Here is a 60,948-nt window from a genome sequence, read left to right on the forward strand (position 1 = left end):
TGAAAGGAAATGGTGCTATGGAGAGGACCGACCCCTGCCAACTTTTCAGACAATACATTCAAGGAAAGCGCCATACAATATGGTAAAATCCAAGATTTACATCTGTTATGTAGAACCTGGAATGGACTTTGTGTAAGTTTCATTCACCTGTGTATTCTGGGAAGGCGAGGTGGAACTTGGAGGAAAAGAGGTCATGGCTAGCAAAGTAGTCAAGTGTATTTTATGATGAGGGGAATGCTTGGGGTGGGCCATTCATTGTATATGGATAATTATTATATTCAGTTACCCCCTTGCAACCGAGTTACTGAGTGAGAAAACCTACTGCACCGGCACAATGCGCTCAGACCGAAAGCATGTTCCGCTAGATCTCAAGACAGCTCGTCTTGCCCAGAGGAGAAAAGGCAGAACGGTTACGCCAATGGTGTTTTGATAGCAAAATGGTGCGACAAGCGTCAGGTGTTGTACCCTATCCACAGAGTTTGAGAATGATTGGGCAATCTCAATGAATAGGTATAACCAACCTCGCCAAAAGCCTCTGCCCATAATACAGTACAACGCCCATATGAAGGGTGTGGACCGAAATGATCAGCTTATGAGCTATTATGCCTTCGAACACAAATCAATTCGCTGGTACAAAAAGATCTTCGTCCATTTCCTTCAGACGTTGTTGGTGAACTCCTTCAAACTTTATTTACAAACCAACCCAAGGAAAAGATCGCTGTACCACTTTAGATTGTCCATCATCAAACATGCTTTTGCCTGCAGCAAACGCAATCACACCTCCACTCCGGCCTAGACAACAAACAACTGTCAGACACGTATTGTCAAAAATGGACACACCTGACAACACAGGAGAAAGGATGAAGAGAAAACGATGCAGAGAATGCTCAAAGACAAAGAAAAGAACCATGACCCTTTTCTTTTGTGCCCAGTGCCCTGGCGAACCTGGCCTATGTGCACTGAGATGCTTCGACAAGTATCATGAGTAGGAAAGAAAAATGAGGCAGGAAAAAGTGGAAATATTGTAAATATTGTATATAATTGTGTGTATGACGGTTACAAATGAATGAATACTGTAAACAATTTGAACAGTGAAAAGTGTTGTGCGTGGAAAGTGACGGACGCGACTGACACCGTCGGGTGTCCAATGGCATCTGACCTGCCGAGTGCGGCCGGCACCTTCCGGTGCCGCTACTATATTGTTGCTGTATATATGTATATATGGACATATACACATCATTGATGGTGCATATGAAGTCTCCACATAATAATGGTAAGTAAAACCTAAAAAAAATATTTTCAGCATGGGCTTGTATTTTACGTATTTTCTGGCAGCAGTGAATGTGTTAAGTTATGTGACCAGTCAGGCTACACATACAAAGTGAAGGTATATTCAGGCAAAGGATCAAATGTAACTCCTGATTAATACATGGGAACTTCCATAGTTTTAGAACTACTAAACTTGTATCTATATACAGGAACAAGAGTATATGTTGACAATTATTATAATTCGGTAGAACTGGCTAATGAACTTTAAAAAAAATCCACACATTTGGTTGGTACCTTAAGTTTGGAAATATGCATGAACTTGATGGAGCTATCACCATTGGGTCCAGTGCCTGTAGTGAAGCAGACAGGACATCACTATCTCAAAGAATCTGACGTCTTCGTAGGAATAGGACAAAACAAAAGGCGTTTGAGGAAAGCATGCAAGATCTGTTATAGCAGAGTATCAGCCGAGGACTGAAAAAAGGCTAAAAATATGACCCGTTACAACCTTCAGTGCTAAGTGTCCCAACCAACCGTATTTATGCAAAGAGTGTTTTGAGAGCAAGCACAAATGAACTCTGAAACAAGAATCCTATACATATTACTCTATCGAGGGAAATATTTGTTACAGTGATATTCATCCAAATATCAATAATATAAAAGAAGACTCATTTAGTTTGTATTTCATAAATAATAAACCAAGTACATGACAATGACTTAGATATTTCCACTCGTTTTTTAGTGAAATATGTTATTGTAATACATAGTGCACATTAAATAAATGTAAATAAACACATCCATTGTTTGTTTTTTAGTATAATTCTTCAAACCTGTCTATTGAAAAATTCACTGTCGTGCCGATCGGCCGACCAAAAAACTAATGATTTTAATTTGTTGCTAGGCAACTTGCATTACAGAGTATAGCTGTAACGATTTTTTTACATATAGAAGGTCTTTGGATCTATAAAGGAAGTCCACGATTTCCTCGCGAGGTTGCATTGGGTGCCGGTAAAAATTATTTTGTCAATCCTCTATAATTGCGTAGTTGTCGCCCCGATCGGCCGACATGTCACTTCAAACAAAGTAAGGCTGTCAGCCGATCGGCACGACACGGCACTTAACTATATACATATGACAACATACAATACATATATAGTTACTATATACATATTAACTATATACCTACATGACATCTAAACAATGAATAATATCAATATATCATATGATACGCAACAAAATATTATTACTTTGTCAACGTATAACAATATACACAACAGAATATTGTTTCTTGTTTTAAATTAATCATAGATGTAAACTAAAGATATCACAACTTGTGAGCATAAACTATTGTATACTCACATGTGATATAAATATTTTACAAGATACACAACAGAATACTATTCATTTCTTTTAAACTAATCATGTTTGTGGAACATGGAGCTCTGCTTTTAAACATTAACTGCCATATATTTACTTTTTTATTTAAATTTATCTTATTTTTATCTTTAGAACATACATCTCTACTTATAAGCATATACAACCATATACATAAATATGATAACAACAATGAGTAAGATCAATATATCATATGATACACAACAGAATTTTATTTCTTTGTTTTAAATTAATCATAGATGTAAACTAAAGATATCAACTTGTAAGCATACTCTATTGTATACTCACATGTGATATCTAAACAATAAGTGATATAAATATTTTACAAGATATACAACAGAATACTATTTGTTTCTTTTGAATTAATCGTGTGTGGAACATGGAGCTCTACTTTTAAGCATACACTACTATATATTTACATAGGACATCTAAACAATGAGTAATATTAATATATCATATGATACAAACAGACTATTCCTTTCTTGTAAATTAGTCATATTTGTTAACCATTGACATCAACTTGTAAGTATGTACCGCTGTATACTCACATGTTACATCTAAACATTGAATGATGTCAATATTATCATATGATAAACAGCAGATATTATTCCTTTGTTTTAGATTAATCATAGATGTAAACTATAGATCTCAACTGGTAAGCATAAAGTACTGTATACCCACAAATGACATCTAAACTATGAGTGTAGAGATGGGGTAAATCAGTACGTACATGTAACCGTTAGTTCTGGTACTGTTACTCGACAATACCGAGTACAAAAACTGGATACTAGAAATCAGTATTTCCGTACTGGTAATGTTTTAATTACTAGATACTCTAAATCAGTGTTTCATATTTGTAACGGTTTAAATACTAGACTTTAAATCAGTATTTCTGTAATTGTAACGCTTAAAATACTGAGTATTTTCCCTAATAAACACAGTTTTGTAAATGCTTTGATGTAATTAATAGTATTCAAAAGTACAATGCCAATATGTATAAAACGTATAAATATAGGTAATTTATTATATTATAATGTTTATACTTTTTGAGATGTAATTAATGAATTGAATGATAAATTGAACCTCTGCTTCTTTGAGTAGAGTCCAATAGGCTGTTACATTGGATGTTCTGGTTATGACAATAAAATTTTATTTTATAAGTAATTTTAATTCTCTTTGGTGCATTTTTGGTACATTAACGAGTTTTTTTATTATGAAAAAAATTAAATAAGCTCTCATTTTAAGTAAAAAACATCAAATATCTATCGTAGTTTACATAATTAAACACTTTAAACTAGGGTGTTAATACAAGTTTTTTTTAAAGCAATATATAATATTATTCAATAACTTATTCAAGAATATCAAACTGACACTGGGGTTGGTGAGTGATTTACATTGTGAACTAGCAATATTTTCCAGTTGTGGCTTTACGATTGCAGTATTTATATTGTATTGGTCAGCCTTAAGTATTTCATTATTCTGTATCAGTAAGGATATGAGTACTTCAGGACTAGTAAAGTAATCAGTACAAGAAAATATTTGTTATTTTGTAACCTTACAGAGTACTAGATACAAAGTATCTGAAATCAGTATTTTTGGTTCTCAGTAACCGTTACAGATACAGGAGAAAAATAACTGTTACAAAGTACTGATTACTGAAATACCGTCTCACCTTTATGAGTGACGTCAATACATTATTTGATCCAAAACAACAGATTATTCTTTTGTCTCAAATTAATCATTATAGTTATAGAACATGGATCACAACTCGTAAGCATAAACCACTGTATAGTTATATATGGCATCTAAACAATGAGTGATTCCAATACATTACTTGATACAAAACAGATTATTATTTCTTTTTTCAAATTAATCATAGTTGTAGACTATGAACATTGTAAGCATGATCCACTGTATATTAACATATAACATCTATACAATGAATGATGACAATGTATCATATTATTATATGGATATTCACATGACATTCAAACAGCAAGGATGTCAATATATTTTATATGAAAGACAGCAGTGCATAATTTCTTTCTGTTTATCAAACTCGCAATCAAATTACTGAATCCTATATATGATATTCATACATTTGATGTTAAGTCTTGATTTGCCACTACGTCAGCTTCCGGGGTGTGATTTAATTTCTTTGTTGTTAAGTAGGGAGTATATGCATATGTTGGGTTCGCACATGGTATTAAGGCCTCTGAAATTCCTGCCTATTGAACAATTCCTGTTGAGACTGAATGGATGACCTCTGCACTGGTACATGATCTACGCCTCGACAGATTAACCTCACAACTCTCGTCAGCAAGAGATTGGGATATCAGCATCGTACTCCCAGTGTGTCAAGCTCTGAAACAGTGGAAAATAGAAAAAGATGATAAAAAAAAGAAAATACTACAGGTATATATCTTAAGTCTGAAAGAGAAGACAAACAACAACGGTTAGTAATAATCAGGAATAGTATGGTATCCATTTTGGAAAGATATAAAATTAAAATCCATTAAAGAGGCATATCAATAAATGGTAGCAATGCCATTCTCAGCTCACGTATCTTATGGTCGCAATGAGTTCCTGAGGGGTGGCTGGAGAGTGGGGTGAGTAAGAGAGTGAGAGTGAGTGAGTGTGTGTGCGCGTGTGTGTGTGCGTGCGTGTGCGTGTGTGTGTGTGTGTGTGTGCGCGCATTAAGAATGAAAAGGTAATTTAAAAACTTACTTAGAACAGTTGTTTATTTCAAAAATCTGTCAAGCACCAACATAAACAAAAACAAGTTTTACCTATAAATGAGTATGATTATACTTTAGGAGTAAACACATTCTTTAGGACAGGATCTGTCCAATATCACAAGTGCAACAGAGCTGAATTAATAGTTCAAAAGTACTTTTGTTGGAGAAACGTCAAGCTCCATTAATTTGACAGATTTCTGCAACAAACTAGAAACTTTCGTCTTGAAGATGTTAGGTTGCCTATTCTGACACATTTATAACAGTGCACTGTTGCCATGTATCTCTTTACTTTTTTGGACATTAACAAGCCAAATTGAAACATAAAACAATTTTTATTTACTTTATAGTAAAAAAATATCGATATGTATTTGAAAACTTATAAAAGTCAAGAAAATACAGTGGATACGAGAAGAACTTTGGTTAAATACAGTATCATTAATTGTTACATGTAGGCTACAAGGCTACAGTGCATTGTGTATGTATAACCATGACATCATTACTCAACTATTACACGTTTAAGTCTAATACCATAATTTAGTTTGAAAAATTATGTAAGTGTGGATTTCATTAGTAATTAATGCAATGAAGTTATTTTATTTTATTTTGAATCCCATGTGGGTATGGTTAAATACTTCTTGGCTAGCCGGTATTGGTCCATTTTGCCATTTTTTTAAGGAAACCCTGTTCAAGGCTTTCAATAAAATATCTCAGAATGAAAACATATAATTTCATTCTTAATACTACTACTCGAGATCCAAAAGAAATGCCAAAAAGTAAAGATAAAAATTCTTGCAAATGGTTTAATTCAGATATTTTTTAATGTGGGAAGTAACAAAATACAAGAGTCCAAAAAGTTTTACTTAGGTACAAAAGCATCTCACAAAAAGCCTATACCTATAGTGTTCATAAGAATAAAGCTGAACAGACAAGGATACCCAAACTAATTGGGTAGAGGAATTCTAACAACAGTATGTGCTTAAGTGAAAAACAAAGAAAAGAGTTAAAGATCACATCAAATCTTTCACATCTGTGGAGTCACACTACTGTAGGTCAACCACAGACAGTAAATATTTAGACTCCAATCTGACCTTAACTAAGATGTACCAAGTGTCCGGATGATGGTTTGGAAGCAGTAAACTTGTTTATGGACAGGCACATTTTTGGGACTGAGTACAATCTTGATTTTCACATAAAAAATCAAACTTATGTCTGTGAAAAATTAAAAATGCTGGAATCATGTTATATCCTTAAAATGAGGAGCTTAAGATGAAAATTGATAACATATTATTGGAAACTGTCTGGTTGGAAAACACATGCCCACTCTCGGATCAAAAAGAATATACTCGAGTTTTAACCCTTAAAGCGCCGTAAGGGCATATGCGCGCGAGGATCGAGTTTGCTGTAAGCGCGTAGACGCGCAATATACTTGTTTTTACTATTTTCGCACTGTTAGTTCTGAGTTTGTCTGCTAGACTGTGCAGGGTGTATGTTACAGTAGTGTAGTAGGGCTGTGCCACATCACGTAACAACCTTTGTGTTTATCAATCGATACTGGACCGGTTTTTGTCGAACAGCTGGCAGTTTGGTAGTACTGCTCAACGCCGCAAGCGCATTTATGCGTACGTCACTGCCTCGCCGGGCAGCTCTTAGTGTTCTTCTTCATATCCTGTTGAAGCAGTGCGAATAGTTGATCGGTAAACTACTGTGTAGTTTTATGTGTTATATGAACATCTTTTTATGAAAGTTATATAATTTATAAAGTTTTGAAATAAACAGTTTCTTGAATGGCGAATCCAGACGATTCTGATTTTGACAATTTTGTGCAAGGAGCACTAAATTACTTCGTTTTCTATAATAAAAATAATTTTACACTTATTTTTATTATTTATATTTAGGCTTGTATTTACTCCAATAAGTGTTACAATCTTTTACTTAATTCTATAAACATCTGAAAACTATTTTGTAATTAGGAAAATAACACCCGTTAGAGGACTAAGAATTTTGAAAATATTTGGTTTTCATATTTATGGCATGTAAACTTAATTTTTTATAATAACTTTGTATTAAATATGTAATGTACTTATTTTCTAGTTCTATTCTAGTACATATAAGCACGCAATGTCATCATTTATATACATAATTAAAAAAAAGGAAACAGTAACAGAGTTCTTTAAGCACTGGGTAAAATTTATAAAGGAGCTGGAACACTAAATAGTAAATCATGTGTATTTTGGGCAATAAATATGATAAAAGATATTTTTTTGCAGTTTCTGTTTTATTTTGTTACCTAAAAGAAGAAATTAAAATTAGTGTTGAGAAAATCTAATTTTAATTTTTTTATAATAAATGAGCGCTAATCCAGAGTTAGGCTGAAACTGTTTGGCGCTTTAAGGGTTAACATTAACCAAAAACTAACTAATAGAGCTAAAATTAAACTTAAGCTTGTTTATTTCTGTGTCCAAACGTATAAAGCAAATTATTTGCAAACCATAACCAAGTGTTGTGTATGTAACAATGAAAGAAGGTACTGGTCTTGGCTCTTTACTATCAAACTGCAATTTTGAAAGTTAAATTATTCATCGTTAAACCTACCATTGGAGGCCCAAAGCTCGTATGAAAAAGCTTATGGTAAATGGTCCAATATATTAAAACAACATATAATTACAACAGCTTCTTGCACTTAACACGCAAGTAGACCGCTCATGATTGTTGCAACATTGCCCTCGACGGTTTGATGTTTTACACGATCTGAGCAGGCGCAAGTGACCAAATCTGTCTCATTAGGTTAAAGTGGTGTTAAAAACTATAGTTTTAATTTGTGTTTACAAAAGTAATGACTATAAGCTCTATAATGTGACCAATGCCGTTTTTTATAACCGAGCCCAGCTGATAATAAAAGTTTAAATGGTTTACAAAGAACCGATTCAACAAAAACTTTTACCCATATAATTCACAAAATTACAATCACTAAGTTAACACTATTGTGCATATCTTGTACAAAACTTTGGTCTTAATAAGATTAAAAGTTTTCCTGCTTATGCATGTTTAAATTTGTAGTCTAGTTGAAAAGCACCAAAACATGTATAATTTTTTTTTTGTTCTTACCGAAATGAAACTTAAATTTAATGTTTATAAACAATTTTATTTATTTCTAGACAAAGAATTAAACAAGTTACATTTTAATTTAACTCCAGTTATTTTTGCTCAACTAATTAAATTGTAGTCAACCTTCAAAGTTAATTGCACTTTTAGATGTAAGAGTAGTATCCAACGAACCCCCATGATTATTGCTATAACAGCAGTTCTGATACTGATACTACAGCGCCGTGGCTGACACGAACTAAAACCACACTGTACACTTCTAAACGTCTTGTCTTGGCGTCTCAAACTAGTACTGGAGATTTGAGGTTATGTTGTAGTCAGATTTGTAGTATTGCTCCTTAACGCAATAATGTCCGAAAGGCATCAATATAATACAATAATATACTTTCCCCCAGTTCATATGCACCTGTGATAATAATACTTGGCTATAAATGCCCAACCCATGAAAAAAAGTCCATTTTCCATGGTCACGCTAATGTAAATAATAAATACCTAAATAAAGACCATACTATTTAATGTTATTGTCTATTTTAAACTTAGAAAAAAATTCCTTTATTTGTATATTTTTACAATAAATTAAGTTTTATTTTCTAAATATAATGCTTTTAATAAAACCTCATAACAAAAATCATAAAATTATTCAGGTTTTAAATATTTTAAAGAAGTATATTTATTAATGTAAATATTGGTTCTGCAGGCTAAAATATTATAGAACTGCAGACAGTTTTTCGATAAGCATTTTTGTAATCTTCGTGGAATACCAATACTATTAATAAGTGCCACAAGACAAACATTTTAATGAAGTCTGAAGAGCTTATAGCATTTTTGCTACAAAAATTTATATCTCAGTTTAAATCCTGGAAACAAGCTATGTGTGAAGATAATCACTCAAGAGTTGGAGGCCTATTATAGTGCAGCCCAGTACTTTTATTTTAGATAGTCTATTAAATTAACAAAAACCTATGTCTTTTATTTAGGTCAAATTTCCCTAATTTCAGCATTATTATTGTTTAATGTTGTCCAAAAATGGTGTAACGACTGAAATAAGTAGCAACTCATACGAGATTGACTTACGATCATAAAAGACCACATTATGCCTATAGAACAATGAAATATTTCTCCACAGAGAAAAGTAGGCCTAGTTCACTTTTAATGTTATACCTATAACTTTGTTATTTGTAATTCCCACCCACTAAAACCTTGTATTGTGACTCATATTTTACCCGTCGGAACATTCAAAATTACCAAAACTAAAAATATTGTGAAGTGGCTCAAATATTAACAGAACCAAAAGAGGAGATAGGTCTAGTAGTAAAAGTGTTTCTAAAACATGTACAATTTTACACAATGAAAACCCAACGTTATTTCTAAACTGTATCTTAGGTCGGTAGCTATAAGATAAAAGGCCGGAGCGGCAAATCACGAATTTGACGTTATCAACGTATTCTGCTCACCCTCCTGAACAAAAAATATATAGTACTAGGATGTGCAAATGACAAATAACATGATTTTATGGGGTATATTCATAAGTGGTTAAGTTTCTAATGTTTTAATGTTCAGTTTATGTGCTGTGTCTGGATAATCTGTTTACTTGAATATTATCTGCAGCCGGGACTGATAGCAGCCTGATAACGTATCTGTTATCTGAGTTCTTCGGGGCAGAGTCAGTGCTTCACAAGATATCGTGTTCAGTAGATTGGATTGAGTGAGTGCGTTGCAATCATGAATCATCCATCCACTAGTTCGACCAACCCTAGTGAATTGTGTGTGTTGGAGTGTTTAGTAGGGCACGTAAAGAGTTTACGATTTAACCTAAACGAAATTATTTCCTTTTTAATTGAACATGGAATTTTTTATAATGAGTGTATTTGTTTGTCATGCAGTCGCGTGTTGTTTTTAAACCGGGAGACTTTGTTGTTTCGTTGTGATAGAAAATTTTGAAAAATTAGTAAGAAAAGAAGTTTTAAATGTTACAATTTTTAAAAATCCACTTTTTTGTAGCTGCTGCTGAGCTATATCCGCCAACACACTAATGGTAAGTGTTCTCTGTCAATATCCATCTATATATTTATATTTGAGTTTTTTGGTACCAGTAAGATTAAACGCCGGGGCGGCAAATCACGAATTTGACGTTACCAACGTATTCTGCTCACCCTCCTGAACAAAAAAATATATATAGTACTAGGGGGTGCAAATGACAAATAACATGATTTTAGGGGGTATATTGATAAGTGGTAAAGTTTCTAATGTTTTAATGTTCAGTTTGTGTGCTGTGTCTGGATAATCTGTTTACTTGAATATTATCTGCGGCCGGGACTGATAGCAGCCTGATAGCATACCTGTTATCTGAGTTGTCCGGGGCATAGGTCAGTTCTACACAAGATATCGTGTTCAGTAGGTCGGATTGAGTGAGTGAGTTTACAATGATGAATCAACCATCCACTAGTTCAACCAACCCTAGTGAATTGTGTGTGTCGGAGTGTTTCGTAGGGCACGTAAAGAGCTTACGTTTTAACCGAAACGAAATTATCTCTTTTTTAATAGAACAGGGCATTTTTAAAAATGAGTGTATTTGTTCGTCGTGCGGTCGAGTGGTGTTTTTAAACCGGGAGACTGTGTCGTTTCGTTGTGATAGACCACTTTTTTGTTGCTGCTGTTTAGCTATATCCGCCAACACACTAATGGTAAGTGTTCTCTGTCAATATCCATCTATATATTTATATTTGAGTTTTTCATGATTTATTAAGTTTTTTAACTTAACATAATTGCCTTTGCATTACATTTCAATTTATATTTCTGATCAGCCCCTCTAGAATTTTATATTTTACTGATAGGTACTATCTCGAGGGATGTTTTTCTTTAATTGACCGAAGGTGCTGCCGAAGCCCACGCTGATGGCCGGAGGCACTCGTCTCATTTCGATAACAAGTAATTAATTTGTTGCTCGAAATTAAGAAAAACATTGTTCATTTTGATAAAAATTCCGCTCATTTCAGTATTATTTTTCATTTACGTTTGCAAAGATGGCGACCCATCCGATGAAGTCATCACAAGGTTGAATCATGGTCACAGAAGGTCACGTGACGCTAGACGTGGATGTAGAACATGGAGATATTACTGGAAAGTTATTTAATTTTTTATTTTCTAGAACTTCGATATTTCTCATTTCCACCCCATCAAACCTTATACTTTTTTTTATATAGGACGATTGCAATAAGTTAAGAACGCAAAACTCGCATTTTTCCGCCCCGGCGGTTAATATGATAATTACCAGTTTTTCAACTTAACATAATTGCCTTTGCATTACATTTCAATTTATATTTCTGATCAGCCCCTCTAGAATTTTATATTTTACTGATAGGTACTATCTCGAGGGATGTTTTTCTTTAATTGACCGAAGGTGCTGCTGAAGCCCGCACTGATGGCAGGAGGCACTCGTCTCATTTCGATAACAAGTAATTAATTTGTTACTCGAAATTAAGAAAAACATTGTTCATTTTGATCAAAATTCTGCTCATTTCAGTATTATTTTACATTACGTTTGCAAAGATGTCGACCCATCCGATGACGTCATCACAAGGTTGAATCATGGTCACAAAAGGTCACGTGACGCTCGACGTCGATGTACAACATGGAAATATTACTCCGCTCGTTAACAGTTGTTCCATTTTTTATGTTCTAGAACTTCGTCATTTCTCATTTTCACCCCATCAAACCTTATATTTTTTTTGTTTTATAGGACGATTCCAATAAGTTAATAACGCAAAACTCGTATTTTGCCGCTCCGGCCGTTTATATGATAATTACCCTTAGGTCTCGTATCCTAGACTAGGACTAACTGAAAGAATGTAGGCACTAAAATGCAAGAAAAGAATACAGCAATTGGACTCAATAATAATATAACTAATATTGGTATAAAATCTTCCTCCGTTTCTCTTTAAAATCTATTTACAAGTCTATAATATTTAGAATAGAAACTTACATGTTCACTTGTAGCGCAACTTCCAGAAAAACAGCATGCTCCGTTCTTGTTATATTTCTTTTGATTATTTATTAATAACAATGCAATATTATTTAACACATCACAGAAGCTAAAACTTTAACTTCTGAGTGAACTTCTTATTATGTAATGAATACTTGCCTGTAAAGGCACGACATAAATATTCACAGAATAACTACAACACCAAATTCCCCATCCAACGCCATGTTGCCAGTCGCCTCAGTCGTGCCACTACTACCGCAACGCCCTGCTACTCCTCCCAGTGCCAGCCAAGTAGATATGGGTGATATATGTTAGTGTACGTAACTTCGTTATTTAGTGGTAACCTATTACCGGGATAACGTGTTACCAGTAACACAAATGTTACCTCAGTAACAGCTGGGCTGATTTTTCACTTGCAACTTAATAACGTCAGTTCAATAACATACAGCGTAATGCTAATACCGAAAGTGGGTCGGCTGGTAACATGTTACCACGATAATAGGTTACTAGAATACAATACCAACTGACCACGTTACTTTCGTAATAGGTTATTGATAAATTTCCCATCTCTACAGCCAAGTCGCCAGTCATTAGTCAACAGCCATTTCATTATTACATCAATGAGAGAACCTCTTCATATTCTTGAAGACATTCTTTCCGTCCTGTATACCTTTCATCCGGTTTTCTTGTTCCGATGTTCTTGATTTTAACCTGCCTGAAATCGATTGGCGTTGCAATCATTATCTACTACTGTACCACTACTAACATTGGTGATTTTGGTAAATACCAAAATACTAACTGGCCACGTTACTTTCGTAATAGGTTCTTGATAAATAAAAGAATTTCACATCTCTACAGCCAAGTCGCCAGTCATTAGTCAACAGCCATTTCATTTACATCAATGAGAGAACCTTCTTCATATTCTTGAAGACATTCTTTCCGTCCTGTATATCTTTCATCCGGTTTTCTTGTTCCGATGTTCTTGATTTTAACCTGCCTGAAATCGATTGGCCGTTGCAATCATTATCTACTACTGTACTACTACTAACATTGGTGATTTTGGTAAGGTCATTTTCAGCATGACTCAGATGTTTGATCATCACCAAATTAATAACATTCGTGGAACGTACATCACACATCCCCATTGTTTGTGGAGGATTTATCAGTTGTAATCAACGTACTATCAGAGCTTCAGCCAGGATCTGATAATACGTTGTACAATTTATTGTACTTGAACAATCCAACAAGTGTATGATCGAAATACACACAATGTTGTTTATATTACGTTCGATCCGGCAAATTATTAACGTTACCCATCGACGAGATGTTTTATGAATTTGATCTTCTCGTCCACGTTCTATGTTTCTGTACCAAAATGTGATGAACCCTTAGTTCCGGAGACACATCACACAGCCCTATGTTTTGTGGAGGATTCGTTAGTTATAATCAAAGAAACCGTCTAAGATTGGCCTGAACGCTCGCAAATGCAACCTTAAGAACCTTCTTTCTGCGTGGATTGCAATTGATTTTGAAGTTCTTGTATTGTGGCGATGATGCAAAACTTCCTTTCATTTCTTTATCATTGCATTAAATAAAAGCATAAATATGAATTCACCAATGAAGCGATATGACAAATCTACTTTTCCTTCTTTCTTCACAGATAAATTGAAGGAACTGATTATAATGCACAAAATAATCCATCACCACAACAAAGAAACACTCGATCCAGCACTGTATGTCAAACTGTTACTACACGCGAATCTTATTCTCAAATGCTAACGACGTCTTCTGATGAAGCATCGTCTATTGCTAATATGTTTGTTAAAGTTTTTCATCGTTTTTTAAGATGGATACCCTGTCAACAATTATAATTACTTTTGTACCGATTAACTGTCTAAACACAAAGACCCAGGACCAGAGGAAAAACATGCTATTGTTGACAATACTTTATTAAAAGTGACATTTACTGATAAGGATGAAATTCGATTTTTTCTTAGAATCTCCTGGAACGTTTCATTATTATTATATAATAGACATTTTACAAGATACTAGCTGCAGCGTGGTCTGGTATAGTGTCATTCGTTTTAGAGGGCGGTACAATTGTACAAAGATTATTTGGAGTTCCTGCTCAGAAACATTCGTTTCATCCTTAAAATCATTCATAAAACATACTGATGACAGAGCAAATGTATTAGGATATTCGTCAATTATTGTAATTAATGAAGGTCCAGTGGTTTCTGTAGATGTAGTTTATTCTATTAATCTTTTATTGCGTAATAGATATTGGGGGGATCTTAGTTTTTTGTGGACATGTTTGACAACTATTGCCCATGATCTCACATTCGGGTATGGTTCAGATAATTGAATTGTGTTTTCAAAGAAGTAATATTTGGCCTGTAAAATCAGATACAGTACCTTACACAAATCGGAACAAGGGAGGATGACAAAGAATCTGCTAAATGATTAATACAGTTAGGCAATACACAATGATGTTCGCCTTGTACTTGCAAATTTCTCACCTGAGGTTGCAGCAAAAATTGATCAGGGCTTTTCAGCTGTTAGAATAGCTAGAGATCGTACCCCACAGGAACAAAAGTATCTTAAATCTGTGATTACCGAATTGGAGGGGAGGAAATCTCGTGGAGAGCACAATCTAACCATTAACGTTTGTGAATAATGTTCCATCAATTGTGAAGAACTCAAAAAACGAGTAAGGTCCAACGGTTCTCCATTGTCTGTGTCTTGCTAATTTCAAAATGTTAATGGTATTACGAGCAAACTAAATTCCTTATCTCAGGCTGTAAATACTTCATCATTCGAAGGTATATCACTTGTCAAAACCAATCTAACGCCTGATCTACATGATTCTGAGTTTGGTCTCACAGGGTTTGACATCTTCAGATGTGATAGGTCGTCACTTACTGGTAACAAGCTTAATGGAGGTGGTGTTCTTGTGGCAATTCAAAACTGCATTTCTAGTACCAGTATTCCCACCATTACCAATAACATCGAATGTTTATTTGTTTTATGTAAATTTTCTGTCTGTGCCGTACTGCTAGGTAATGTCTACATACCTCCAAAACCAGCCCACTCCGATGTATTCAGCATTTCGAGATGCATTGGACGAGGTTCTTGATTCTCTGGGAGAACCTGCAGAGGTCATAGTGATGGGTGGCTTTAATCTGCTTGACACCAACTGGACTCACTTGGATAACACTGTTGTCCCCACCTCCTCATGCTGTCTTCTTGATCTCGCTTCTGCACATAGCTTGAAACAAACTGAATACTATAGTTAACTACCGTGGAGTGTGTCTTGATTTGGTATTTGCATCCTTTGAAACATATGAAGTTGTCCATGCACATAACTTACTGTTGGAGGAAGATAGACACCACCCTGCATTGTCCTTTGAGTTTATAGTATTGCAGTCTTCAAAAACCAACAACTATAGAAATACCCTTGACATTGGAGCAGTGTTTAATGGTCTTCAGGCTCTACGCTATCCTTCACCAAGCGATCTGGAGAATCCTGAGTGGGCCTGCAACAACTTAATTGACTGCCTGGCTTCATTAGTAAAGGCTAATACTCCACTCAAGAGAGTTGGTAAAGCCAGATTCTCCACTTGGTTTCCGAATGAGCTGAGGCAGCTGGTGATATGGAAGAAAAAGCTTCATATAATTTACAAACAGTCTCAATCCCGAACTGATTTTGATAATTTTTGTTGAGTTAGAAGAGAATGTAAGAATTTCACCCAGATGTGCCACTCTGAATATATTAATAAGGTGGAAAATAGCATACCCCTAAATATAAAGTACTTCTGGTCGCACGTCGGTGGAATCAAGAAGTCTTATGGTATTCCGGTCACATGACTCTCGACAACTTGAAGTTGATGATTAATCCAGCAAGTGTGATCTTTTTGGTCAATACTTTGCTTCTGTCTTTAGCAGTGCTGTGGTTTCCATCCCTGTATTTGATTATGGTTGGAACCAATGAACTAAACAATTTCAGGCTGCTCAATAACAACATCGGATATTTTGCAGAGGCTTGAATTGCTTGACACGTCGAAGAGTGCCGGGCCGGACGATATTCCACCAATAGTCTTAAAACATTGTGACCCAATACTTGCGGTCCATTAGAGCATTTTGTTCAGGTGTCTTCTTGCATCTGGAATCCTTCCATCTACTTTGAAGCAGAGTTTTGTCGTCCCTATCTTTAAGTCTGGTACCAGAGAAAACATAAGAAACTACCGACCCATTGTGATTTAGTCTGCACTGGCCAAAGTCTATGAAAGTGTTATCCTCAACAATATATATTTCCAGCTTTAGAGTCGCATCTGCCTGGAGCAACATGGTTCCTTATAGGGTCGCTCAATCTCGACCAACTTGCTCATGTTCCAGGAATACATCTTGACAGCTTTTAACGGCTCATATCAAGTTGATTGCATTTATTTAGACTTCAGCAAAGCTTTTGACAAAATTAACCACAGTATACTTTTTGCAAAGCTAGAAGATTATGGTATTTGGGGACCTCTGCTTCAGTGGATGAAGAGCTATTTAAGCGATCGTACTCTCATCGTTAAATGTGATGGTGCCAAATCCTAACCTTTCTCTGTAACATCAGGTGTACCGCATGGATCACATTTGGGTCCGTTGTTATTTAACTTATTCATTAACGATGTTACCAGTGTTATATCGTCAGAGTATCTACTGTTTGCTGATGATATCAAGGTTTTCAACAGGATTACTTCCTCTAAAGACCAAGAAGACCTTCAACTTTCCCTTAACAGCATAAATAACTGGTGCAGTGTGAATGGGATGGAACTTAATATATCCAAATGTCTTGTAATCACTTACACCCGAAGGAACACAGTCAGTACCTTCGATTACACTATTGATGGATCTTCCCTTAAGGCAGTGGACAGAATCAGGGACCTTGGAGTTATTGTGACACCCTCTCTCAACCCTTACGAACATCTAGTCTACATCGCTAACAGGGTTTCTTCTTTGCCCGAATAAGTAAGGACTTCAGATCTCCTTTTACACTGGCCACCCTTTATAAGTCCCTTGTGAACCCCTTGTTAGAATACAGCTCAGTTGTTTGATCCCCATACCAGACAGGACACATTAAGCTGCTGGACAGAGTACAAATACGCTTTGTTAGACCGCTTGGGGTCAAGCTTGGCCCTGGTTATCTTGACACCCCAGTGGCTGAGATTGAGAGCCTTCATGGTCTGCAGCCACTGCAGGAGAGAAGGAAGTGCATGGATATTCTTTTTTTTATTCCGATTGGTTAATGGCTTCCTGGATTATCCATCACTGCTATCAGACATCGATTTTACTGTACCAAGAGGAACCCGATCCAAGTCCCTTTTTTAGAGAAGATTTCAGCCCACAAGTTATACCCTTAACCATGGTATTTCCAGACTCCTGAGATTGGGGAGCGAGGTTTCGCATGTCAACTTCTTTGATAACTCCATACATTCCCTGAAGAAGAAATACTATTTACGATCACAGCAGCTTCAACTCTGAACGGATCATGGACACGCGCGCGCGCGCACACACACACACACACACACACACACACACACGCACGCACGCACGCACGCACGCACACATTGAATGACAGATCTGGTAACAAAATGTGCATTTTTTAAGTTAAGTCTTTCTTTTCTCACAAAATGACTTAAATTAAAGTCTTCTTAGCATTACTATTGTTATCAATTTATTATAATTTTAGTTGTTTTTAGAATGTACTAAATTATTTCACTGTTATTGATATTATTGTTACTGTACATACTATTCTTATCATTATTGTTAATCTATTGTTACTAATTTATTGCTGATTATGTTAGTTATTTGTTATTCTATTGAAGTTTAATCGAATTGTTAATTTTCCTGTTTTGCAGTGTCTCAATATTATTATGCTCATCAATAATTGTTCAAATGTATTCCATAGGTGTTTTTTTGTCTTTCTCGTGTTTAGTATTAAGCAGCAGGTTGTAATAAGTTATATAGAAACATAACTGTCATCTTGACTGTATTATTTTGTCATAAAATATTGTAAAAATGGTGGAACCATTCAAATAAATAAATTACCTTCCCACCACTTATTGAATGTGGAAAACAGATTCAAGTTCTTAATGTGAAACCTAGAGCAGAAAAGTTTCACTTATTTATAGACTCCAGTATGTCTGATCATGAAACGTAAAAGTTGAATATATCACTGGAACATTTAAACTCAATGACACGATCTGGAATAGTATCACACAATTTTAAAATATAAATTTCACTTATAGTTGTTATATTAATTAGAAATATGAATTTGTTTTCTGGGCTGGTAGATGTAGTAGGATTAATTGTGAAAGGTGAGTTTAGGAATTAATTATTGGCAAAAACAGGCCAAGCAGCATTTCTTCCAAGAATAAAATCAGCAAATTAGAAAATAGCATATATTTTCCCTTCGTCAGAATTCAGTTACCATTACGAATAACCTTAGTAATGGCATTATTACAAATAATTCATATAATGTTTATAAATATTTCAACAAATTCATTATTTTATAAGTAAAGCTCAAGACTAAGCCTGTCAGAAAATGTGTATCTATATAGCTAGCCTAATCCAGTATTAGTCACTGACCATTATATCTAGCTTTTAGTAAAGAGCGCTTCAATAAGCAGATAATTATAAAAACTATGCACAGACGGAAATATAAACTACACGTCAATTATCACACATTTTTTACCTTGAAGTACTATCTTCGTTGTAACAAAATATGTGTTATCATTTAATTATCAAGATTAATGTAATTATCATGACAATTATTAGTTCATTTTATGACAATATAGAGCACTGAAGTAAATTTTTTGTTAATAGAATTACTAACATTAACTAGTTAAAACCAACGAATTATGTAGTATAGTTCGTTGGCTAAAAACACCTACTCATATCCTCCTTTAACAGATGGAGCGCAAGGGAGACAGTTCAGGAGCAAAATGACTATTTGTCTACGAAATTATGTATTTTAATGATTTATTATTGTTCCGGTGAGTACACTGCATAGGAGATAAAAGAAAAAATCCATAACATTACAAGTTTGTTTGATTTTTTATTCTAGTTTGTTTAATATAAAGATTTACAAATGAAACATAAGCTAATATAACAGAGGAAAATTATTATGTTTCTACAGTAACTTGTAAATGTTTTTATATAGTATAGTATATTGTATTTTTTTATTTTATTTTACTGTGATGTATATATTAATTGTGGATGAGGATGGATAATACAATGCATTTATTAACGAATGTACTAATGAACTCTTGCTGTCTGAACTACTTACCTACCACTTACTTATTTAAATAGAAACTCAAAAGGGGTTTTCCTAATTAACTACCGATTACTGTTAATTATCAATAAGCCTGATTGAGGCTATGTAAAATACTATGTACAATTTGATACAAATTTTGGGATACAATAAATTATAATAACTTTGGATGATAATTAAATAGAGACTAAGTTATACTTTAAAAGGTATGTAAATCAATGACTATGCTTTTTATAGAAGGGTTTTAAAATCTATTCAGAAGAAAAGGTCGATTTTATACTACTTATGTCAAAGGAAAATAAAATGGAATACAATTTATCATGTGTGATTTTAATTGCTCTGTAAATAGCGTTTACGCAGGACATTTATAAATTTCAGAAACAATTGAAAACGCATAGTGTTATTTACAAACTACTGTAGCCACATAGTCAATGACATCTAGCTAATTCTTTTAGCACAATAAGTTACTTTAATAAGTTGAACACTAATGAGGCGTTGCATATAATATATCAATGTTTAATGCACATCCGAGAAGTTTTCGGAATTTGTAGTTCTAACACGTAACGCTTATTGTTTTTAATACAAAAAAGCAGACAACCAACGGTATCAAAAGATAAACTTGTGGTGTTAATTATTTGCTCCTAATGTCTCCTAAACGCTATACTCAACTTTCGACACGGCTTGTCTGCTGTTTTATATTTTACAATACGCTTATATATTGGGCCTTCATTTTCTCAAAATTTCTTCTATTTCATTAATTTGCACTAAATCTGACAAACACTACACTATTGTGCAACACCTTGTTACTGTTTAACTAGTTATGTTTGTTACTTTCATTCTTTATTTTGAATTATCACTTTTAGTTTATTTTGTCTTTTACCATTCTTGTAACGTACTCAAATGTTATTTAAAAATCTCTTTGCATTTTAATAGTACAAAAAATGAAATTGATTATCGCGTAATACAATATAATGGGACATAGGAATAGTTAACTCATCTTGAAGATAATAATCACAGACTAAGTGTGTTTCTTGACCTTTACTAAAGCACCCTCTTGAATCATTCATGGCTGGTTTTTTATTTGTATTTTAGTTGGTTTGATTTGTGTATTAACATTCCAATTGTTTACACATTTTTCTTAAATTAAATTAATTGTTTTTGTCTTCCATATTTTACAGTAATAAGATAAATTATTATTATGTATCATTAGCACATTCGTAATATAATTTTAAGCAAGTAAATTTGTTTTGTTCTTAGTTTTATTACAATATATATTCTGCTTTATACTTCACGAAGTATTGTAATAAATATAAAAAAATATTATTATATTTATTTAACTGTGTTGACACAAAACACTGCTTTACAACATAGAATACCACATCATCCGAGACGTGCTGCGGTTTTGAATTAATTCATTTCTAAACATAGAACACAGGTCATTCAAATTTCGAATCAAATTTCAAAACCTACTGCATTGAGATATTGATTCCTGGCAACATCATCCGAGGCGTGCTGCATTTATGTATTAGTTCATTTCTAAACCATAGAACACAGGTCATCCAAATTTCGAATCAAATTTCAAAAGCTACTGCACTGAGATATTGATTCCTGGAGGACTCAATACAGTACTCAGTCCAATTATTTCCCTGACATATGTAAATTACATCGAATCGTCACTACTGCATGAACATTTTGTGCAGTACGCAGATGATACGACTTTCTGTTTTTTAGGAACCTCAAAATAAAGTTAGGAATTACAGGCCTCTTAACGGTTATTACAGGCATTGATCTTAACGATTGTGTCTAAATTTCAATCTTCAAATAAACTCATCAAAATTAAATGTAGTGAACTCTTTAATGCATTTTATGGACTGCCATTAGTGGTTACGCTGTGATTGTCGCAGATACATTATTGGAGGAAGTCTATTCTTTAAAGTTCCTTGGAATACACATTGATCGAAGGTAGACATGGAAAAATCACGTTTACCATGTTTGTGCCAAATTATCCTCAGGAGTTTATGTCTTAAGATCTTTGGCAAAACATTACCCGAGTAAGGTACTAATTATAGTGTACTATAGTTTAATTTATCCCCACATTTCATATGGAATCGTACAGTGGGGAGTTTGTACAAGCAACCATATTATGACAGTTTTCAAATTACAAAAAAAGCAATTCACATTATCGCTAATTTGAAATTTAGAGTCGTACAGGACAGTGTACAAAATGTGCAACTGTTAATTTTGTCTTGTCTATTCATCTTGAAAATAACCTTATTTTGTTTGTCTAAATGTGCCTTAACCAGAGGACGAGACATACATGAATGGTAAGAGGCAGAGGTAACTACCATTTGGAAATGCATAGGTCGATAGTTTATAAAAATTTACCTTCACAGGCAGGTGTCCATTTTATCAAAAGATTGCCAAATTCAATTAAAAATACTTCAGATAAGATAATATGTTAAAAACTCGTATGAAACACTACCTAGCGTCAAACGCTTTTTTACAGTGTTGACGAATTTCTGTCATTTAACTGGGAGACGTCGCGATGAGGAAACTGACTCCAGTGCTGGAAGTCGGTGTATTGTCATGGAATGAATAGGGAGTGAATGTTTGAGAGTTGTAAGATTGACTGTGGCTTTGATGTGGGAACAATACAAACATTTTAGATTTAATAATTGACATTATTGCTATGCAATGTATATTATTGACTGCAATTAAACGATTTTATTTTATCTTCCTGTAATAAATGGTTATTCGCCTAGAAACCAAATTAATGCTGATTCTTTATTGTCTTAGTACGAAATAAGAATGCATTGACTAAAAACGTTAGGAGGCATCCTAATGTTAGCTAACTTTTCCCTCTTTGTTTTGTTAATTTTACACCACGACTTTTCCCAGCTTACGAGTTTGCAAGGTAATTAAAGATTTAACAAAATTATCTACTGTTAATGTATTATATTTAATGAAATTAGAAGGAACAAAAGGATACAAAGAAATAAACAAATATCTCATGACCAGAAACAAACACATTTAAATGAAAATCAGCATAACACAAAACATTTATGTATCCTGGTTTTTGGGCTTTATTTCCGTGGTCCATATTTCGGATTGGGAATGCCCGAAGGTCCCCTGGCGAGATGATTCCTATAATCCCTAAAATCCATCAATAGAATCCTGTAACGATCCCGCTATTATTTATTAACAAATACAAACCGAGTAGGTGCTATACAAACATATATATTCATACCACTATGCTTAAAACGAATTAAACAAAACAATAAATCTCAAGAGTATCGCAGTTCGTATGACAGAAGTTTAACAAAACCAAAACAGTGAACTACAAAATTGCATGGGAAAAAACCGAGCCCTTTTATAAAAAAAAAAACAGAAAAAATACACCAAGAGTTTTTCTTTACTAGCCTGCCTATATGAAATTACAAATTAAATTAGACTGTTTAGTTTTGTAAGTGGAAGGTTGGTTTTGATAAGATTGATGTATTGGCCTATATTGTAGGTTAGTTTTATGGGGTAGGGTCCAATAAGCGGACCCGGTTTTTTATATCGAAATTGGCAAACGATATTACTTAATCATAACCATCGATATAATCAATCGATACTGATGAATTATTTTTAACAACTTAAATAATCTATATGAACAGCTGTAAACACTTTCAAATAATACAATTAAGGTAATATTTTAAATTTCACGTAACATTGTGTATTGAAATGGCCGTCAATCTTAGGAAGCTTCACGAAATTGCTTTAAAAGACGATAAAATATGTTTTTTATGGCTTCAGGATGTTGGGTTAGTACCTAAGAATCCATTATGTGATATTTGTGGAAAGGTAACAAATGTAAACTGTCAGAGGAGCTAACATGGTCGTCTTCAGATGCAAAAAAGAAGGTAATGGTGGACACAACTTTAGTAAAAACGTTTTCGTTCTGTTTCATCCTAGTTAAAGTTATGAGTTTCCCTGATTTTGGTTATGTTCATTTATTATTTGTTATCATTAAATTCACATTTTAATTTAAACATATGATTGTTATTACTTTTATATCGATTGATAGTCTATGATTCGATATGCGAATATTAGGTATCGATGATTATATTCTTCGATATAAAAAACCGGGTCCGCTTATTGGACCGTACCCATTTTGGTACCTTGGCATTATCTGGAGGTCACTATTTTTGAAAGAGTTATTGTTACCGGGTATCTAAAAACTAGGCTACTCTTTATTAGAAAGTACAGACTTGAATTGTTTTACTGTGAAAATTACATGCAATTGTGATGATCATTTCTTATTTTCTGCACCCCAAAAGGAAGCATGTCTGTGAGGAGGATACTCTGTCCCTATCTGACAAAAACCGATTTTTGTAATGACATGTAATTTTTACAGTCCAAAAATAGTGGCCTCTAATAATTTTAGAGTACTAAACTTAGTCTTTTTACTAAGATTTTAGTTATAAATATTTGCTTATTTTACTCTAGGTCTAACTGTACCTTTCAATTTAGAGTAGCCTGTTGAATTAGGTTTATTAGTTTAATAGTTATTAGAATGTGAAATATTTTCAGATCAAAAGGTAAGATACCCAAATTTTAATTTAACCCTGGAACTGGTAAGTTTTAATTAAGATCCATTTTTCTCACCATGAGTTCAAACTTTTGCATATTACAATTGGGTGTGGCTGCAGTATAATAAGCGGCCAACAACAGAATGATATGGAATCATCTATATTCATGACCATCTAAAGGACTGACAGTAAAATTTCGGACCAAATAACTTGCAATCTGAAAAAAAACAGATTCGGAAAGTTTTCAATCTTAGAAATGAATGTGTAAATATTACTATAGGCCTAAGTTATAAATTAAAATATAATATATAATTATACAACAAAATATTAACATTTACTTACCTTTTTTATTGTCAAGGATAAACATGACTGCCTGTGAAAAAAATTACACGTACGTCAAAATCAAATCAAATCAAAATGCTTTATTGCCACAACACATTATACAGAAATGTATGTACATCGTCACAATACAATACATTGCAAAGCTTTTACTTAAGTAAGATATTCATGTACATTAATTTAGACTATTTTAAGGGCTTACAGTGATCAATGAATTCATTTACAGAGTAAATACTAATATCTAATAAAAAGGATTTAATCTCCTTCTTTTAAAACATGAAACAGATAAACTTTTTCAAGCGCTCAGGTAGTAAATTAAACAACTTGATTCCTATTTCAAAAGGGCTATTGATTGTTCTTTGGAAATTACATTGACTAATTCTGAAATGGCTATTGTATCTTGTGTTATGCTCATGAACATGACTATTTGTAAGCAGACTATGGGAATACATTTTTACATACATTATCTGTAGTATAAAATAAAGAAGGTACAGTAAGTATTCTTAATTTTCTAAATAAAGGTTTACAATGTGTTTTTCACACGAACGTTACATATAACCCTTATTGCCCTCTTTTGTAAAATCAATAACTTGTTGGCGTGACTATCATTTCCCCACACAACTGTAGCATAAGACAAGTGGCTCTGAATATGAGAAAAATAAACTAATAATAATACTTGTAGATTCACAATAAGTTTTAACCTCCTAAGCATAAAAATACCTTTAGAAACTTTACTACACAAAAAAATCAACATGAGCATTCCATTTTAAATTAGACTGGACAATAACACCTAAAAACTTTACATTTTGCACATTTTGACAGTTACTTAAACTAAAATTCAGATTTTGAGTTTTATCTCTATTCAAACAAAGTATGTTAGCTGAAGTCCAATCTTCAATGACTAAATTACATTCATCGGAAAGACTATTGACTAGATTATGGTTACAACAAGAGATCTGAAGGGCCAAATCATCGGCGTACATAAAAGTAGTTACAAGATTGTTTATAATTGCAGTGGATAGGTCATTAACATAGATTATAAACATTGTGGGCCCTAGAATTGAACCTTGCGGTACACCTGTCATCACAGGTAGATAAGAAGAAAATTTGCCATTACAATACACAGTTTGAAGCCTATCAGATAAATAGGATCTAAAAAAGTTTAACTGCTCTTACATCAAAAACCGTAATATTCTAGCTTATCTACCAGTACACAATGTGAAATAGTGTCAAAAGCCTTTGACATATCGTAAAATCTGCCTAAGACACTATTTTTTATCATCTAGACTATAAATACATTTTTTCATAAAATCAGTGATGGCAGAAATTGTACTTTTGTTGGTCCTAAAACCATATTGATTATCAAGAAATAAACAATTACTCTCAAAATAATCAACTACTTGTCTATTTAACATCACCTCAAAAACTTTTGATACAATAGTAATAATGGAGACAGGACGGTAATTATCATAATCAGATTTTTTTCCTTTTTTGTACAAAGGCACAACTTTGGCATACTTTAAACACTGAGGAAAAACACTGTTGTCAATACATAAATTAAACAGGTAGGCTAAAACTTCCACAATATATGGTGCAGCTATTTTTAAAACATCTGAATTAAGACCATAAACATCTAAGCTTTTACTATTACTCAAAGTAAAAAATTGCACTGTAAACCTGTTCTACTAAGACATTTTTAACATTAAACATAGAGGTGGCAGGAGGCCTACTTTATTTTATCTAAATAATAATTGCACATCATTATTGTACATAGGAACATTATTAACAAGAGATATCACATTATTTACAAAAGAAATATTAAAATTCTCAGAGGACAATTTTGAGAACTCCTTATTTACAGGTGGTAAATCATTATTATTTAGATTTTCCTTTTCCTTAATAATAGACCAAATAACTTTAGGTTTACTATTAGCCTCCATCACTCTTTCACAGTTGTAGGCAAGCTTAACTAACCTAACTTTGTCTTTGTAACTTTTTTTAAGACCCAGATATGTATTTTTATCAGATACCAGACCAAACATTTTTAAAGTTATTGTAAGACGCAATACAACGCTCCTTCAGACTTAAAAGTTCATTGCTATACCACTGAGGCTTACATTTATTCCATGATTTGATTAAAATATAGACTGTGGCAGACGTACTAGTGCACATCGGTTCAGTGAAGCCACTCAAGATCGCTCAGAATAGAGCTGCAGTGAAGGTGTTAATAGGACCACAAGTCACTATTCTTGCTGCCATTAGTCAATAACAACATACATGATTTATAATTTTGAATTTTTTCAAAACAAAACATATTTAAAGTACTCTTGACCTGTTAACTTCCCAGGGTAGACATGTTTGATAGCATTTAAAAAGTGCACGAATGGATCACCACCAATAATCATAATTTCTCGTCTATACACATATTCTGCAAGATGATTGACAATGCACTCACTTATGAGACCATTTTTTAAAGATTTCTTTGTTTATAAAAACATTTGGAGCTAACATTTGCATATTCATCGCCATTGTTCTTGTCGTTGTCACTAACCATCTCCTACATTATTTACGAAATAACAACAGCTGGTAATGATGTCACTAGCAACAGCAGGTAATGACGCCACTAGCAACAGATGGTAATAACGTCACTAGTCTAAGTAAAGAAAGCTGGCAACGATTAATTATGAATATTTATAGGTGAAATGTTGTATTTGATAGTATCGGTATTTAAAATCGATAATCATCATCTGAACAGGTTGGTGGCCGCTTATTATACTGAGATGTTATCATGGTGTATCATGGTGTTGGTTTTTTTTTACTCTTAAAGGCTATTATTATGGCTACTTTGGTATTATCTAAAGGCTACTATTTTTGGAAGACATTTTCTTATCAGGATCTTAAAAATCTACTTTATTATAAAGAACAAAATATAAGTTACTGTGAAAACTACACAGGATTATGACAATTGGTTCTTGTTTTCTGCCTTCAAAAAGGAAGCGATTTCGGCAAGAAGTTCATTGTCCCTATCTACTAATAATGTAAACCCCAAAATATTGACCTCTGGATAATATCAAAGTCTATTATAGCTAAGTGGTTTTTATAATAATAAAGACAAAAAATGCAAAATAGGTGTTTTGGGTCTGATAAACCTATATAAGAAAATCACTGATCCCATCAACTTTCATACAAACCAACCACCATTAATATAAAGTGAGCCCTCCCTCCGCTTTACCACTGACCAATGACTCTCATAAGTGTACAACAGACCACAAAAATCCCTAACATTAGGCACGTGAAGGAATGAAGCCTTGATTCCAAGGCTAAGTTTGGAAAAAGGTATTTTAAATGCTTACTTTAGCTTTAGATTGTTCTAGGCTACATGACTAAAGTAAAAATTATAAAAAGTTTTTCAACGTAATTGCAACTTTGAACATTCATAACTCTGAAACTTGTGGTCCTATTAACACCTTCACTGCAGCTCTATTCTGAGCGATCTTGAGTGGCTTCACTGAACCGATGTGCACTAGTACGTCTGCCACAGTCTATATTTTAATCATTTAAGTGGCAAGAGCTGATTAGATCAGCATTATCACTACATGTAAGACGTGCAAAGAGGTAAATTGATAGGCATCATAAATGTATACGAGAAATGCATGATCCGATCTCATCGCTATTGTTTACAAGAAATTCCAAGTGCCTATCTCATCGCATTGTGTTTATCAATTATTATTAACCATCAGAGATTTTTATTATAGTAAACAGTTTTTATATAAACCATTTTTTTGGAAATCGTGATAAACTTCAAGGAAATATTACATTATTTACCAGTTTCAATTAAAATTCAAATTGTACATACAAGATGGACTGAGTGTGTGTTCCTACTATGCTGGTAAGATGTTATTTTTGTTTTTAAGAGCTATAACTCTATCGCAGTCTACATATTATCAGGATTTTGTTTATTGCTCTAATTGTTTAATTTTTTCTTAGACTTTATGAAATATCTCAGTATCATTGAAGTTCATGGTCAGAGTTGGCAATAAAAGTTGCTACATTATTAATGTATTCTGCTTGTCATGCTAAACAAAATGATATATGGTTTATAGGGGGGAGGGGGGGTGTAAATCACAAATAACTATGTTTTTTAATAAGTGAAATAGAAATGACATTTTGTGGTTAAATTTGTGTACTGTGCTTCATGTTATCTGAGTGTTCTGTGGTCAGAACCAGCTTAGTATATCACCGACAACAATTACGTGCCTTCACTGCCACATGGATGACAATTGTGTCTATTACTCAACTTGCTTATGTTTGTATGATTACATGAGCAGTTAAAATATCAGGAAATTAATTAATTCCTTTGTAATTGGTTATCTTGTTTTGTCAGAGTGAGAGTATGAGTTCATCTTGTAATTGTGTGTTATTGTGTTATGTGATAGAAAGTATTCAGGTGGTTAGTAAGTAAATTCTACTTACGTACAAAATTAGAAAGTTATGGTTACCTTAGTTATGCTTATTTATTAAATTTATTTTTTTACACTATTTAATCATTTATAGAAGTTTGGATAAATTTGTTTCTATTATTTTCAAATTTATTTGTATCTACAACGGTAACAATATTTGTGTTACTAACCTATTACAATATTGTCCTATACAAAACAGTATAAGATTTTTAGGGAATGAAAATGAGAAATAATGAATTTTAGAACATAGTGGAACTAGGCTACTTTTCTTGTGAGATAGTAGGAAGTATACTTAAGTGAATTTACAATTTTCATTGGCTTTGACATGTTTTATTTCCGAGATAGTCTGAGGCACTGGTGATCAGACCCTTTAGAATCTATCTTTTAGCGATAGGCACTACCTCTAGGGATGTTTTTTTCGTTAGTGGGTGGTATTTCCTCTACCTGCTATAGTCCACGCTGATGGCTGAAGGCACTTGTATCAGGCGGGTATGAACTGTTATTCTCAGAAAGTCTAAATAATAAAAACATACATTATTTGGTACATACTTCCTTTATGCCAGCATTATTGATATTTTATGTATCCAGTGGGCTCCCATTAGCTTAAGCCCAGAGGGGTTGAGTGGTAATTTTTGGAGAATTTTTTTAAGTCTGGCAGCCTCTGGTAAACAGGTAAAGTTTTTACAGAAGTTTTTTCAAGGTTTTTCATTTGTTTTTTCTGATATCTTATACTGATATAGGGCCTTATGACATAGGAACCATTCATCTGTCTTTCTTGCACATTTGAGAAGTTTTGTTTTTAAGTGTTTCTAACCTTCCACCAAGGCATCTCTTTCTTTTGCTTATTGCGTCTTAGGGGACAGTTTATTTCAAAAGACCACCTGACACCAACCACAGATGTAGAATAAGGAAATTCCACGGTGTGAAAAAAATTACTATAATTTTTTATGTTACATAATTTCATTATTTGCTATTTCCATCCTTTGAAACCTTTTATTGGGTTTTGTACAGGTGGATGATAGCAATAGGTTTATAACGCAAAACATGTCTTTTGCCACTCTGCCCATGAATTACTACTATCTCTGCCTCAGTCTTAGTAAATCAGTAAATGGTCTGAGTGTGACATGGATTACAAAAAATGTAAAAATAGGCTGTTAACATATTACCAGGGACCCCCAAGATACCCAAGGAAATTTTTGAGGCCCCATGAATTTCTTCAATATAAAATTATTACAAATAGACCATTAGTATCATCTTCGGCTTATAAAGAACAGACCTTGTTGGATCCGTAGATTTTGTGGCTCAGAATTTGAATCTATTTTCAACTTATGTTTATCACCTCATTATTATGAATTTAATTCACAATGTTGAGTAATTTTTATTACTGTCAGAATTTACTTGTTATGGCATGTATTTTTATAGTATGTTTTTTGTAATGTATTTATAATCGCTGTTTCCCTTGTTTGCTATTTCAACATGGCAACAGATTTTAGCATTGGATCCAATAATTTTTTAAAGGCATACATGATTAAAGATATGTTCTTGAAGTGTGAAAACATATCTATTTGATTAAATGTTGCTGCAATAACTTAGCACTTTAGAGATACAAAAAAAAGTATAATTTAAATTAACTAAATTTAGAAAATACTCTTCAGTACACCCCGCTGTGACTTATGTCGATCGAAGAGCCTCATTGTACAAATGCACTATAAACAGTCGCGCCCTTGCCAGAGCACCGTGAGATTTAGTTTCTGATATTGAAAACATTAGAAACCTGTCTTGTTAGATCAGGGGTGCCCAGCCCCCCAAGGGCAATGGCGCATGCCCCCCCCAATCAAAGTGTGTAATGCCCCCCCCCCCAAAGTACCCCAATACCCCAACCCTTTAGTTTTTAACATTAGTCAGTGTATGACAATAAAATTCACATCTTACATTCTAATCTTCCAAAGGACATCATTTACCTTTGGTCTTGTGAGGAATTCTTTCTGTTTTCATTATTGTAAAAAAATATATACCACTGTTTATTATCTTTTTTTAGAAATAGAAATAAAGTATCTTTTTGAATTTTGATATAATTTTTTGAACACTAGCAGTGCACCCGTTCTTTGTACGGGAGGACTAAAAAGTAGTAAACAATTATTATAGTTTTTTAATATTTATATGTTTATCAAAGTACTAGATTACATCAGGAATAGCTACATGACAAATATTTTAATAGGAATATTAAAAGGTTAGTAAGGGAGGCTTTGCCTTTTAAATGTTTAAGGTTACTTATAAAAAGTTGAATAATAATATCATTGATAATTCTTTATTGCAAAAGAATATTGCATAGCAACTTTGGTAAACATTCATACAATTTTGGAACGTTTTATAAAAAGTTAGATTCCAGCCAAAAAACCAAAAAAGGATTGAAAAAGAATTGAAGAACTGAAGGTTAAGGTTATCAAAGGTTTAAGGTAATGAAATAATAGCACTTCAATCTTCAATGATATGTCATTTTAAACACTTTTATTTATAAGTAATTATACTGTAGTTCCAATAGCAATTATAGTCACTAGTTTAGTATGTTGCTGTCATGAAAACAATGAGATACAATTTACAGCTGATCATACAATACAATCCAAATAGTACAAACATATTATAATCCAAATAGTGTTGTAAATTTTATTTCATAAAAAACGGCATGTATTAAAAAGTTTAATAAATGTATTAATTTTAATTTTGTTTCTATTATGGTGGAGGCATCATGTTTAACAATAACCAGAGTTTTCACAAGTGAATTGGAATAAACATAGCTGTAAATTAATATATAATGTTGGCAAGTTTAGGTATTCTAAATTATTATAAATTGGAACAGGTTGTTACTGATGTTGTGTTGTACGTTGTATTTACTTTTACATTACAAGAGTAAATAACAAAAATCTAACAAAATGTATCATTAAATGGTTTGATTTTTTGGAATAAAGATATCATCTGAACAAGTACATTTTGTAAAATTCTATCTACTAATACCAATAACAATAACAACTTTTACAAAAAAGAAAAAAGTAATAAAACATTACAATAGTTACTTGATTACTGTGTGTGGTAAATAGGGTGTAAAAATTTGAAAGGTTGAAATTGGCTTCATTTGATACTTTTCTTAAATTTTTGACAAAAGAAGTTTTTTTCTTTGCACACTTGAAAGTGCAAACCTGTTTGATGATTTCTTCATTTGAGATCTGTTTTAGAATTTCTTTCTCGCAAGAAAGAATGAGCAAGCTTGAAAGCCAAACTATCCCCCATGGTGCTTCTTAGACGATTCTTAACTATCTTCAACCGACTCATAGTTCTCTCAGCAGAACAACTTGTGACTGGCAGAGACAACAGTATCCTATAAAGTATACTGAGATGAGGGAATCCTGATAGATTCAATAGGCAACTGTATGGTCTAATAAATCCTCTTTTCACCCAGTCGTCAACATTTTTCTTTTTCTTGAACTTGTCAGTCACTGTAACGTCCTCCTGTTCTTCATCTTCATCATGGTCAGAACTTAAACTATCCTCTGGGTTAGCAGTACTGGTTCTCTCTGATTTCTTCTTCTCCAGACATGACATCAGAAATATCTATGTCCAAGTGAGTAGCTTTGTAAACATCAATGAAGATGTCTAGTTTCATCTACAATTAATTCCTTGTCTAGATTGTAGTATTCACAAAGATTCTCAATTGAAGATGGATTAACATTTTAGGGCCTTTTTTCTTATCATCTACCATCTTCAAAATTCCATCATGAGAAAAATATCCCATCTGCGACACCATAGCCAGAGAACTTTCTGGAAAATCTGTCATTTAGCTGGTTGTAAGAAGAGTCTAGAACGTTGAAATAAATATCAACCTTTACTTTCTTAATAGGGTCTTCTATGCATTCCTCAATTGCCAACTCGTCCATGAATCTTTTCCTTTTTCTGATTCGTTGTCTGGTGGGTAAAGAAATGTTGTGTTCTTCAGCAAAGGAAAGTAATGCCACTTTCAATCTTTTCCCACGCCGAATCTTGGCGCATGAACGCCAGTTTTTTCCTGTGTTTCTTTAATAACTTTTGGGACTATACTGTAATCAATGGTAGGTGACTGAAAACAAATTGTTATGGGAGACAATATTTTGAACAAAGAAGATGCTATGTATATTGTGCTTATATTTTCAAAATCTGTCATTTGCTTTAGGAGGCCTATTGCTTTGGCTTTGGTGTTGTTGTCAGAATTCTTGTCAGTCGACAAATCTTGCAATGTATCTCTTATTGTTTCAAAACAACTCACAATGGTTTGAAGGGCGTCAGTTTTACTCGACCAACGAGTAGTCTGTACTCTTTTAAGCGTCTCTTGCTTCTTTTTTTCCCCCTTTTCTAGATTTTCGAGCAAAAGGTGTGGTGTGGCCTGACATGAAAACATACAAATCTTCCAAGAATGAAAACAAATTCCTCATTTGGCAGCATATATCAAGGGACTGCTCTACAACAAGGGCGAACCTGTGAGAGCAGCACCATACATAAAAAGCTTTAGGGTTTTCTTTTGTGACTAGTGATTTGAGAGACCTTTGAACTGCCCTCTCATGTTCCCTGCACCGTCCATACTCTGACCCACTATACCTTTGGGATCAAGGTTTAGGGACTGTTAAGCATTTCTTTAGCTCTCTAAACAACATTTCCCCGGATGTATCCCCCACTTGTAAAAACCTTGACCAAGCGCTCTTTTGGTTTTACGTTTGATATTGTAGTTTGTTAGTGTATCATCCATGTGCTCAATGTAGCGAACTATGATAGTGGTACATTCTTTTTTACTCACATCCTGGGTAGAGTTAGAGTATAATCGAATAAATGTTGGTTAAATTCACACTTGTTACAATTTTATAACTACCACGTCACTCATTGTATTGATAAGATCAAAATTTCCTGGTAAATTCAAGAATTAGATCCCAGTCTTACATTAACTCCCAGTCACTCATTATCAGCCTTGCGATATCAATAATTTTTTCAAGGATAGAACTCTCGCATCTGGGGCTCTATATTTTTTTCAAGTCTAAATAACCCTAACAGCTATTTTTCCTTCTTCTAAAACATCGTTTTTTGCGAAAGGCAAATCATTTCCTCACTCAAGTAACTACAACAATCAATGACAACTGACAGGACTTCTCGTTTTGGTCAACTACTCTGTTACATTGTTGAGCAAGGCTCGAATCTATTCTCTTTTGTGAGATCCATTGAATTCTGGCAACCTCTGCAGATATATGATTTTTGGAAGTCTCGTGGAGTAAAAAAATCTCTTTCTCCTCTATGCTCTGTCCACCCTCTGTAGCCGGTTGTTCCCCATACAGACCGTTCAGTTGGAAGTGCAAAATAATGTGCAAGGCAAACAAAATTACAGCGTCTTTTTTTTACTGTACACTAGCCACTTCCTAGGTTTCACACTGTTATTGGGCAATATACAATTTTTCCACAGAGGATTAAATTTTCTTCCACCCGTTTGAAGGAAAATTCTATTGATGATAAGTCTTGATTTTCCAAATTTGAGCCACATTTATGTCTTCAGGAGAGAGCTTGAGGTTAGCATATGAAGCTGGGATCACTGTGATCTTCATTAGATGAAATATCCGAGTCTGGTTCATCTACATCACTTGTTCCAAAATTGTCAGGTTCCTGTTCTTCCAGTTCTTTGGTTTGATCTACAAATATATACAAAATTTGTTTAGTCTGTGAGAAGTTATTAAGCCCTAAGCTAATAGGTTTTAAAATTCTCAAAAAATGGTAGGGCCTATTGCCTATAACTTCCAACATATGCTGAAGAAAATTAACCCTTCTATGCACGCCAATTCTATGCTCTACCCGTCGATAGATAAACAACCAAGAAGCCTCTGAACTCTAACGGGACTTTGGCGAACTACAACAATATTCAGACAGTGAAGAACGTCAAGAATGTTGTACACGGTTTATATTTGTATTCAGTATTTGGGTCAAACTATTTGGGTATATAACTATTAGGCCTATGTTATAACCTAACCTAACTCCACAGAGTGCTGAACAGTACCAAAATACCTATAAACAGTGAATACGGCAGAAACCAAATCAGACTTTGGTTTGACTCCTCAGAATACAAAGCTTGGGTAAGTTAGGCTATACCATACATTTTACAAGATATTATGTTTTTAGGTAGGTTGGATACATAAAGGCTTAGTATTCGTGTTAATCGTGTTTGCCTCTATAAAACAATATAACAGCCTGCGCCCTGCGCCTAGGCCTTAGACATATTAAAATTTTGACTAAGTAAAAACCGTTTTTGCCCCTTAGGTTTACATTAGTTAGTTATTACAAAGTTAGGCCTACCTTTGTGTTTCTAGTTCAGAGTCTGTGACTTCTAGTAGTGGTAGAGTAATTGCATCAGTCTCGATCTCGCTGGTTAGATTTATCTTGGAAACTTTCTGATGTTGGCTCAAAAACATCTTCATCTTGGTCTTGGGTAGGCCTACTCGTCAAAGTATGAGGGATGTCATCCAGGGATGTAGATTGGCTTGGGCTTGAGTCTGGAACGTATTTTTTGCCATGGGCCGTTGTCGACTTTTATTTCAACCACTTTATAATTGATTTTTAAATTGTTCTTAAACTTGTAACTATGTTTCTTCTTACAGTGATCCAACCATTTGTCTTTGCGATGGATCGTGTTGCACATCACTTCTAGGCATTTAAATTTGTACAACGTTTTTGCTCTCTTAGGCATCTTTAGTTTTAGTTATGAACAAATCTCAAATCTACAACATAACATAAGACATACCATACGCATAACAAATACACGCACATTCAACCTTCATTAACGTCTGTATCCGAGAGCTTCTTCAAACGAGACAGTTTTGTTCTGTTGCAATAGGTACTCAAACTCAAAACTCACGACTCACATTCACATCAGTACATCACTAACGGCTGTGATGTGACTGTGACAGACAGCAGACGGCAGACAAGACAGTGTTTGCCAGTTGAGCCACTGCCAACCTAATCGCCCTAAACAAATAAAATATTTCTCTTAAGGATTTACACGGAGATCCTGGAGTTAGTTTTAAACGGCGGAATAATATTTAGCTATGGCAATTTCGATCTTGAATCTTGATGATATGGTTAAATGATTAATCAGTACTTTTTAACTTAACTGTTGAGTATAATTCTCATTTCTCTGGTTATCGTCATGGTTTAAAATGTTAACATAAAAAAAAATCATGCCCCCCCAAACAATTTGATGTGCAAATTGCGCCATGCCCCCCCCCTTCTGGGCACCCCTGTGTTAGATGAAGCAAAGCTCGTAGCAGTATTATTTAGTATTGAACATTAATTCAAACAAGTTAGAAACTGAGCAATAGAGATAATAAGAAAGAAAATGTTCTTTAACAATGACTCTGGAGAAGAAAACCTCTTAAATTCAAATAAATCTTGATTCAAAGTAAAAGTGTTCTTACTTATGCTTGATTTATTATCAATGGAAATTTTATATATGGCAAATAGAAGTGGCAAATTTAAAATCTTATATCACTCATAATTTCTCCTCCCATAAATGTTCATGTTTTGAGTGATGCCAATATTGAGTCTATAAATCGGCTTGCAATGACATAATAAAATTATTTCATAAAGATAGTTCACCAGAAGAGTTGAGAATCTAATTTAAATTATTGAAAAGTTGTTTGTTGAGTTTTGAAGGATAGGTAGGAATAGGAATAAATTGTGCTGTCACTCACTATACTAAGCTAGATTTCAAAAAAAGTTTCTCACAGATTTGTGTTTGTTCATGGTCTTGGCTATACTAACTTTAATTAGAATGAACGTGAGCTTTTAACTAAGGCTCTAATGAAAACCAAAATGAAACATACAATGAGTGAAGATAGGTTAAACCATTTGACTGAGTATGGAGTATGACATTGTAAAGGCTTTTAAAGTTTTGATGACACAGTAAGATGACTGCTAGAAAAAAGGTAAAACAGTAGTAATATAAGAAGCATATGTATTGTATGCAAACTTTTAATTATTTTAATATAAGAAGCATATGTATTGTATGCAAACTTTTAATTATTTAAGTTTATTGTATTTAAAATGGTTATAAAAAATAAAATAATTTAAAAAATTGTTGTATTTTCTTATTTAATAATAACACAAAATGTGTTTTCGATTTAGTTATCATAATATTAATTAATGTAAATTTCCTAAATTATGATCAAACAGTCCATTTTACTTATTTTATTCAAACTTATTTTGACATAATTAATGAACATTTGTTGTTGGGGCCCCTAAACAGGCATTCAGTCCAGGGTCCCAGTCCCTTTCGGCAGCCCTGCATATAACAATAAAATTTTCCACGTTCATTATTTTTTTTAATGCGTAATCAAATTATGTATTAAACATATTTTTAATTTGGTTTAGATAAGAGGTTGAGATACTATAGTAACAATAAATCTGCTGCAGAACCTTCTTTTTTGGAAATGAGACAGGTAATGGAATCTGTGACATAGGCTTTTCATTATCATTAAGCGGTAATTGTCAGAGGCCTGGTCTGCCATCAAGTTCTACTCAGACTACTGATTTAAGCAGTAAGATTGTAATTTCTACTCAGACTACTGATTTAAGCAGTAAGATTGTAATTTCTCAAATTAATGTCTGATCTATGAAAAATAAGATGAATTTACTTGATATTTTCAATAGCATCACCCAATATGACGTACTTTGTGTAAATGAACACTGGTGCACGAAGGATGAAATAAGGATGCAGTTTTCATAAGAAATGCATTGGAGCATTCCTTTTTTGTTGTAAATATTGATAATCCTAAGTTCTATAATTATAAGGTCATTGTTGCTGGAGATCTTAACATTGACCCAAGAGGGAGTGGCTTGAGTACTGTTGGGTTTCTTAACACTTTAAAGTGTTATGCCTGTTTCTGCCTCAATCTATCTTCGACTTGTGTGGAATCTTGCATGGACAATTTCATCTTCAACCTCCACCCTTCTTCTTATAGCTGCAAGACTGTACAACCCAACCATGTCTATCAGACCACTTGGGCCTGCTGCTGTATATTAGTTTCACTCATTTATCATCTTGTGTCTTCCATCTTCACCTTGTGATGAATATGAACAGGCTGTGTTTAGTTATAGAGTGCTGAATGATGCTAGTATAAGTAAGCATAGGTTAGCGAATATTGATGGGTATACATAGATTTTGCTGATAACCTAGATATGACTTTTAATTCTTTCATGAAGGTTCTTTCCCATAACTTAAATAATTGTTCTCCTTTAAAAACCAGATCTGTTAGAAATGTCAATATAAATTATAAGAATCACAAACCTAAAAATTAGTACACTCCTTTCTTAACCCAGATATGCCTGAATTAATTTTTTTTTTGTTTTTGTTTGTTTGACTGTTTATTTAGGTTTGTTATAAGCTATAATAATAACTAGTTATGACATTTAATTCGTAATAATTAGCGCTAACATTGAAAAAAATGGTGTCCTACATATAGATCAGTAGGCAAATGTTAACATGGTTACGGGCATTGATAAAAACTCATACATACACTCGATATTTATTGTTACATTAGATAGAAATTGTACAATTAAACATTTTTTAGGCATTAAGAAAGTTCTAGACTTTAGTATGATACACAATAAAAACATTTTACCATGAAGTCCAACATCACATTTATGGCATCGAGTTGTGCTTGTGCATTTTGCATGACAGTGTCCACACCGTATTTGCCTGTCCTGGGGGATAACATAATGGTCCAGACGATCAAATCTTGAGTCGATTTTACTTTGTTTTGATGGTCTGCCCGATTTTGAACTAGTTCCCTTTCCGTAACTTTCAAGGATATTGCAAGCAATTCTGCGTCTAAATATCAAGTGATCAAGTTTACCTCCACAATTTCAATGAAGTTGCCATGTGTTCTGTTTGGCACTATCAATACAATCAGAAATCAAGGGAAAGTACCACTTTTCCTCCCTAATTTGAATTCTGTATAGACTCATATTTTGATCACTTCTGTCAACCACCTCCCATTTTGTTATTATACTGGTTGATTAGAAATGGCTGTGGGATGTTGACATGTTTTTTTTCTATTCGAGAAAATCGTTTTACCTGAACTTTTGGTTCTATGCCAGAAACATTTGAACCAACAGTTACAACACTGTTATCATTCCATCGAGCAACAATGAGTTTTTTTTTAGGTTCAGTTTTGTATTGTAGTGTGTCCCTTTCTTTCTTTTTAATTGTTTTAGCATCTTCTAAAGGACAGTCACCTATTCTGTCTTCTCTCATTGTCCCTGTTGCTCTAATGTTTCTTTTTTTCAACTCTTGTAACAAAGGCAAACTTGTAAAGAAATTGTCAAAGAATAAAAAGTAAGAGAAATCACCATTTTTTCGAAGTACATCACAATAGTTTTTAGCACAACAGAAGCACCTAATCCAAACTGTTTGTATGCAGGGTCAATTGTTTGAGACTTTCCTTGATAAGGATCTTTCCAAACCACATACCGCTGTGTGGAAGCACCAACACATATTTTATAGCCATAAACGTATAGGCTTCCTCGAATAAACTGTTTTAGGCTATGCCTACCAAAGTATGGTACCATTGACTCGTCAATAGAGTGGTGCTCAACATGAGGAGCGTTTTTCAAAAAATGACTCGTTTAGCATATCAAATAATGGCCTAACTTTGGCATACTTATCTGCCTTATCAAGGTTTGTCATTGTCACAAACATGTAAATTGGTCAAAATAAATTCAAACCTATCTCTAGAAATAGGTTTAGCAACTAGTTTATTGTGAGTGTCATTACAGCTTTCCCAATACATTCTCCTTCGGGGTAGTTGAACGTAACCACTCAACAAAAGTACCCCGATAAAAGTTTTCAGTTCATCCTCAGACACATCCCCAAGTCTGTTACGTAATGCAGCATACCTGTTGGTTTTATCGACAAGAAGAGATATAATTCCTTCATTGAATAGTAAAAAAAAAACTGTTCCATAGGACTCAAGTCATTGTAAACGTCATATCTTTTTAGACCAGGAAGTCTCATCAGGGCTTCAAATCGACATCACACCAATAGGTTTATTTTTGGCATTTGTTTTCCCTCGAGTACTAGCGTGCACATTTTTTTTGTGATAGGCCTGGATCAAGTCTAGTCTGTTTTTCAGGGCCTCATCTATTTCGCAATCGATGTCAGTAGGCCTACTACTGTGTGGTTCGTCCGATATAGAATCTAGGCGTATGCTAGATATTTCTGCTGGTGCAATTAGTTGTTTACCTGGGAGATTGTGAATAGTAGTTATATCCTCCTCACCAGAATCCTCATCTGTAAGATCTTTCATTAGCGTTTGTTGGTGGCTGAATATATATATATATATTGATATCGTTGTCCTCTCCTACAGGAATTTCATCATTTTCTTCTTCCAGTAGAGTTAAAATATCATCCAATGACAAACTGAAAACCAACAAAAGAATTAGTTTTATGCATTATGATAACAAAAAATATAAGCAAAACATATAAATAATACAATAAAAAATTAAAATTCACCACCATAAAGTAATGTGTTATATTTGCCTACTGTCCTACATTTAGGACACCATAAATTTCAGCCATCCTATAAATCTGATATGAAAGAAAAAAACTCATAAACTTTGTACCAATGTAATGAAGTGTTTATTTTCTATCATACTTAATAGTTTTCATTACAAAAAGCTGATAAATAGATAATAAATTACTTACGTTTCATTGTTGGTGCAAGCTGAAGACTCCATAACTTATTTTGAGGTTAACTTAACTCCATCTACAGACAAACACAGTGCTCAACTAAAATGGCTGGTACACTATAACCTCAAATGGAACCTGTTGGAGAACTGTACGATGCTGCACTCTAGCAGAGAGTCAACAAACTACATGAAAAAATTTACAAAGTAAACATCTGTCATGTGGACTACATGTAGGACGCTAGGCACATCTGGGTTTAAAGAAAATTACGACTATTTTTAGATGTAAGACAAATCGTGATCTGTTAGAAATTCATAGGAAGGTGAAAAGATTTTGTTAAATACATTCTTAAATTACATAGCCTACTTAAAGCAGCCTGGAATTTCATCAATTCTGAAACTGGGTGTATGCCTAAGGAAAGGTTACATACTGAGCTCCCTATATCTGCTGGTGACTTAAATGATTATTTTGTAAATATTGCTGGTAATTTAAATAATGTTGATTAAACAATTCAAATTCAGCTAGTGACATGGATATGCTAAAAATTTCTGGCATAAAAAATCCCCAACTACTGGCTTTTAAATGGTATAATGTAAATCCCACTGACATATACAAAACTGTTATTAGACTAATCAACACCAAATCAGAGGATATATTTGAACTTTCAAACTTTTGTTTTTAAGAGTATCATAGAAGAAATACTTTGTACCTTAACATTTCTTATAAACTGGATGTTTAGTGTAGATGTCTACCCACAATGTTTAAAAACCACTGTAACTATGCCTGTGTACAAAAAAGGGGATAAATCTAATACTAATAATTATCGGCCTATAGCTTTAGTTCCTGTTGCTTCTAAGATGATAGAGAGTGTAATAAAGTCTCAAATTGAATATTATTTTGAACAAAATCATCTATTGTTGTCTGCACAATTTGGTTTTAGAAATAATTTGTCTACTGTCAAGGCTGTTGAAACTGTTGTGTATTTTATTATAAAGGGTGTTGAAAATGGAGAGAAATCAGTACTTTACTTCTTAACCTTAGCAAAGCTTTCAATATTGTACCTCATCAGGGTTTAGTTGATAATTTAAATTATTATGGAATAGAAGACAATGAGCTGTCACTGTTAAAGTGTTATCTATCAGATATGTATCAGTTGGTCAAAGTCGGTAAACAGAGATCCGATCTTGGCAAGTGGGGTTCCTCAGGGCTTTGTCCATTGTCCTCTTGTTCATTGTTTTTATTAATGATTTTCCAAATGTCGTGCCTAAAAAGAGTGTTCTCTATGCTGACGATATCACGTTAATGTGTTCACATAGACTTCCTGAAATTAATTCTTTGATGATAAGCTATATCATATCAGCTACAGAGATGAGGAACATTAATCTCTGATTTGCTGTCAACTGCTTACATGTGAATGAGAATGAGAGTAAGACTGAACATATTGGTTTTAGCTTAAGCAAAAACTCTCCAGACTTTGTCAATACATTGTTTCTGGGACAACAATAAAAGATTCTTGATATTTATATACCTTTAAAATGTAAAAAAATAGTAAAATAAAATTAAGAACCTCTACAAACAAATTTTCTTTGCATTTTTATTTGTTAACTAGATCTACATAAACATTTAGTGCATACTTTTACCTTTGATATGATGAGATAGAAAATGGGGTATGATTACGTTTGCCATGTTAGCTACAATGATCTGAAACCACTTTGATCAATTTTCAATCAGTCTTAAAATAGATATTTTTTCAGAAAAAATGTTTAGGTGGTCACGATCCACAATTGCACAATAACTGATATGCTTGAAATTTTAGGTTATATCTCAAGTTCATCAATCTAGGGTACTAAAAAAAAATCAGGGTTTCTGGTTGGGGGGATAAGAAGAAGAAGAAAAAGTACTTTATTTAAACAATTACAATTAACGTAACATTATAATCATCTGATAATATTTTCACTATAAAACAATGTTATTAAACCGTCTGTTTGGCTGGTCGCTACATTTAATATATATATATATATATATATATATATATAATATTTTCCATATTTATTCTGCTTTAGAAACAAACATATCTAAGTTAACAAAATCACAACAAACAAAACACAAAAAATCAGCTTTACACTATTGTATTATTTAAACTTAAAAAGAAATCAAAATAACAGCAATGTAATTTGTTGCTATAATTAGTTAAGTTGTTACATTTGTAATATTTGTATTTCCTGTTGAATAAAATGTAAAATCAATATATATATATATATATATATATATATATATATATATATATATATATATATAAATAAAGTACAGCGAATAAACTGTGTGTAAAATTAACTTTCGATCTTCTATATTTACATGCAAACTTATAAATAGCAAATATGGTAATAGTGGCAAAAAAATAAGATAATTAACAAAAATAATTGGAATGTTTGCAAATTTAGAGACTTTTTATAGACACGTACATGTTTTCCACGTAGTAATATAATGTTATGTAAAATATAACTAAATAAAATAGAAATTAATTTCATAGAAACGAAAAATTAAATTCATTAACAAGCTCCCACCTATATCTCCAAGCTAATGGGATATATTTGTATTTCCCTAAACTTTGCCAATCCATTCTGTTTAAATAGCAGTCATATTCATGTTTTGATAATGTACATTTTCTGAGATAATATTTTCTAATATGCGATAAAATCAGGCAGACCGCAACCTAGTGAAACACGTTCTCATTTTCATGCATGTTGCACAATGAACAAGCAAAGTTTGCTTCCTGCAACCATGGCTTGTAGTTGAGGTCAACAAGTTCGGCTCTGGGCTTTATTGCCCAAGATATAATACTGATATCTGTGTTATCAGTGAGGAATGACCTGTCGCCAAGGTCGATGTTGAGGGTCAGGTACTGTGAGTGGTACAGAGAGGTCCTCAGATCAGCGCGCCACGTGGTTCGCAACCCCTCCACCACGCCCCTCAGCTGATCCGCCACTCTCTCCTTCTCTATCCTTAGGTCTACAGTGATACCACACTTGCGGCCCAACTTTACCCATTCCTGGTACCAATAAATGCGTTTATTGATTATTTCCTTCACGAGAATTACAGGTAGCCGATCTTGAGCTAATGAAAAAAGTTTAGAAATATAATCAAGATTATAGTTTAATGTATAAAAGAGCAATTTTTCGAATTTTGTTTCTAAATATAAAATATAATTTGGCATATTAGTAGGGAGAGAGAATAATTTTTTAATGAAATATTTTTGAAACGACTCAACCTTCTCGTTTTCAAAGCATCCCCACACCTGAGTGCCATCACACAAACTAGATCGTATTATTGTATTGTAACACGTGTATTTACCACTCAATGGAACTTTGTTATTTTTTAATAATTCCCCCCTGATTGAACTGCAAATTTTGCTGATTTAAATTTTTCTTCGATGAATTTCCAGGATAAAATATTAAGACTAATTCCCAAATATTTATACTCATTCACCACCTCCACCCTTTTACCTTTGTATAACCATTTGTCATTAGCTCTCAGTTTTCCCCTTTTCCTAAAAACAACAACTTTTGATTTATTCAAATTTACCTGTAAATTCCAGTTTTTGCAATAAGTTTCCAATCTGCTGATCATGTGCTGGAGGCCTATGGCTGTAGGCGCTATCAGTACAATATCGTCTGCGAACATCGCCTCCAAAGCTGCATCCTCCTCCCAAAACATCCGGTAAATCGTTAATAAAAAGAAAAAATAATAACGGACTCAAAATGCAGCCCTGTCTGAGGCCCATCTGTGTGGCAAAACTACGGGTCAGCCCCTCCCTGCACCACACACTAGCAGACGTGCCATTGTTCAGGTGTTTTATAGTTTGTAACATCCGCGTCGATACTCCCAAACACGATAGCTTGTATATTAACGATTTTCTGTAGATAAAATCGAACGCAGAGGTGAAGTCCACAAAAAAACAATACAATTTTCCTGAATCCATTGATAAACTTAAACTTATCATAGGGGAGAGTTGCCTTGATTGGACCGGCGCGCCTTCAATGGACCACCGATATATTTTGAAATATTGGGGAAATTTAGGTTTGTTTAGTTGGCAACAGTCATAGTTCCAGAAACGTTCTACTTCGGCGCAGCTATCGCCATTACTGTATAAGCGTCTGTCAGTGAGTGGTTTTGTTTTCTGTATTTTTGCTGTTATGGTTTTAATTTCAGCGTTTCATTCAGAAGGATCTACTACATTCTTAACGTAAGTAACTCCAAATATGATAGTATCATAGGAAAAGTGTATCTATTTAGCTTTAAATTAATATAATAGCTAGGTGAATTTAGCAGACAGTTTAGGAAATTACGCGAATCTTCAGTAATTTGGTTAAAGTTGCTTTGATTGGACCTCACGGAGTTGTCTTTCAATGGACCGGTCCATCCTAGGATACCTTATTAATTTTGCTTATTACATGTATTTTTGACGTCCTTTCGGCATAAATACACAACTTTTAAAGTTTTTATTTATTACAGATATTGAACATGGAGAGAAAAGAAAGTACGGGCAGTGGTCTGAAGAGAACCTTCAGCAAGCTATTGCGGCCTATAAAAACGGGGACTATGGATTAAATGAATGCAGCAGAGTTTATGGTATTCCTAAAGCAACCTTAAAACGACATGCAAATCAAAAAAATTACTTCATAAATGAGAGAAAATCTTTAGGGAAGTTGCCGGTTTTCTCAGAAGAAATGGAAAACAATTTTGTCTGACCACATATTAAAATTTGAGGAATTCCTTCTTTGGTTTGACGATAACTGACATACGAAAACTTGCGTATGATGTAGCTGAAAAACATTCCCTTCCTCATACCTTTAATAAGGATAAAAAAATGGCTGGCAAAAAATGGTTCTATAACTTTATGGAACGCAACCCCCCCGTCTGTCTTTACGTAAACCGGAAAATTACATCGATAGCTCGTGCAAAAGGATTTAATAGAGAAAATGTCAACCATTTCTTTAACATTTTTGAAAAGGTTATGGATGACGAGAAGTTTGAGCCAGATTCAATTTTTAATGTCGATGAATCTGGTTTCTCAACAGTTTCAGAAGCGTCCGCAGAAGATAGTTGGCTTGAAGGGGAAGCGGCAAGTTGGCACAATAACCAGTGGTGAACGTGGGTGTAAACACAACAATGGTCGTGTGTGTTAACGCCGCAGGAGTCTACGTGCCTCCGATGATCATTTTCAAGCGCAAAAGGTGGAATGACGATTTGAAGGTTGGAGCCCCTTCTGGTAGTTTTGGTAACTATTTCAGATACTGGTTACATAAACTCAGAATTGTTTTTTGGAGTGGCTACGACATTTTACAAGTCACATAAATGTCAGTAAAAATAAAAAAGTACTTCTTTTACTTGACGGCCACACCACCCACAGTAAAAATCTTGAAGCTGTTGAATTTGCCCGTGAACATCGTATCATTTTGCTTCAAACTACCAGGGCACACTACACATCGCCTACAACCGTTAGATGTAGCGATATTTGGACCAATGCAGACATATTTTATCCAAGGTCAGGAATCTTTTCTTCGTCAGTAATAAGGGTGAAAAAATCCAACAGACCCAAATTCCACAATTATTGAAAGAGGCATATGGTCGGGCTGCTACAGTAGGAAATGCGGTGAGTGCATTTCAACACTCTGGGATATGGCCTGTGAATAGGCATGTATTTAAGGATTCAGATTTTGCACCTGCTGATGCCTTGGTAACCCATGAAGCGACACCTACTGCACCTGGACATTCTAGGAGTTCTTCATCCTGTAGGGCTGATGAAAATGTGACTAGTGTTACTCCTTCAGCCAAGAGCCCGGATTACATCTAAAGATAACTTCACAAAGGCTCTTATAGAAATTTCCCCTTTAACAGCACCAAATTTTTCTACCCACGCCGCAAGAGAAAAAGGGATACAGGGGCCCAAAAAGCTACAGTTCTTACAAGCAGCCCTTATAAATCTGAGCTTGAAGCCTCAAAAAATAAAAATAAACTTCCTAAAAAGGAACAAAAAACTAAGAAGGCGTTATTTAAAGACACCGAGGGGAAAAAGTAAACAAACGAGTGAAATTTATGTCACAGAACAAAAAACATTAACAGATCAAAGTTGGTTATGTGAGATATGTGAAATGGAGACGGAGGAGGACATGATACAATGCATGGATTGTCGTAAATTGGTACCATACAGTTTGTGCTGGTGTAAGCGCAAATAAGAAGATATTTTACTGTATCAATTGTAAATAATTTTCATAATTCTTTCAAGTGTTTTTTTTAGAATAATTATTTAGCGTTTTTCCTACTTTCAAATGTAACTTTTGTTATAAACCTATTTAGTTTCAATGTACTTATAACAACAAAATACAATATTACAAAATAATACATGTCTAATTTCATTAAATTTGACACTGGTCCAAATGAAGGCAACCATAGGTCCATTCTAGGCAACTAGTTTCCTTGAATGACTGATTGACACTTTGTTTTAAATTAATTGTACATAAAAACTATGTACTAATATATGATTTTTGACGATGTCATTACAATTACAAACCAAAGTAGCTGTTTGATACTACGAATTGGTAAGCCATTATAATCACGTTTTTATGTTATAAGCAAAAATAGTGAAACTGGTCCAATCAAGGCAACTCTCCCCTACATGTTAAAATTAAATATGTTGTCACTTGAGTAATAACCCTTTCTATAACCAGCTTGATATTCGGTAATAATCTTTTTTTCCTCAATCCAATTATATAACCTGTTATTCAACATACCAGTAAACAATTTAGCAATACAATCAATAAACGGGAGACCACGCTAATTTGTTGCCACATTTGGGCTTTCTTTTTTATGTAACGGGTAAACTATGGAATTTTTTAAACTTTCTGGTATAATGCCATCTTTATAAATTTTGTTATAAATTGTTAGTAAAGTAGTAAGTAAGGAATTTGGAGCATTTAAAAAAAAATCATAGGGAACTCTGTCAAAGCCTGGGGCTTTACCAGACTTAGCTTTAAATAATACAGTTTTTAATTAAACTTCAGAGAATTCCGCGTCCAAATAATAATCTGCTACTGCCGGCTCCGCATAGCTGACACCTCTGGTTAGTAGTGGAGGGTTCAATAGATTTTCAAAGTGCTTTATCCATTCTTCAGGTGTAATATTCCCTATATCCTTATTAGAATGTCTTTTAAAATGATTGATCACCCGCCAATAGTTCCTTGTATCTCTTGACTCCTTGTATGACTTGGTTTAGATTTTGAACGACTTTATTATAATATCCAATTTTTTTTGTCCCTACACATAATTTTGTAAAGTTTATTTGCTTCCAAATATTTCATTCTGACGTTGCTAGAGTTTGTTCTGCGAAAAATAATAAGTAACTAAAATACGCGTTTTCTTAGTTTTAAACATTGATAATCAAACCAAGGCTGTTTGTTCTTTAAATAATTCTTCCGATTATGTATTAATTTGAAACTTGCTGCATTAATTATGCTTTCGGTTACCCTACATACATTTTCTTGGTTGTCATTATTCAACCCATAATCTATAAATACACTATTTATTTTATTAACATAAGTTCTACTATCGTTATCTGTCCATTTCAATTTAGGTAACAATGGTAGTGGTCTTTCCCTCTTCCCTCAACGGCAAGGTCACTCATTTCAAAAGTTACTTCGATTGGCAAATGGTCAGAACCGAGGTGAGAAACCGCTTGAAAGTCACGGACGAGGTGTAAACAGTCTATTGACATTGCCACCAAGTCAATATCAGAGCAGCCCATAGCACCTACAAAAGTGTATTCTCCTTTTTGATCTCCTGGAGATCGTCCGTTTAAAATAATTAATCCTAAATGATCGAATAGTTCCAATATTCGTTTCGCTTTTCCTTTCAAAATTGAATCCTTTGATTTTCTAATAATACTAAGGTCACTATTTAATTCATTTAACATTAGTTCCGTTATACTCTGCTCAAAACCAACTCTTCCATTGACATCACCTAAAATTACTAAATTGACTATATGATTACGTTCGGAAAAATTCAATAGACTAGTATAATCCCTGTTCCAGTAATTATAATTTAAATAAACCGGCAATAAATTGATTTTTTTGTTTCTATGGCTGTCATTTATCTGAATTAATGTAAACGATTCTACTGATATAAATTGTATGTTTTTTGCAAAAGTTGATTTTAAATTTATAAAAAATACAGACCCACCAATAAATCTACCAAAGCTAGCCAACCTTGTTGCCGGACTGACCTGAATTTTGAAATCTCTAAATTTGCTTAAAATAAATTCGATATCCTGTTCAGAACAAAAAGTTTCAAGTAAAATAATAATATCATAATCACTAATAAAATTTATAAAGGAAACATCACTTGCCTTAAGTTTTAGACCACACATTGTAGCAGACTATTCTTAAATTATACTTTCCATAACCAGCACTCTTTTCCCTCACGCTCGGCAGCCCCCCGGATGCAGGATCGGCAAAGTCCTGGTTGGGGGGATAACAAGCTAAGGAGGGGTTAACATTGGTGGAAGGGATATCAGCATTCACACAGAAAAAATATAAGAAATTTTAGATGTCAGGATAGGGTACAAACTGCATATGAGGATAATTTAAGAATTATTCTGTACTTTTTCGTAATTTTTGCAACAGTTTGTACCTCTATGGTGAATTTTGATTGTCACTTTTTCCTCTGTGCTCTCAGCCTTGTTTGCCAATACGCGTATCTCGTTTTTAATTTTTTCCCCCTTTTCATGAATGGACAAATTTTGCTGGCGTACTAAATATCAAAATAAAGACGTTCTCAGTGGCGGACTTCCCATTTTTTCAGTAAATATAAGGAGAGTAGTAGGTGATCCTATTGAATCAGTTTTTATTACACAGGTAAAAGTCAGGTTTTTCCAAAATTGTGGTTTATTTAATGTTGTCAGCAGTGATGAATGTTTTAGAATCACATTCCATCAAGATCAATCATTTTCAAGGATAATCAATCAATCAATCAATCAACATTTTTTATTGCCATAAAATAAAGATCATTGACAAAGTCTCATTACAGCTTTGATTATGAATATAGCCAAGTCAGTTATAAAACTTAGATTAATTATATCTTAAGTTACGCAAACATAAACCACAATACTCAAATACAGCCAGTGGCACTGGAGAATTTAAAATAAAATGTTTTTTAATCGGAAGAACTCGTCCAGTGCATAAAATGGGTTATCTAACAGCCATAAGTAATATTTATTCAAAAATATTTTTATATTGTACTTTTGGACTAAGGGTAACAAATGGTTGTAGACCCTCAGTGCAATAACAGAATGGCTTTCACGAGTTTTGCTCAATCTTGTAATATACTACTACTATACACTTTAAATAAATGGTTAAACTTAATTTGTATTCTGATGATTATAGCTAGAAATAATAAATAACTCAGTATGATACAAATGTGAACTTTAATGATGATAAATTAATTTACATACAGGTTTGAATTTTGAAACAAGATGGAGGATGCAATAATGGTAAATTTTTAAATACAGTTCTTAAATTTTAGGGCAGGGTGGTCGTGCTGGCTTAATGAAATAGAAATATTAGGTATTGTTTTTAATAAAAGATATTGTAATTTTGAAAAACAATTTTGTTAAATTTTAATTATATTAATTTTGAATTGTTAGCCAAATCAAATGTTCCTGGGTTTTATGTTCTTCCAATGGATCACTGTTAAATTTAAAAGGAATTTTCTCACCCAATGTCTGTCTTTTGCTTCTCTGTACTTCAGTGATAATATGAATTTAATAAATTAACCTTTCTTTTGAACCAAATACTGCTGAATAAAATGTAACCTGTTTCTTTATTTAAAATAATAATCTTGCTTCACTTCTTCTATATCCCTCTCTCCTCTAAACCTTTAAACCTCTGCTCTCTTCACTCAACAATCATCCCTGCACACTGTATCACTGACTTTAGTTTACTTTATAACTTTTGAGTTTTATATGTAATAATAAGGTGAATTTTGATATATTTAATTTTGTATTTATTATTGTTTCTATTAAAATTGAGACAATTTATAACTAATTATTCCTTAATTATTTAATTATTATTACTAATAAATTTCTAAATTAAATTAAATATTGAAATGAGTGTGAGATGGGTGTATGAAATGAGTCATTACAATCTATTGAAATTAATAGATGCAGCATTTTTATTCATGGTATTGTGGGAGTGTTTTATACTGTTAGGCTTTACTAATTGAGGATTTTGAAATATATATTTCATGAGATCAAAAAGATACAGGTTTATTACGGTCTGAATTTTACAAATAGTGAAAGAGGTCTACAATGTTCAAGTGGCTGTGAGTTAGTAATAATTCTTATAGATTTTTTTGAAGGATAAGAATGTTATTAATTTTACTTGCATTGCCCCACACTACTAGTCCATATCTTATAATGGATTGAAAAAAGGGCAAAATAAGCTGTTCTCACTTAATTTGTATTAACATACAGTGTAAGCCGTCTGAGAAGATAAATTACTCTAGATAACTTAGTTGAAAGATAATTAATATGGGCATCCCTCTCTTGTTTTAATCCTATGACAACTCAACAAATGTCTGGAATTTACTCCCTCCTACAAGCTCATATTAAATAAATGAATCCCGAAGCTCTTTATGTTCCACGTACACAACATTCACTGAACTTAGTGGCCACATGTGCTGCAAGCTGTTGCTAGGAGGCATGCAATTTTTTCATTTAATAAAAAATATATGTAGTTTCTTTACTGATTCTATAAAACATTGGGAGGAATTAATGCAGCACCAGGTACATACAAGTAAAACTTTAAAGGGTTTATCTGACAAACTGACAAAAGGTGGTATGTACGTGAAGATATTTAAGAAGCTTGTATGAAAACTGGGAAACTGTAATCGTAGTCCTGCTGATATTGTGTAGTTTTCAGTTCGACATGGAATTATACATTCCTTTTCTTTGTGTAACTTTGTGCTCATATGATCTGAGCTTGAATCTAGGTACTATCTCAAGTATGGTTTTTTTTGTTGCCAGAAGTGTGAGATGGTGCACTTGGTGCTACTAAAGCCCGCACTAATGGTCAGGGGCATTTATGTGCTATTCCGACATAATTTCAGTTATTATTTAGGCTTTTATATCTATTGTACTACTCTCCTATATCGTAATTATTTTATTTTAAATTACAATTTTTTCCAATAACGTAGTAAGTCGAAGTTTACAGAATTTAGAAAATATTGTTTTCTGTTCAAGATAGCATTTTTTGAAAAGAGCAAATCATTCCTTAATTTATTTAAAATTTAAAATGTTTCAAGATCCATTTGTTTGCCATTCATTTTAACAGAAACTAAGTCCTGTATACCTTTTATCTGACGACTCACTTCATCACACTCATAAAATTTAAGGACTATATCTGCTGTTTCTGAGCTAAGTGTTTCCCAGGTTTCGGAATTGGGAAAACTACCTTTTTCTTTGACAAGACTTTTAGTTTTTCTTGCAATAAAATTACTCCAAACTCGTTCTTAAATTGTTTCAAGATCCAGCTTTTAGGAAGTGTTTTCAAAATTTGCATTTACAAACTTTGATCTTTTGTACTTGTAATGTATTGTTATGTGTATTACTGGTTTTCTTCTTAACATTTATATTTCTGGTTCATCAATTATGTTGGTATTACAAATCATGCAGTTATTATTTAATAAACGTTGCATTGGCGGAGCAAGTCACGCAATCCTACTAACCAATAAAATAAAAACATCATCCTTCTCCAACAAGCTAAAGCCTTTCTCTTCCACTCAATGCTTAATCAGCAACCATGTAACACCATGTCTTTTTGTGTCCGCTCCGCCGGTGTAAATTATTTGCAAAGTCTATTTGAGTTCTTATTTAATTCCTTTTAAGTTAATAACATTAATGGTACAGTGCATAGAAATATTACAGTACTACTGAATTTATCGTTCAATTGATTAATGAGCTCACTGTTATATTTGGGCTCAACTGGACTGTCAGGGCTTAAACCAAGTATTTTAGTTCTGAATGCTTTTGTACCTTTTTAAAATTTATTTTAAGGATATTTCTTTGAGCTCCGTCTTTTCTTTTTTTACTGGTGTTTCATCAACAACAACTATATAATATATATAGTTGTGTCATTTGGTAACAATCAATTTTTAGGAAAGTTCTGTTACATAGTTTTGGTAACATATTTATAAAATGTTAACATTTATAGGGCGGTAAATATTGAAATTTTCACCAAAATAGATGTACTTTTGATTTTAGTATGATTTTTGGGTTAAGATTTTAGAATAGTATTGTTTTGAATTAAGTTTAGATCAATTTTATGTAGATGTATTTTTAATATGTCTCTGTCAATAATTTTCTATTTTTAATATTCATCCACTCTCAAAAATCTTGATGAATATTTTGTTCAATATAATAAAAATACTATAGAAAATCATACGTTTACTTTAACAAAACTTTGTATTCAGTATATTGTTTTTGCACTTTCTATTTGTTCTGCAAGTCTGACAGGATCAGGGGTGGAGTATGTGCTCTGGTCAGTGATTCTTTTTCTTTTGTGGAAAACCGTTGTGGAAAAGCAGGTTATCTCTCACTTGAACTCAGAACTTAATTTTGAATCTGTCATCATTCACATAGTTGAATTAAACACCACTATCATCACCATTTACAGATCCCCCAGGGCGATTTTTCATTGTTTTTTAAATGTTTTGAGGAATCGCTTAGAATACTACATAAACCTGATCTTAAGATATTTGTCTGTGGGGATTTCAATGTTTATTTTGATAGGCAATATGATAGGCATTTTTTACTATTTTCTGACATTTTTCAATTAGAGCTCAGATTTCATCAGTGACCCACCCATCACCAACAGGAGGTTCATGCATCAATAATATTTTAACTAACTTCGAGCCTGACCATGTGGCAGCTGAGGTGGTCCGTTCCTGTTTGTCCGATCACGAAGCACAGCTTGTTACAGACGTAATTCAGCCAATTACATCTAAGGGGTGTAACTCTGCCCCTTACCGAGTTTTCTCAGACAGAAATATCAATGTTCTTTATGAACTTTTAGATTCAGTTGATTGGGATAATATCTTCTTATACGAGGACATAAATGATCAATACTCGTTATTCCTCAGTCAACTATCATCCTGCTTTAACCAGGCCTTTCCTTTAGTCACATCAGAGCGTAAAAAAAGTCAAAGGCCTGGTTGGTTGACAGGAGAAGTTCTCTTGGCTAGAGAACGTCTCAAGGACCTGTACATTCTGCAGCATAACTTTCCTTCTGAACAGCATAGGATATTGTATAAGGTCAATAAGAGAAACTGCAAGTTACTAATTTCATCTCTGAAAACATCTCAGATCGAAAGCCGTCTGAATAAGAGTAAGAATGTTGCCAAAACTGTATGGAACATAGTGTCTGAGAACTCTGGTAAGCAAACAGCTAGGAAAAGACATATTTAGGAGCTACAAGATAATGGAGCTGCAGTCTCTGACCCACGTCAAATCGCTGAAATGTTTATAAAAATTTTTTATGAGTGCCTCACTGGCTAGAACCATAAACGGAACAAATAGTTGCACTAACAGCTCTTCTAAAATAAAACAACTGTCCAAGTTTCTTCATAGCCCCAACAACGCTCCTTGAAATGTACAATACTATTTCATCTTTGAAAACCAGTTCAACACCTGACGTTTTTGGAATGAGTCCTTCAATAATTAGACGGGTTGCTTAGTTCACCCTTAAGCCCTCCTTTAACTCAATTGTTCATCAACTCGGTTCTTCAGGGGAAGTTTTCGTCGGATATGAAGCTCTCTGATGTCATTCCGGTTTTCAAGAAAGGCAGTAGGTCTTCGCCTCGACAGTATCGTCCCATATCAATTTTACCAACAATCAGCAAAGTCTTTGAACGTCTCATTCATGTTAGACTAACAGATTTTCTAATCAGAAATTCCATTCTGAGTGACGCTCAATTTGGATTTGTTCCTTCTAAACCCAACCACCGATGCTATTGCCCAATTTTCCAAATATGTATTTACTCATCTTAACAATCAGAATCACGTAGCTGGTGTTTTTTGCGACCTCACGAGAGCGTTCGATACAGTTAACCATCTGAAACTCCTTAATAAGCTTGAACTCTACGGCATCAGAGGTTGTCCCCTGCTGTGGTTCAGGTCCTACCTTTCAAATCGTTACCAGAGTGTTCAGGTTACCAACTCCTTTGGTACGGCACAGTCAGATTTCATTGAGGTCTCTATGGGTGTTCCTCAAGGTTCTATCTTTGGACCTCTTCTCTTTGCCTTGTATGTAAACGACTGAAGCTCTTGTGTCCCTGAAGCTCGCGTCACTCAATATGCTGATGACACCACGGTCATTGTTCGGGCAGATTCTTCAATAGCGTTAAATCTTCAATTAAACGCTACAATCGAAAAAAAAACTCTTGGTTTATTCGCAATTATTTATTCCTCAATGTTTACAAAACATCCATTCTTCACTTTCGATCTCAAACAGTTTGTAAGGGTTTTGTTGCTGTAGACGAGGTTGACATCATTGAGGTTAATTCAGTGTTTCTTGGTCGTTCATCTGGATGCTGGTTTTTCTTGGCATGTAGAGGCCCTTTGCTCTAGGCTCAACTCTGTATTGTTTTCCTTAAGGTGTCTTTCCAATTTCCTGAAAAGTAGTGCACTGAAAATGGTATATGATGGTTACTTTTCCTCTGTGATGGCATATGGCATAATGTCATGGGGAACTGCTTCATCTTCTCTGTTACAAAGAGTATTCAAATTGCAAAAGAGGGCTATTCGTTTAGTGTTTGGGTTGAGGGGCATGGAGAGCTGTAGGCAAATGTTTCACCAAGAACGTATACTAACCCTCCCCTCCATTTTTATTTATTCCGTTTCAATTTACACTTTTAAACACATTACCGATTTTCCTACCCACAATCATATATATCCCATCAGAAATAAAAATAGTTTAACAGTACCCCGCCATAGTTATAATATGTTCTGCAAATCAATAGAATATTTAGGACCTACAATTTATAATAGATTGTCAGATTATTTAAAAGCCAGTACTTCACTTCCATCTTTCAAAAACAAGTTAAAAGACTTTCTTGTAAAAAACTGTTTTTACTCACTCTCTGAATTTTTGTGCCCCACCCAACCTTACAAGTAAAAATATCAGTAGTACTGTTTTTCAATATATTTCTTAATTTGTAGTTTTACCAGATATACAATAACTTTGACAAGAATATTCTTAGTATTTAGTTATTTATACATATTGACCATTCTCGATACGTGTTAATATCAATGAGAAATAAATGATTTTGATTTGATTTGGTTCAATAATACATTTTTTGTTTCCAAAACTTGTCAAAGCTAATGGGTGAATTAGTGGACATGTAGCAGAGTTTAATTCTTGACTTATTGAGAAACTCAAACAAATATGGGAAAGTGCTTAATTTAAATGGTACCATAGTTATGTAGAGGATAGCTTAAGAGTTATGTGTTGAGTATTATTTATTTTCAAAATCAACGTATTCGATTTGTAAAAATGAAACTCTTTATCAACCTAAAACGTAAAAACCAACGTTATCATTGTGCCAGTTAGATATTTTACAGGAATTTTATTGCAAATTAAGTACTTTTATTATTTTATTTGAAGTGGTGAATGTATGGAAAACAAACAGTCATGCTTTACATCTTTTCCTCAAATTTGAATGTTTATATTTATTTTTTTTTTTTTTTAATTTTTGTTTACTTAACAACAATGCTTAAGGTCGCAATTTTGTATCATACTTAAAAAAGTAAAGTAATTATTTAATTTTGTGTATAAAGGGTGAAAAGGAATTCCCAAATTGATTTTTATCAGAAAACCGTACATGCTGATGTAGATAACAAAACAACACACACACACACACACACACACACACACACACACACACACACACACACACACACACACACACTGAAGTAGTAAAATGTTAAGTGATTGAAAAATTTGCTTACAAGGCTCTCTAAAGCTAACTTACTTACTGCCGTGGCTCTTGGTACCCAAGGTGGTACTTTGCCTCGCCAACACACTGCCTCCAGATCTTTCTATCCATTGCCTCCTCTTCCCTTCTTCCCAGTTTTCTTATGTCTCTTCTGATCTGGTCTCGCCATCTCAACTTGGGCCTCCTGGTGGTCTTCTGCCCTCCGGATTGTTTACAAGGACGTTCTTGACTAAGGAGTTGTCCTCCTTCCTTAGTAAATGGCCAGCCCATCTCATTCTCCTACTTCTCACCTCGGCCACTATGTCTGGGTCCATATATAGTTGCCTCAACTCTACATTATGTTTTATCCTCCACTCTCCATCTTCAAGGGTTGGCCCATAGATTTTTCTCAATAATTTGTTCTCAAATACTATCAAAAGTTTTTCTGTTTTTTTACTTAACACCCAGTTTTCTGAGCCATATAACAGGACTGGTCTTATAATGTTTTTATATATACGGAGTTTGGTTTTGTGTGATAGTAGTCGAGAGCTTAATAGCTTGTGGCATGCTGATAAACTTCTGTGTGCTGCATTTATCCTTTGTTGTATTTCCATGTCTTCTTCATTATTATTCGTCAGCATTACTCCCAAATAAGTGAAGTTGTTTACTTTTTCAAATTTGTGCCCTTCTATTTCTATACTATTTTCATTGTTTATTTGGGTTGTTCTCCCACACTCCATTATTTTGGTTTTCTCTTCATTTATGCTTAAACCAACTTTTTGTGTATGGTTTAGGAGTTTTGCGACCAGCACTTTCAGCTCTTCTTTACTCTTCTCTATAATTGCAACATCATCCGCAAATGCAAGAACATTTATTTTGGTCCCTATTATCTATACTCTAAAGCTAACACCGACCAATATTCTTACCAACCTTTTCTGCAATTACGAGAACTCTTAAAGAATCACAAGAGTTGCCCCAGAAAGCCAGATGGGAGAAACAATGTGTAAGGTTGAGGAGTCTTGCAACGTAAGTGTGCAATGAGGAGATGTAAGTGTAAGTTAATACACTGAGTGTTACAAGGGTTAAGTTTCAATCTATTTGCATCAATCCAAGAATTTAGTTGTCGAGTGATACAATGTTTTATTCTATACGTGTTTCCATTGTGTTTCAGACCATATGATTTCAGAACGATCTTGCCACATGAAGACTCCAATAGAGTAGTTATACATGTGTAAGTACATTATCCATTTGTCTTAGTGACAATTTATGTAAGAGGGTCATTCAGGAAGTAAATTATTGTTGAATGAGTGGGGTTAGAGACACAATCTTGGTATTCATTCTCCAACCACAGCTCTAATTAAACACTATATTCTGCTTTTTTGTAACCCATGAAGAATCGTTGTGAATTGTGTTCTGTGTATGGAGAACAACCATTAGTGGAATGAGAAAACAGTTATGTTTATTTCGGGAAGTACACATAAACATTCATGAAGTGCCTAGACCCCGTGGTTTGATGATATTGTTCAATATAATAAAAATACTATAGAAAATCATATGTTTACTTTTTCAAATCTTTGTATTGAGTTTCTGCAATTCTATTTGTTAAATAGTAACTTTTTTTGTTACCAAAACTTTTTAAAGTTAATGGGTGGATTAGTGGACATGTAGTGGAATTTAATTCTTTACTTATTGAGAAGCTCACAAACTGATATGGAAACGTGCTTAATTTAAATGGTACCATACTTATGTAGAAAATAGCTTAAGAATTATGTGTTGATTATTTTTTTTATGTACAGAATCAACCTATTCGACTTGGAAAAAATGAAACTGTCTTTATCAATCTAAGACGTATCATGGTGCCAGTTAGTTATTTACAGGAATTTTATTGCAAATTAAGTTTCTGCAAAGTTTATTATTTTATTCGAACTTGTATAATTATGGAAAAAAAAAATATTTTTTAAACAATCAAACTTGTTATCTTGTGGTCTTCCATTTTGAAACTGTTCAATTTCAATATTCATTAAAGAAATGGCTTACCATAGTGTTAAGCCCACATACCATGTGGCACAGAGTTGTGTTTGAAGATGTAGTCATCATAATGAACAGTAATAATACTAGATATGTTTTAATTTTAAACATTAAAAAATTATTTTTTAATTTTCACTCAAAAAGACAAAGATAAAAGACATAGTTCAGTATAAAATAACTCTATTTTATCGATGTTTAAAATGAGCACACACACTTCCTTAAATTTGATGATAGCATTTTAAAAATATTATTTGTATGTGGTTTAGGGATCTTGCATATTGTTTCTTTGATTTATCTCTAGTCATTCTCTTAATATAGTTTAGGATATCTTAGTTGACTCACCCTGTATACTTTTGTGGAAAAATATACATCTTTAATTTTATATAATACTTAAAGGGTATATTATGAGATTCATAATACCAAGTTTTTATTATCTTTTATTTGGTTTTCTGGATTCAGATACTATTATTTTTTATTATGAAACCCAAAATAAAGTATATACTTATGAGTTTTTATGCCATTTGGTAACAATACATTATAATAAAAATTCTGTAGAAAACTATACGTTTACTTTAACAAATCTTTGTATTTAGTATATTGTTTTTGCACTTTCTATTTGTTCAATAATAATTTTTTTGTTTCCAAAACTTTTCAAAGTTAATGGGTGAATAAGTGGACATGTAGCGGAGTTTAATTCTTGACTTATTGAGAAGCTCACAAACTGATATGGGAAAGTGCTTAATTTAAATGGTACCACAGTTATGTAGAGAATAGCTTAAGAATTATGTGTTGAGTATTATTTATTTTCAAAATCAACTTATTCCACTAGTAAAAATGAAAGTCTCTTTATCAATCTAAGACGTAAAAACCATTATCATGGTGCCAGTTAGTTATTTTATAGGAATTATGTGTGACGAATGTTATTTTAAATTTAATTTGACCCTAAATAAACAACAAACAAACAATTGGTAATCTAACATTACCTGTTGATTGCTTTCCAAATTATACAAGTGTATAAAAATTGAAGTATGTGATACCATACATATGGAAATGTTATGTTTGTCAATAAATGAGTGAGTTGGTAATTAAGAGATTTTATCTATCTTTTTTTTAAATTAGGTTGTGACATGATTTAAACCATGTAAACTTGTGGGCGTTCATAACATTTGTTAGCATAGAAGTCTTGTACCTATTAAATTACATATTCAATATTATTGTTCTAGGTCTTAGTGAAGATTCGATTCATCACAGAGAACGTCTGCACCACCTGCTTCTTAAGACAAACCCACTAGTCTCCAAAGTAGTTAATACAATATTGTTAAACATGTTAAAATTCAAATTCCAAATTCTTTACTTTTAAATTAAACTTGTTGTATAACTAGCCAATACCAAATTCCTTATTTTTTGCTATACACAATTGTTTAATAAGCCTATAATAAAATACAGTAAAAGCCCGCTAATCCGGCATCCAATGGTTCGGCACTTTCATTCATCCGGCACCGTCTTTAAAAAATCGCGTAAGATATTTTAACCGCACTGTGAAACGTACAGTTCGCAAGAGCGCTCGGAAAGATTCGTGCTCAGTCGGAAGGGATCGTATGTGACGCAGCAGCTGTGTGTGAGGGGGTTCAGGGCCACTTGCTGAGTGTCCGCCGTTACGTGTTTGTCTAGCGTCTAGCGTCTGCCTCAGTCTCAGTCATTGTCAGTTCGTACTCGAGTGCAGTCGTGAATGTTGTGCTCGTTTATATTGTGTTTTAACTTTCTCAAAGTTGTGCCCTATGTTTTCCAAGCCCGGCTCATCCACCAGCAAAGTTGGAAATCAACGTAAGCATGTCACACTACCATTCAACAAAAGCTAGAAATTATAAGACGTGTAGAAAAAGGTGAGAGTAGAATGAAGCTAATGGAAGAATTCAACATTGGTTCATCAACAATGTATGACATCAAGAAGAATAAAGAAAAGTTACTTAATTTAAG

The 60,948-nt window shown here is 33.5% G+C and overlaps 2 long non-coding RNA genes across 2 annotated transcripts; one reads left to right on the forward strand and one right to left on the reverse strand.

Annotated features, from left to right (window-relative positions):
* Window positions 1-2,729: 2,729 nt before the first annotated feature.
* LOC124370252 lies at window positions 2,730-12,717 on the reverse strand. Its single transcript, XR_006923173.1, has 2 exons — window positions 12,487-12,717; window positions 2,730-5,028 (listed from the first exon to the last, which is right to left on the reverse strand). It is a non-coding gene; the product is annotated as an uncharacterized LOC124370252 (long non-coding RNA).
* Window positions 12,718-23,233: 10,516 nt separating this feature from the next.
* Window positions 23,234-60,357, forward strand: LOC124370253. Its single transcript, XR_006923174.1, has 3 exons — window positions 23,234-23,318; window positions 58,115-58,174; window positions 60,195-60,357. It is a non-coding gene; the product is annotated as an uncharacterized LOC124370253 (long non-coding RNA).
* Window positions 60,358-60,948: the final 591 nt, after the last annotated feature.

Source organism: Homalodisca vitripennis, unplaced genomic scaffold (genome assembly GCF_021130785.1).
Source record: "Homalodisca vitripennis isolate AUS2020 unplaced genomic scaffold, UT_GWSS_2.1 ScUCBcl_57;HRSCAF=856, whole genome shotgun sequence".
NCBI classification, from domain to species: domain Eukaryota; kingdom Metazoa; phylum Arthropoda; class Insecta; order Hemiptera; family Cicadellidae; genus Homalodisca; species Homalodisca vitripennis.